Source organism: Nicotiana sylvestris, chromosome 1 (genome assembly GCF_000393655.2).
Source record: "Nicotiana sylvestris chromosome 1, ASM39365v2, whole genome shotgun sequence".
Taxonomy (NCBI): domain Eukaryota; kingdom Viridiplantae; phylum Streptophyta; class Magnoliopsida; order Solanales; family Solanaceae; genus Nicotiana; species Nicotiana sylvestris.
Window position 1 is genome coordinate 14,557,996 of NC_091057.1, and position 72,089 is coordinate 14,630,084.

General features: G+C 38.8%; 2 protein-coding genes across 2 annotated transcripts; both read right to left on the reverse strand.

The window, feature by feature from the left end:
- Positions 1–18,585: 18,585 nt before the first annotated feature.
- LOC138890478 (uncharacterized) lies at positions 18,586–21,872 on the reverse strand. The gene is made up of 7 exons (XM_070173867.1): positions 21,654–21,872; positions 20,660–21,344; positions 20,256–20,426; positions 19,770–19,963; positions 19,519–19,715; positions 19,161–19,431; positions 18,586–18,720 (listed from the first exon to the last, which is right to left on the reverse strand). Exons 1-7 carry the CDS (start codon positions 21,870–21,872, stop codon positions 18,586–18,588), a joined length of 1,872 nt encoding a protein of 623 aa, XP_070029968.1.
- Positions 21,873–30,734: 8,862 nt separating this feature from the next.
- Positions 30,735–55,328, reverse strand: LOC104218397 (protein NO VEIN). The gene is made up of 13 exons (XM_009768881.2): positions 54,810–55,328; positions 53,059–53,396; positions 48,932–49,616; positions 47,919–48,017; positions 46,455–46,632; positions 43,840–45,578; positions 42,574–42,786; positions 39,641–41,890; positions 38,757–38,866; positions 37,783–38,182; positions 37,343–37,660; positions 32,759–33,016; positions 30,735–32,289 (listed from the first exon to the last, which is right to left on the reverse strand). Exons 1-13 carry the CDS (start codon positions 55,272–55,274, stop codon positions 31,249–31,251), a joined length of 8,094 nt encoding a protein of 2,697 aa, XP_009767183.1. The 5' UTR covers positions 55,275–55,328; the 3' UTR covers positions 30,735–31,248.
- Positions 55,329–72,089: the final 16,761 nt, after the last annotated feature.

A 72,089-nucleotide genomic window follows, 5' to 3' on the forward strand; every position in this document is an offset into this window, starting at 1 on the left:
ATTTGCCTTCTCATCTGTTTAAGGCATTTGTATCTTCTCTCTTTAGTATTATTTCACTTGTATTTTTGGAGTGAAATAAAATATTGGTTGTGTCCGAGGAGTAGGCAAAATTAGCCGAACCTCGTAAATTCTGGTGTTCCATTTATTGTTGCTTTATTGTCTTATTTATTATTTGGTGGCTGTCATAATTTTTGATATAGTAGTTGTGACTTATTCACACTATATACATTTGGCTTCCGCAACAAATATACGTTATTAGCAAAAGATAGCTTACTTTCTTAGCTTCTTGTGAAGGTAAAGCAACAGCAGACAAATGCAGCAGTATTTGAAGGTATCCATGGAAACGAGGGAGCTCATCCACTCCACATCGGTTAACAAAAATGTCATGAAGGCCTGGATATACACTACATAATATTCTGGTAACAGGGTGGGGGACTGAATGTTCGTCAAATTTTGAATAGACCATCTTCACTTGGTCCACAGAACCAGTTGAATCATGCCAAAAGACTTCTTTAAGTGACAACAGAACACCAGGTACAGTATCTTCAAGTGAAGCACCAAACTTAGAAGGGACAAACACAGAAGGTCCTTCACGTAATGCTTCAACCACTTTTCTCTCTGAAGTATTCATCCTATTCCACACGAATGTGTAAAATCTGGACATTTGCGATACACTGGAAAAAAGTATCCAATGGATGAGTGTGCAAGTTCAAATTAATGATGAGAAAAGGAGCTCAGAATGAAGGAAATGCTTACACCTTAAGAAGTTTCTATTTCTTTCTAGTCATTCAGGACACTAAAGTAGTAAAGGGAACATGTTATGGCCAGACAGTGCCTGACCGTCGCTGATATTGCATCATTCACGTCATGATTAATTTTTGAAAGTGGCAACCACCAGACAACTTATTTGTTTCTAGTTTTCCTTCTTTTCTTGTGGACAGAGAATAGCCACCTCTCCAAAACAGGCATTGCGTTTAACGGTTTAAGGGAGACTGGAGAACACATGTTTCAAACGAATAGCATTCTGGCTCAACGTCATCCTCCCACGTAGACAGGTGCGACCCAAGCAACAACATCAGTAGTGCTTTCTCACTAACAATTCTGTAGCCATGCTTTCATTTTATCTAGAAAAGTTGAGAGTCCGTCTGATTAGGATTTCAGTAGGACTAATTAAAATCTGAAGGTCAATGTCGGGGAAAGACAATATAAACAGGACTCAAGCTACCATCTTAACGAGTTTGATTAGGCTTCAATTTCATGAATAAAGGTACTTATTACAAACTATGATCATTAGTTAACCAGACTTAAAAGAAAAAGAAAAAGAAAGAGAAAGGAAAATAATCATCAATTAACCAGATCGCAGAACACTACCACCAACCTCAGTATGTGAATATATGTGACCAATTCATGCAGCATGCACTATTTATATTTGGGTTGACTAATTCCTATTTACATCACAGGAAAAGAAATAACTAAAACAATAAAACAATGTTTCTTCAGTAAATGAAAAAATAAACCATCTTGCTGTTTTCACATCGCTTTCTGCTGAAGGATAAGATCAAATACCTAGCCCTCAGAGGTGCTTTGGCTCTCCAAACTTCAAGAATTGCTAGTGTGTCATCGACTGTAACTTGGGTTTTCAAACCAAGAGTTGTTAACAACCTTTCACTTCTCACCTGTCACACAAAAGAAGCATTAGCTCTAACTAAGAGCCGTCACAAGGAAAGTCCAATAAAATTCAAGCTAAAACACATCCAAAGTATGTTTCAGTACTACTCTATACCAGGAGCAGGAAGAGACTAAAATAATATCATGATGATACTACCACATTTCAATGGACGTGGACTAAAATAACAAGTATTTCACAAGTGCTAATTAAAAGAACAACAATGAAGCTAATACAAAATAAAGGATCTTGTCAACAAGCAAATGTTGGCTAAAAACTTGCTTGCCTAGAAGTCAAATTAACTCAAGCTAGCTTCTCAGACATACAGTTCTGTAAACCAAAACCAGAAAAAAAGGTTGAGATAGTGAAAATGTTTTCCATGAAAAATGTTTTCACGAAAAATGAGTGGTTTTATCACTTAATTTCCCTTGTTTGGTTGGTGAGTGAAAAATATTTTCAAGTGTTTGGTTAGAGAGTATAAAATATTTTTAGGAAAATAATTTTTTATGCTACTCTCCTCAACCCACCTTCTCCAAAATCCATATGTTTCCTGTACTCCTCCCGGACTTTATTTTCTTCAAGAATTTAATTATTTTTTTCAAAATTCACACAAACCCAAAGGAACTAATGTTCTACTTTACTTTTTACACCCAAAAACAACGTTGAAATTTAAGCTCGATAACTAAAAAGAAAATATATTTTTTGTGTTGAAAAAGAAAGTATTCTTTCTACAACATGAAAAGAAATTAATCATTTTGTTGAATGAAAGAAAATACTTTTTCTATATCGTGAAAAGAAAATACTCAATTTGTTGAAATGAAAGAAAATACTTTTTCTACATCATGAAAAGAAAGTACTCATTTTGTTAAAATGAAAGAAAATATTTTTCCTATATTAGGAAAAGAAAATACTTAGTTTGTTGAAATGGAAGAAAATACTCTTTCTACATCATGAAAAAAAGGTACTCGTCGTTGAAAAGAATGAAAATACAATATCGTGAAAAGAAAGTACTTGTTTTGTTGGGGAAAAAAAGCTTTTACTATTTCAGGAAAAGAAAATATTTAATTTGTTGAAATGAAAGGAAATACTTTTTCTACATCATGCAATGAATATACTCATTTTGTTGAAATAAAAAAAAAGTAATCTATTTACAACATGAAAAGAAGTACTCTTTGTGAGAAAGCACGGGAGAAAATATTATTAATATACTAAGTTACAATAAGCCCTATTTATATATATATATATATTTTGATGAAGTAATGTATTGCATTAAAGGCATCAAGAAGATGTAAAAGATTACAATAGAGAGCTTGGTTAACTCGTTAGGACAAAAAAAAACTATTCTAGAGCCTTTAGTTAACCAAGGGCAAAAATCAGTGGTTACTAAACCATTGAGAGAGAGCTAATGAAGTCTAAGAGGGGGATGATATCGTTTACAGGGGAGAGATTACTCCAACTAAAAAGATTAATTAGACATTTTGACTTCAAGTGTCCGTTGGAAGTTGAAATGCCATCAAAACATCTATGATTCCTCTCTTCTATAGACACCAAAAAATACAGAATGGGATCATTTGCCAGATCTTTTTAATGGATCTATCAACTTCCCATAGGCTCCAGCTAAGAACTACGTCCCTCATGTTCTGTGGCACTGCCCAGTTGATGCCAAAAAGTGCTAAGAACATGTTCCAAAGGTCTGATGCCACAGCACAGTATAGAAACAAGTGATTAACCGACTCAGAGTTGAGCTTGCACATGTAGCACCTATTTACCTACTGAAAATTCCTTCTGCTAAGGTTGTCCTGGGTCAAAATAGCTTCATAGAAGGTTGTCTAGGAGAAACACTTGACTTTTGTGGGCAGTCTTGTCTTCCAAATCAGCTTCCATGGCCAAAGCCCGATCATGTTATTAGATGCACTTAGTTTGCTATAACCGGCCTTTACAGTGTAGTTACCTCTTACAGAGTTACCCCACCTTAAGTTGTCTGGGACTTGAGAGTCCCCTTTGGCTTCTTCAAGAGTCCTGTAAAAATCAAGTAGTTGGTTTAGTTCCCAATCCTGCATATTTCTTCTGAAGTAAAGATCCCAGGTGTTCCCTGCTCTATTTTGGGCTATAGAAGAGTTGGTGTCTGAGGCAATCTGGTATAGGTTGGGATGAGAGTCTTTTAAAGCTTGGTTGTTAAGCCATCTATCCTTCCAGAATTTAATGTTGTTGTCGTTCCCAGCCTTATAGGACACTTCTTGAAAGAATGCTTCTTGTAGGTTGTTGATATGATTCCACGGGCCAACTCTATGTGGTGTTCTATTTTGCTTGGTGCACCACCTATTTTGCACCCCATATTTTGCATTAACTACCTTTTTCCATATGTTTGTTGATTCTTGAGCATATCTCCACCACCACTTCATGAGCGGACTCTTGTTATGCTTGGGACTCTTGTTATGCTTGGCCAAATCTCTGATTCCCATACCACCTTGATTTTTTGGCTTGATCACTTTTGGCCACTTCACTAGATGGAATTTGTGGCCTTCACTATTTCCTTCCCATAGGAATGATCTCCTAATTTTGTCTAATTACTTCTGCACCTTGTTTGGTATGGGGAAAAGGGACATAATATAGGTAGGGATACTATCTATAACACTGCTGATTAGAGTCAGTCGACCACCCATAGAAAGATACTGCATTTTCCATGTTGCCAATTTTTTCTCCACTCTCTCAATTACTCCATTCCATATATCTGTTGCCTTGTACTTAGCTCCTAGAGGGAGGCCTAAGTAGGTTGTGGGAAGGGAGCCAATACTGCAGCCCATTAGATTAGCCAGCTCCTCCAGATTTGGAACTTCATTCACTGGGTAAATCATGCTCTTCAACATATTGATGTGCAGCCCTAAGATAGCTTCGAATAGGAGTAGTGTCAGGTTGAGGAATTGCACCTGAGATCTCTCTGCCCCACAAAAGATTAAGGTGTCATCTGCGTAGAGTAAGTGAGTGACTGTGACTGATGTTTCTGCATTATTTCCAACCCTTGAACCCATCAATCCATTGCATATGTTTTGCTTTATCTAGCATTTTACTCAGGCCCTCCGTAGCTAGGATGAATAATAAAGGTGACAGAGGGTCACCTTCTCTTATTCCTTTTTGAGGAGAGAAAAAGCCCACTGGAGATCTGTTCGCTAAAACTGATTACTTGACTGAAGTGATGCTGAATTTGATCCATCTGTCCCCAAACCCCATAGCTTTCAACATTGAAAGAAGGTATGACTAGTTAACTTTGTCAAAAGCCTTCTCAGCATCTAGCTTGCAAAGAATTCCGAGGATCCCTCTTTTCAGCCTCTCATCGAACATTTCATTAGCTATTAGAGAGGCATCTGTGATTTGTTTGTTCTTCAAGAAAGCACTTTGCTCGCTAGAAACTAGCTTCCAAATTACTGTCTTCAGTCTCTCGGCTAAAGTTTTGGCAACAATTTTGTAAATGCTTCCAATGAGACTTATTGGTCTAAAGTCTCTGAGTTCTATTGCACCTTTCTTCTTGGGAATGAGAGCAATGAAAGAGGCATTGCATGATCTAACCATGAAGCAATGTTGATGGAAGTGGGACAGAGCCCCCATAATTTCAACTTTAATGAATGGCCATGTTTGTTGGTAGAAGGCCATTGTGAAACCATCTGGACCTGGGCTTTTATCAGGTGCGCAGGAATTAATTGTTGCCAGTACTTATTCCTCCTCAAAAGGTCTTTCAAGCCATACTTTTTCAGCTAGTGATAAGCTGGCCAATCCCTCAAAGGTCATTGAAGGCCTCCATTGCTCATTCTCAGTGTATAAGTCTTGATAGAATCTTAAGATTCATCTTTGATTTCATCACTATCTTCAATTAAATCATCCTCAATCAATAATTTGTTAATACAATTGTTTCTCCTATGAGAGTTGGCCATTTTTTGGAAAACCTTTGTATTCATGTCTCCTTCCTTGAGCCACAAGCTCCTTGATTTTTGTCTCTATGACACTTCATCCGCCTTTGCCAACTTTTTTAAATCAAGCTTTATGTGCATTGATTGTTCCTTTTCAGTCTGAGTCAAGAGTCTATTTTCTGAAATTTGTTCCAGCATATTTAGCTCCTCCAGAAGCATATTTCTTTGAGCTTCCAATTGACCAGAGGTAGTTCTATTCCATTCTGAGATGTTTTTTTCAGCCTTCTCAATTTGGCACCAGTATAAAGTCGGGGCTGCCCCTAATAGAGTAGTTGTTCCACCATTTTTCAACTTTGTTTATGAAACTTTCAACTTGAAACCACATGTTTTCAAATTTGAAGTAGGAGGGATTTGATTGCCAATCACCACATTCCAATAGAAGAGGCCTATGGTCTGAATCAACTCTTGGTAGGGCAATTGTTTGATCGCCTTAAAGTTATCATTCCACTCTGGTGATATTAAAAACCTATCAATTCTGGAAGCTTGCAAGGAGTCCTCTCCCCTGAACCATGTGAAATTGGCACCTTGAAGTGGCAAATCTATGATGCCTAGGTCTTGAATGATGTCAGAGAAAGATTTCATTGCCCTGGACCTTCTGATGCAGTTGTATCTTTCGCTTTCAAATCTACAAACATTAAAGTCCCCACCAATGACCCAATGATCCTCCCAAATGCCTCTAATAGCTGCAAGTTCATGCCAGAAGACCTCCCTTTCTAAATTGTTATGAGGACCATAGACTCCTGTGAAACACCATTTGAAATCATCCTGTAAGCTTTAGAGCATATATGAAATTGTGTAGTGACCTTGATGAACTCCCCTATTGGACCATTGCCTTTTACACGATGATTCCTCCACTTCGCCCAATTGAGTTCAGAGCTGCCCAGTCGACCCATCTATTTCCCCATACTTGTCTGATCAAAAGTGGTGACCATTCTACAATCTTTGTTTCTTGAAGACATACTATATCAGCCTTCCATTTGTGAATTAGTGACTTTATTGTACTCCTTTTTCTGCTTCATTGACACATTCCAACTAAGGATTTTGATCTTCATCCAGAAAGAGCTTTGTAGTACCTGCCTCCGACCCCTTCTTTCGATCCGTCCAAATTCATTCCCCATTTTAGTCTTTCTAGCTCCAATTTTTGCTTTTGCTTTCCCTTCGTGTTGGCCTTGGTTAAGACTTTCTGATTATTGATTTGCTACAGTCTTTTTTGTTCCATGCGCAATACCATGCCCAAAACTCGTGCTTAAACCCAGCAAAATGGATACCAAATGCCTTGCATGCTTTGACCATTACTGCTTTGGTCCATCTTGAAGTTTCGATGACTGCTGGGGAACTAATAGGCTGTGAACTGGGCCAACCCAGTTCATACCAAGGGAGGGAGAGAGTGTCACAAGAGGAAGCTTCAACTTTAGAGCTACTCACAGATTCGAATAGCTTTAGAGATGGCAGATATGGTATAATTGACTTCAACAGTTCTGCCTCGTCGTCTGCTTCTGATGCAAGTTCACCTGTAAAGTCGCTGGCCAGATTAGAATATCGAAGCCCTTCTATGGCTTCTAATTCAGTTGTTATTGGATCAAATTGATTGGAAGTAGACACTTGGCTATTTTTTTTAACACATGGGTCCAGAAGAGGCGCAATTGCTCGCTATTTCCCTTTTGATTTTAATTTGGGTTTTGGGCCTCTTCTGTAATAGACTTGGTCCATTTGTGGCCCAGCTTGTTTGAAGCCTCTAAGCCAGACTTTGGTTCTTTAATTAGGGCTGGCCTACTCGGCGTGAAATCCAAAGAGTTCATGTGAACCCCATTTGAATTAAAGGGGCACGTACTCATATGCTGCTTTGAATAAACTGATGTGTTATTAACTGATGGGTTAATAACCAGTGGTTTCTCCAGCAACGTATTCGAATGGCTTGAGAAGGCTGCCGCCGGCGGTGGTTCCACCCTTTTCCCTTTTAATTGAGCAATTTTTTCTTCGCCCTCCAACACGATTCTTGTAAGTTGATCATCCAAAATTGAGATTTTAAATCTCTTTCCATCTAACACCACATCCAACTCCCTGGGAGTGACTTTTATTTTGTTTTGAACACAAATTCTTGCCCAGTAAAAGTGTGTTCTGTTTTTAGTATCTTCATCTACATCAACATAGCCTCCACAGAGCTCACCAATTTGACGAAAAGAGTCTGTTGTCCAGCCGTGCAAAGGGATGCCAAAAGCTTTGACCCACCTTTCCCCCGCTTTATTTTCCATCGATGACGACCCGTATTCCGGCGACCACCATTCGAGGGATAGTCATCAACCGTTCCAGTACCAGTCCCCCGCTTTGACTCTAGTAGCTTCTTGTTTTGAGGGCAATTCAAATAGGAATTTGTTGTGCGCAATCGGGGTGATTCTGAGGCCAGCCGTCACTTTCCACCTTGTGAGGAACCATTTCTGTATAACTTCTGGATTGGGTCTTGAATTGAAAGGGTCGTTGAAGCAACCGACTAGACATTTTGCTAAGAAATCTTTTGTTCCACCTGAGGTTCTATCTTCCACCTGCTGTAAAGGCCATCTCGATATTTCAGCAGCAGCTTTGAAAGGTTTCTTTTGCAAATCTGAGAATTTCTTGAATTTGTAATTTGATGCTTCCCCGAGAAAGTGTACTATTTTCTCTGATATATCTCCCCAGCCTTTGTTATGGACCACCTCTGGGATGATAATTGCCCTTTTCCTTCCCTACCCAAACTTCAATTCTTAGATACATGCCATAGCTGTTATAGTTTTGGTATACTCTATAGACATATGCTTGAATCTTCCTCCTCCATCTTCTGTATAGATTACCATAACCACGCGATGCTTGCTGCATTTGATCACAGACCCATCTCAAATTATCCTCGTCTATCTGGATTTGGCTTGTGAATCGTCGGCCACGTTCTATCCATACGAACCATCTGTCAGTTCCTCTGCAATCTTCGACGAGCTCAAAAGATTTGTCACCTGAAATGAAAAAGGATTTCCTCCCCATAGAGACCATAGAGAGGACTCACCGGAAGGAGGAGATTAGAAAGAGAGAGATTGAGGTGGCACGAGTCCCAAGTTAGAGCTCATTTAATTGCTTATATCAGTGCTAGTATGTTTGATGTATTTCTACATCAATAAGACCTATTTATATGTATACTGTTAGAGATAGCTATGTAATTGTCCCACATTGGAATATGAGTAGTATCCCCTCTATATAGAGTGGCTATAAATAGCACTTCTTATATTGCATTACACATAATATCAATATATCATATTTTCTCTCGTGCCTTCTCACATGGTATCAAAGCTATCGTGAGAGATTTATCGTTGTGCATAAATTCCAGCGATTCCGGGAAGTGAAATCAGTCACCGAAAACAATTTTTCCAGCGACTTTCAAAGTTGTTTTGCGTCTGCTTTGTCTCGGCCAGTATTGTGCAAAAAATCTAACACTACAACAAGAGTAGTCACTGTCCAGCGACCAAACCCCAGTGAAAATCTCCGGCGGTACTGTAGCTGTCCAAAGAAAATTTCCCGATGAAGTTCCGACGTCGCGTGGGCCACCTTCCGGACATTTTTTGGCGACGACACTTCAAGACAGATTGTTCCCCTTGCAATTCTGAGCCTACCCATCCAGGTTACACCAAATTCCGACCACTTTTATATTTTTCCGTGCGTGAATAGTGATTTCAAATGTGGACTTCCGACCATTTTTTGAAAAAGTTCCTTCAGAACAGTTGGGTCTTCTGGTAATTCCGATCCTACCCCTACTGCTTTTATTTCATTCCGACCACTTTGAATATTTTCTGGCAACTACAGTAACTTTCCAACTGCTACAGTAGTTTCCTATTCTGGTTCAGTGTTCCTTACTCTATTTTCAGTGGATTACAGTTGATTATTTCTCTTATTTGGTAATAATTTACAAGATGTCTTTGGGAATTGATGTTTTTGGGTCTAAAAGCATGAGTTCTGGAAACTCTAATGTTATGATTACCTCGGAACCTTTAATGGGAGGTTCAAACTACTTAGCTTGGGCTTCATCTGTCGAGTTGTGGTGTAAAGGTCAAGGTGTGCAAGATCATCTGATTAAACAGTCTAGCGAAGGAGATGAAAAGGCGATAGCGCTTTGGGCAAAAATTGATGCTCAATTATGTAGCATCTTGTGGCGTTCTATTGATTCTAAGTTGATGCCTTTGTTTCGGCCATTCCAGACATGTTATTTGGTTTGGGCAAAGGCTCGTACGTTATACACTAATGATATATCTCGCTTCTATGATGTGATATCACGGATGACAAACTTAAAGAAGCAAGAATTAGATATGTCTACTTACTTGGGTCAGGTACAGGCAGTCATGGAGGAATTTGAGACATTGATGCCAGTTTCTGCTAGTGTGTCAAAACAACAAGAGCAGCGACAGAAAATGTTTCTAGTTCTTACACTCGCTGGACTTCCTCATGATCTTGATTCAGTACGAGACCAGATTTTGGCGAGTCCGACTGTCCCTACAGTTGATGAATTATTCTCTCGATTACTTCGCCTTGCTGCAGCACCAAGTCACCCAGTGATTTCCAGATACTTGATTCCTCTATTCTTGCATCCCAGACAGTGGATGTTCGGGCATCTCAAGCTATGGAGAATAGACGAGGAGGAGGTCGTTTTGGGAGATCTAGACCCAAGTGTTCTTATTGTCACAAACTTGGACACACTAGTGAAATGTGTTATTCCCTACATGGCCGTCCACCCAAAAATGTCTACGTTGTTCAGAGCAAGACTACAGGTAACTAGGGCTTTTCTGTATCTAAAGAAGAATATAATGAGCTCCTTCAGTATCGAGCAAGTAAGCAGACATCTCCACAAGTAGCCTCAGTTTCCCAGACTGATACTCCTGTTGTTGATAATTCTTTTGCTTGTGTTTCTCAGTCTAGTACTCTTGGACCATGGGTCATGGACTCAGGCGCTTCTGATCACATCTCTGGTAATAAATCACTTTTGTCGAATATTGTATATTCACAGTCTCTTCCTACTGTTACTTTAGCCAATGGATGTCAAACTAAGGCATAAGGAGTTGGACAAGCCCTAGATTCCGTTCTTTATGTTCCTGGTTGTCCTTTTAGTCTTGCATCTGTTAGTCGTTTGACTCGTGCCCTCAATTGTGGTATATATTTTATTGATGATTCTTTTATTATGCAGGACCGCAGTACGGGACGGACAATTGGTACAGGTCGTGAATCAGAAGGTCTTTACTACCTTAACTCGCTCAGTCCTTCCACAACATGTCTAGTTACAGATCCTCCAGATCTAATCCACAGACGTTTAGGACATCCGAGTTTATCCAAACTTCAAAAGATGGTGCCTAGTTTATCCAGTTTGTCTAGATTAGATTGTGAGTCGTGTCAGCTTGGGAAACATACCCGAGCTTCCTTTACGCGTAGTGTTGAGAGTCATGCAGAGTCTGTTTTCTCCTTGGTTCATTCTGATATATGGGGTCCTAGTAGAGTCAGTTCAACCTTGGGATTTCGTTATTTTGTTAGCTTTATTGATGATTACTCAAGATGTACTTGGCTTTTCTTAATGAAAGATCGTTCTGAGTTATTCTCTATATTCCAGAGTTTTTGTGCTGAAATCAAAAACCAATTTGGTGTCTCTATCCGCATTTTTCGCAGTGATAATGCCTTAGAATATGTATCTTCTCAGTTTCAGCAGTTTATATCTTCTCATGGAATTATTCATCAGACATCTTGTCCTTATACCCCTAAGCAAAATGGGGTTGCAGAAAGAAAGAATAGGCACCTTATTGAGACTGCTCGCACACTTCTAATTGAGTCTCGTGTTCCGCTGCGTTTTTGGGCGATGCAGTTCTCACAACTTGTTATTTGATTCATAGGATGCCTTCATCTCCCATCAAGGATCAGATTCCACATTCAATATTGTTTCCCCAGTCAGCCTTATACCCTCTTCCACCTCGGGTTTTTGGGAGCACATGTTTTGTTCATAACTTAGCTTCGGGGAAAGATAAGTTAGCTTCTTGTGCTCTCAAGTGTGTCTTCCTTGGTTATTCTCGTGTTCAGAAGGGATATCGTTGTTATTCACCTGATCTTCGTAGGTACCTTATGTCAGCTGACGTCACATTTTTTGAGTCTAAACCTTTCTTCACAACTGACGTCCCTTCTGCTGACCACCATGACATATCTGAGGTTTTACCTATACCGACTTTTGAGAAGTTTAGTATCAGTCCTCATCCACCTTCAACCACAGAGGTTTCACCCATACCAACTTTTGAGGAGTCCAGTGTTATCCCTCCTAGTTCCCTAGCCACAAGAACATCACTCTTGACTTATCATCATCGTTCGCGCCTTACATCAGGCCCATTTGGTTCTCGTCGTACACCTGACACGGCTCTTGCTCCTAGTACACCGATTGCACTTCGGAAAGGTATACGGACCACACTAAACCCTAATCCTCATCATGTTGGTTTGAGTTATCACCGTTTGTCATCTCCCCATTATGCTTTTATATCTTCATTGTCCTCAGTTTCCATCCCTAAGTCTACAGGTGAAGTGTTGTCTCATTCAGGATGGCGACAGGCTATGAGTGACGAGATGTCTGCTTTACATAAAAGTGGTACATGGGAGCTTGTTCCTCTTCCTTCAAGCAAATCTACCGTTGGTTGTTGTTGGGTTTATGCAGTCAAAGTTGGTCCCAATGGCCAGATTGATCGACTTAAGGCACGTCTTGTTGCCAAAGGATACACTCAGATATTTGGGCTAGATTACAATGATACCTTCTCTCCAGTGGCTAAAGTGGCATCAGTTCGCGTTTTTCTATCCATGGTTGCGGTTCGTCATTGGCCCCTCTATCAGTTGGACATTAAGAATGCCTTTCTTCACGGTGATCTTGAGGACAAGGTTTATATGGATCAACCACCTGGTTTTGTTGCTCAGGGGGAGTCTCATGGCCTTGTATGTTGATCACGCCCAACTATGCCTTATAAAAAGGACAATGCGGACGTTGCAAATATAACCTGAGTATTCTGCCCAAAGTCGAATCCACAGAGAGTTAACCTATCAATCACTATCTTTAGACCCACTAAACTCTTGAGAGCCAATTTCCCCAAACGTTTGAATCGCAGTTGATGGTGTCTTTAATAACTAAAATTGCAAGTAAATAACCAGCTGTAAACTAAGGATGCTAAGGTTGTAAACAATAATGAGAAAACGCTAAGGTAATGACTTCCCCTATTGATGAAATCCCTTCTGTTTATGCTTCATACAAATTGACTAACACCTCTCTATCAATCATGAACGCTCATCTTACCGTAAATCTCTCCCGAGTAATCACAGTAATATACTCAGTACACTCTCCTGAGATACACTAGCTAGCTCTAATTAACACGGTTCACTTTAGATTGTACTCAGGGCTTCGTTATCCCTAATCTTGCCTTTAAACCCACAGTTATAGATCTCTCTTATACTTTGGGAGTGGTGTTGTTCAACAATAACCTAAATATACACTCTCTCTTGAGTTATGCACACTAAATAGGCACAGCTAATTGAGGATCCTGTCAATTAACTACAACATACACAAAGTTGAACAAATAAAGATTGAGACTAGCACTTTGTATTCACATAAACAAGAAGTTCATCCCCCAATAGGTTCCATCAAAACCTTAGACAAAGGATTTATCTACTCATAACTATGCGTAAACAAACTAAAACAATATTCATCATAAAACTTGCAAGAAAAATAAATAAAAGAAGAAAGATGTTTTGGGTGATCTCTCACAATTGTTCTTCTTGCCAAAAATACTCTCTAAAACAATACATGCCTCTCTTGGGTGGAGTCTAGTGTTTAAAATAGGGTTTTGGGCTAAAAATCCCGTGTTTTGCACTTTAGTCCGTGAAGTTCTCCGCTTCCGCCGCTGTTCTGCCGCGGTCGCGGTCAAACCACAGCCAAACATGCTCTCTGATTCTCACTTTGTCTGCAGCCCTCTTCTACCGTGGTTCTGCCGCGGTCGTGGTTGAACCGCGGCAATCCTCTTTCGATTCTGACTTGAGCTGTTTTGCGTGGTTTACTTGACGGAATTTTACGATCGGCCTCTTTTTCTCCATATTTGATCCCAAAGGTACTCCATAGCCTTCTCTGGTCATATATAACCTGCAAAGCATGAAAAACACTAATAAGAGCATTTTGTTATCATTTTTATCATCCAAACTATACAAGACAGTGGTTATTTAGGGCCTAATTATAGTTAAATTCACCTATTATCAACACCCCACACTTAAACCTTTGCTCGTCCTCGAGCAAGTTAAACCACACTTCTAGGCCTAATCGTTCGATGCATTACCCATTTTTTTATGCCACACCCTCCATTATGAAGGAACAACCTAAGTAGTACAACAATCACGCATCAGATGAAGACTCTAACACCATGACACACTCATGCTCACTCTAGTTACTCTAACAGAGGTGAAAACTCACTTTTTCTTCCTGAGTCACATGACCTCACATCATAATTCTGAGAGAAGTTCCACACACATAAAATGCAAGCAACAAGGAACCAAAGATAGGCAGAATTCACTCACTCTCAGCAAAGAACATTCACATGCCACACAGACACACCATAAGCTTGCCCCTAGTGTAGTACTCTACTAATCGAACTATTCAGTCAAAGATCAAGAGGTCTTTATTTGGTTGTAATGTAGGCTATGGGACGGGTAGGATATATTTGGATATAATGACTAGCCTCCCTAAGCACTTTTAATACACACTTCCTTTTATTTCAATTTCCATGCTCAGTCCACTCGTTCTTCCACATTTTAGTTCATAGGTGACCCCCACTTTTCTTTAGGTGCAACTGTTTTTTTTTTCTTTTTACAAATCCATTGCACCATTCAAGTATTTCTTTCCTGATTCCCCTTTTTCTTACTTCCTTACCACCCCACACTTTGACTTTTGTATGTTCTTTAGTAATTCAAGTGCTTCTAGGAGGTACAGGTTCAAACAGTCAAACTATTCAAACACAGGGATATAGGTCATTATAGGGTTATCAAAGAACAGGCTTCATGCTCAAAGGGGTTAACTATGGCAATATATATAGGTGGATTCACAAATATACAGGCTACACAAAGAAATGCCTCAATCATCTCTAAAACTAAACAGCTTCTATTTCGCTTTGCACACACACATGGCAAGTTCTATGTATCACATGCAAGCACAGAATACAAGTAATAGCTCACACACACTTGGCATGTAACTCATTCTGAATCAGTTTATCAACACACTCATATGAGCGTTCGAGCAAGACAGGATGTGCAAAATTAAGGCATAGATTTACGAGTCTACAAACGAGCCTAGACGTGCACCCTCATGTTCGTTTTTGTTATTCTCAGGTGTGTACATCAAGGGTTGCATTCTAGCCTTCACCCATTTTGGTCCTAAAACTACAAATGAAAAAATCTACCTAACCCGGTTCAAGAAAAGCCCTTGGAAAAGAACCGTGATCAAAATAAAAACCAAGGGAAAATTACTACACTACCTAAAAAAAGAAAAAAGAAAATAAAATAAAGAAACTATATGGACTACTTCCCTCAAGAGTATTGTCCAAGTGGTCCGTCCTCAGGAAGAGTCCTTTACATTTTTTTTTTAAATCCGACTTTGACCCTCAAGAGACCTGTCGACAAGTGTTTGTCGTTGGGCCAAGTCAGTTACTTCTAATGTGAGTATAGTCAATTATACACAACAACACCAATCAAATACTACAACATACACCATGTCTATATACACTACAATACATTACCCGAGCAAGTCTCCCACCCCACACTTAAAAATTATGGCATGTCCCCATGTCATATCAAAAATAACGAGCAGAAGGGTAAGAAGACTTCCCTGAGCCTCAATCATAGTTGGAGACGGTGCTGGGGTTCACATGGCAAGCTCTCCCAAAAGCACGGAACCAGTACATAAACCGGCTCTCAGACCTGGCCTGCCGCTGAGACATGGCATCCATACGCGTGTGTAGGCCCTCCACCGAGGTGCGAAGATCCCCGACCTCTTCCTCCATAGTACGCAACATAGGCTGGGTGGACTGTGATCTGAATAAGCCTGCCCCAACATGGGGGCGCCAAGAGGGTCCGGCACTATCATAGGATCTCCTGGATGGTGCCATGGGAACCGGGTCATCATCCTCATCATTGATCTGAATGGTGGTGCGTGCACTCCTTCCCACTCTGATGCTCGAAGCTCTGAAAGCTGCTTTAGGGGGCAACTCTCCATCAGTAGGATGGGTGGGGACATTCTTCAGCAGGCACAATGTAGTCACCAGGGAGGGGAAGTAGAATCCCTTTGACCTCAGCGGGGACCGTATGATCATTTCATCACCAATAAGTCTTGCCGCATCAAAATCTTTCTTTGTGACGAAGAACCACGTCAAGAGGGCTCTTTGGAAGTTCACGTCAGTCATGTTGCCTGAGGGTAAGAACCGGCTGCAAATGACAGTGAGCCAACACTTAGCCAAATGGGTGAATGAATTGGAGTTCAGGGTGATATGGTCACGTATCCAGATTGGTTGTCCCCCTGTGCAGAGTGCATCAGTCATAATATCCCAAGTGACTCCTGGTGCATCCTGGTAATAGTCGACGTCACCAGTAAACCGGGGCAGCCGCAACACCTGTTGAATAGTTTCAACTGAGGCATCTACCCATTTGCCCCGCACAGTCACCTCCCGCAATGTATGTGATGGGCAGTTCACGTATAACTCTCTTACAATCATCCTGTTCACCATTTCAGGTTCATTAAATAAGAACTCCATTTCCCTCCACCGGATTTCCTCATACATCTCCTCCTTTTCTGCACGGAGGGCTGCCCTGTCAAACGGAATCTCAGGGATAAAGCTCTTTGAGGCCTTGGCATGAAAGTCGTCCTCTGCCAATTCTGATTCGAACCTTGAGGCATCATATGTAGGCTATTGGGACGTGCCTGCCGATCTCTTTTGTTTCTTACGAGCCATATGACCTGCAAAGAATACAAGAGAACCATCAAAGATATCCTGCATGGGCCAGCCGGATGGTTACTCAGACTTCACCACCCGATGGCACCAAATAATAACCCTCATTTATTCCATTCATACACTATGCCAAACCCCCAACTAGTGAGGTGTTCCAGGTTACAACCTTCACAATGGCCCCACAACTTTCTTACAAATCCTGGCATACAACACCTCACACTTACTCCCTCAAGTGATTCACGTTAAATATAACACCACCATTCACCAAATACAACACCACCACAACCTAGAATAGGCACAAAATGCCTCAAAATAGCACCACAAGCCCCAAATTTTCGGCCAAAAAGGGCCCTCCAACAAACTACACCATAAAAATTATTTCTAGGCCTCCAAATCATCTAAACAACCCCCACAATCAAAGTATAATAAAGACCCAACCATTTGAGCACCAAACAAATCCACAAGAAGCAAATACAACAATAAAAATAGAGAAGAAGCAAAGATTGAAAGAAAATCTACACTATTCCTACCTAGGGTTTAACTAACTAGTTTAGACTAGATTACACTAATTAGAAAAGAAAATAGAATAAAAAAAAGAGAACACTTACTTGATGAAGGTTGGAAGGGGTGGGTGGTGATGAGAGGAGGTGTGGAGAAGATAACAATGGCTGTTTTTACGAGTGAAGGAGGGATTTGAGAGAGAAAGAGAAGAGAGGATTTGGGTTTTATTTTGGGGGGGCGGTCGTTTTGTTTCTGAATAGGGAGGGGGAAGTGGAAACGCGGTGAACGAAGTTCAGAGGGGGTCTCTGACCGCGGTTTAACCGCGGTAGCAGTGTAACCACGGTCTGGGCAGTTGTCTGATTTTAATTTATTTTTTTATATATATATAATGTGTTACACTTACAACAATTTTGTGGTTTGCCTCCCACGCAGCGCCTGATTTAACGTTGCGGCACGATGCAAGATGAGCGCATTTAAGGCTCGCTTGACCTCTGTGGGTCAGTCAGGTGCAGCTCAGATACTTCCTTTTTCTCGCTCATGCCCACATATGGCTTCAGTCTCTGACCATTGACTCTGAATGTACGAGAGTTGTTCTCTGTGGCAATATCAACAACTCCTGAAGGGAAAACTTCAACTACTTGAAATGGTCCAGACCATCGTGACTTAAGTTTACCTGGGAACAGACGTAGTCTTGAGTTGTATAGCAATACCATGTCCCCGGGTTTGAAATTTCTCTCAACAATGTTCTAGTCGTGCAGCCTCTTCATTCTCTCCTTGTACAATTTGTGCTCTCAAAAGCAAGATATTTGAACTCCTCGAGCTCATGCAATTCAGTGACTCTTGACGTGCCCGCAGCTTCCATGTCTAAGTTCAGCTGTTTCAATGCCCACCACGCTTTATGTTCAAGTTCCACTGGCAGGTGGCAGGCCTTCCCAAACACCAACTTGTATGGTGACATACCAATTGGAGTTTTGAAGGCAGTTCTATAAGCCCAGAGTGCATCATCTAGCTTCCTCGCCCAATCAGCTCTTGTGGCGTTCACAGTTTTGGTTAACACACCCTTGATTTCTCTGTTGGACACTTCAACCTGTCCACTAGTTTGCGGGTGGTAAGGAGTAGCCACCTTGTGGCGCACATCGTACTTAGCAAGCAACTTTTCAAAGGCCCTGTTGCAGAAATGAGTGCCTTCATCACTGATAATTGCTCGTGGTGTCCCAAAGCGGGTGAATATGTTCTTATTTAGAAATCCCACCACCACTTTTGCATCATTGGTGGGTAACACCGTAGCTTCCACCCATTTGGACACATAGTCTACAGCAACAATAATGTACTTATTGCTATAGGAGCTGACGAAGGGACCAATGAAGTCAATCCCCCAGACGTCAAACACTTCCACCTCTTGAATTGGGTTCATGGGCATCTCGTAGCGTCGGAAAATGTTCTCGGTCCGCTAACATTCATTGCAGCCCTTCACCCATAGGTGCGTATCTTTAAACACTATCGGCCAGAAGAATCCAGCCTTTAGCACCTTTGTCGCTGTCCTAACCCCTCCAAAGTGTCCACCATACGCCGATGCGTGACAAGCCTGCAAAACAGAAAATTGCTCTATCTCAGGGACGTATCTCCGGATCATATTATCAAGGCATATTCTAAATAGATAAGGTTCATCTCAGTAATACTGGCGGCTTTCACGAAAAAAAATTTCCTTTGGACCGATGAAAGGTCGTGAGGAACTATACCACTAGCCAGGTAATTAGCAAAGTCTGCATACCATGGCGCTTCCTGATGAGTGGTGGCGAGCAGCTGCTCGTCTGGAAAAGTTTCTAGTATTTCCTCAACCTCAACTACATTTTCAGCTCCCTCAAGTCGTGATAGATGATCAGCGACTTGATTCACAGTGCCCTTACGGTCACGAATCTCAAGATCGAACTCTTCCAATAGCAACACCCAACGAATCAGGCGTGGCTTAGATTCTTTCTTTTCTATTAAGTACCTGAGAGCTGCATGGTCAGTATATATAATTACCTTGGACCCTATCAGGTAGGATCGGAACTTGTCAAACGCGAACACTACAGCCAACATCTCATTTTCAGTCACAGTGTAGTTCAACTGGGCTCCACTCAGCGTTCTACTAGCATAGTAGATTGGGTGCATCAGTTTGTCTTTCTGTTGGCCCAGCACTGCTCCCACTGCATAGTCACTGGAATCACACATTAGATCGAACGGTTGCTCCCAGTTGGGGGCAACAATGATGGGTGTTGTGACCAGTCTCTTTTTCAACTCCTCAAATGCTACCCTGCAATCATCAGAAAACAAAAACGGGTGATCTTTTTCTAACAACTTACAGAGGGGGTTGGCGATTTTGGAGAAGTCTTTTATGAACCTCCGGTAAAAACCGGCATGTCCAAGGAAGCTTCTAATGGTTTTGACTGAAATTGGTGGAGGCAGCTTTGCTATTACATCAACTTTCGCGCGATCCACCTCTATCCCCTTGCTTGACACCCGGTGCCCCAAGACTATGCCTTCTTGTACCATGAAATGGCACTTCTCCCAGTTCAAAACCAAGTTAGTCTCGATGCACTATTTCAGTACACGCGTCAGATTTATCAGGCACTCATCAAATGAATTCCCCACCACTGAGAAGTCATCCATGAACACCTCCATTATGTCCTCAACCATGTCAGTGAATATGACCATCATGCACCGTTGGAATGTGGCAGGTGCGTTGCATAGGCCAAAGGGCATCCGTCTAAAGTCATAAATACCAAACGGGCATGTGAAGGAGGTCTTCTCTCTGTCCTCCGGTGCAATGGAGATCTGATTGTACCCTGAGTACCCATCCAGATAACAGAAGTGTGACCTCCCTGCCAATCTGTCCAACATTTGATCAATGAAGGGAAGTGGGAAGTGGTCTTTCTGGGTGGCTAGATTCAACTTTCGATAGTCCATACAAATTCTCCAGCTTGTGACGGTACTTGTTAAGATCAATTCATTGTTGTCATTTGTCACAACCGTCATGCCACCCTTTTTAGGAACACATTGAACTGGGCTCACCCAGCTGCTGTCAGAGATTGGGAAAATAATTCCCGCATCCAACCACTTTATCACCTCCTTCTTCACCACTTCCTTTATGTTGGGGTTCAGCCTCCTCTGATGTTCCCTGGAAGGTTTGTGCCCCTCTTCCAGCAGAATCTTGTGCATGCAGTAGGTGGGGCTGATCCCCCTGATGTCTTCCATGGTCCACCCTATGGCAATTTTGCACTCCTTTAGTACCTGTAAAAGTTTTTGAACCTGCACATCTAACAAACTAGATGAGATAATAACAGGTAATGTGGAGTCAGGTCCAAGAAATTCATACCTGAGGTGGGCTGGCAATGGCTTTAACTCCAGCTTTGGTGGTTCTTCAATGGATGGCTTAGCTGGAGGAGTTTCTCTCTTTTCTAAGTGCAAGGGCTCAAACTCTAGATTTCTCTCCCAGAACCCTCTACCTTCCAATGACAGCACCTATTCCGCCAAATCCTCACCATTCACTTCATCTAAGTTCATCAAACATGCAGCAAGGGGGTCCTTAATTGTCAACACCTTATCATCGGACTCTACAATTACATCCACGGCATCAATAAGAGAGCAATTGGCGAACTCGCTTGGTCGCCTCATAGACTTCTGCACATTGAACGTTATTTCCTCATCATTGAGTCTCATTTTGAGCTCCCCAGTCTCACAGTCAATCAGATCTCTCCCCGTGGCCAAGAATGGTCTTCCTAAGATTATAGGAATCTCTTCATCCACTTTGCAATCCAAGATCACAAAATCTGCAGGGAACACAAATTTCCCCACCTGAATAAGCACATCATCAAGGATACCGAATGGACGTTTCACAGTCCTGTCGGCCATCTGCAACAACATGGAGGTGGGTCTAGCTCTCCCAATGCCCAACCTCTTATAGATAGCTAGGGGCATAAGATTAATGTTGGCCCCTAAATCACAGAGCGCCTTAGCAAAGGCGAAATTCCCAATAGTGCATAGAATTGTAAAGCTACCTGGATCAGACAGCTTTTCAGCAATAGGTCTCGTCACCACTGCACTACAAGTCTGAGTAAGTGTAACTGTAGCCAAGTCTTGAAAATCAAATTTCCGGGACATCAAGTCCTTCATCATTTTTGCGTACCCAGGCATCTCCTTTAAAGCTTCAATCAGTGGAATATTTACCTGGATTTGTTTGAGCATTTCAAAGAACTTTTTATACTGCTCCTCCTTTTAATGCTTGGCCAGCCTCTGTGGAAAGGGTGCAGGAGGTCTCTTCTTCCCAATCACTTGGGACTTCTCTTTATCAGATTCTATTTCAACTACTGGCTCTTCAACTGGCTCAGCTACTTTCTCGGTCTCCTACTGAATGTTCTTTTCTTCCTGAGCAGGTTGGACTGTCACTTCTGTCAGTATCGTAGACTCATCCAGCTCAATAGGCACTGGAATGAATGTCTCAGCCTATATATTTCCTCGAGCTCTCTCTTGTTCTACATCTAGATCCTTGCCATTACGGAGACTCAGCGCCATCAGTTGCTTTGGGCCCTGATCTTTTGGATTAATCTGGGTGTCTGCAGGTAATGTCCCCTGAGGACGATTGTTCAGAGAGATTGAAATTTGGCCCAATTTCACTTCAATATTTTTGATTGCTGCGTCCTGTGCATCTACTCTTTCATTTATTTTTGCATTGGACCCAATAACCTGCTGCATCATTGCTTCAAGTGTCGTGAACCCATCTTCTTGCCTTCCACCATGTTGTTGCTAAGGTGGGGGATACCTTGCTGCTGATTGTTGTACCCCTGTGGCCTTGGATAAGGTGCCATATTGTTGGGAGGTCTCATACCTCCCATGTTTCCAGCATTGTACTATGGCTGAGGTGGTCTGTATGGCTGCTGAGTTTGCTGACCCCAGTTCTGATTGCCCTGTCTCTGGCCTCCATAGTTTGACACATAGTTCATGTCTTCAGGGTGCTGATGATGATGATCATGTTCTGCATTCCAAGGATTACCAACTGGCTGACTAATGCAAGATGTGCACAAGCCCCCATTGGTAGTATCTACAATGTGCACTTGTTGTTTCTGCCCTGATTCCTCCACCTTTTTGGTGAGTATGCTCATTTGTGTCAAAAGGGTTGCCACATTTTCAGCCATGGAATTTGATGGGTCAAAAGGCACTGAGTGTACCACTGGAGTGATAGGTGCATTCCTCATCGTCCACCCCGAATTCTGAGCCATTTTGTCAAGCAGACTCTGACCTTCTCTCCAAGTTTTGCTCAAAAATGCCCCACCGGCTGAGGCATCTACAATGTTCTTCATGCTATCTGACAGTCCCATGTAATACCGTTGTCCCAACATCTGATCTGGAATACCATGGTGTGGACATATAACCAACATTCCTTTAAACTGGCTCCATGTCTCATGAAGTGTCTCCATTGGTTTCTGTTTAAAGCTCACGATCTCATCAATTTGTTGAGCTGTTTTGTTGGGCGGGTGGAACTTTATGTGAAATTGCTTGACTAACTCATCCCAAGTTTCTATAGAGTTTATGGGAGTGAGTTTAGCCAGACCTGAGCAGCTCCTATCACCGAGAATGGAAATAATAACAGCCTGATTGCTTCCGGAGTTATATTAGGTTGCCTTTGAGTTTTGCAAATCGACAGGAAGTTCTTCAAGTGCTGCTGAGGATCTTCGGCTGGTATCCCAGAAAATAGTCCCTTGTTTTGCAGCAAGTGCAGCATGTTGTTCGTGATCTAGAACGATTCAGCTTGTATCGCAGGCACAACAATGGCAGTGGCCAGATTGTCAGCTGTGGGTTGTGCCCAGTCATATAGTGCAACCTCAGGCACAGGAGGGCCATATCTCTGACGTTTCCATTGACGTTGTCTATGTCACCCATGTCAATTTCGAGTTTGTGTGTTTGATGAGGTTGTTGAAGTCTTTTGTTGGCACGGTTCAATATCCGGAATGTTTTCTCAAGGTCTGAGAGTCCTTCAAGTAATTCTCCAGTCCTCGTAGAGTTTCTAGGCATACACCTGTGCAACCACATCAACAACCGTCAAAATTTTCAATCAAAACTTGGTGTAGAGAAAACTGACTACACTACGAATTTTTGTATTTCAATCAATGGTAATTGATAATTCCGTTAACTCCCCGGTAATGGCACCAAAATTTGATCTCGCCCAACTATGCCTTATAAAAAGGACAACGCGGACGTTGCAAATATAACCTGAGTATTCTGCCCAGAGTCGAATCCACAGAGAGTTAACCTATCAATCACTATCTTTAGACCCACTAAACTCTTAAGAGCCAATTTCCCCAAACATTTGAATCACAGTTGATGGTGTCTTTAATAACTAAAATTGCAAGTAAATAAACAGCTGTAAACTAAGGATGCTAAGGTTGTAAACAATAATGAGAAAACGCTAAGGTAATGACTTCCCCTATTGATGGAATCCCTTCTGTTTATGCTTCATACAAATTGACCAACACCTCTCTATCAATCATGAACGCTCATCTTACCGTAAATCTCTCCCGAGTAATCACAGTAATATACTCAATGCACTCTCCCGAGATACACTAGCTAGCTCTAATTAACACGGTTCACTTTAGATTGCACTCAAGGCTTCGTTATCCCTAATCCCGCCTTTAAACCCGCAGTTATAGATCCCTCTTATACTTTGGGAGTGGTGTTGTTCAACAATAACCTAAATATGCACTCTCTCCCGAGTTATGCACACTAAATAGGCACAGCTAATTGAGGATCCTGTCAATTAACTACAACATACACAAAGTTGAACAAATAAAGATTGAGACTAGCACTTTGTATTCACATAAACAAGAAGTTCATCCCCCAACAGGTTCCACCAATACCTTAGACAAAGGATTTAGCTACTCATAACTATGGGTAAACAAACTAAAACAATATTCATCATAAAACTTGCAAGAAAAATAAAGAAAAGAAGAAAGATGTTTTGGGTGATCTCTCACAATTGTTCTTCTTGCCAAAAATACTCTCTAAAACAATACATGCCTCTCTTGGGCGGAGTCTAGTGTTTAAAATAGGGTTTTGGGCTAAAAATCCCGTGTTTTGCACTTTAGTCCCTGAAGTTCTCCGACTCCGCCGCGGTTCTGCCGCGGTCGCGGTCAAACCGCGGCCAAACATGCTCTCTGATTCTCACTTTGTCTGCAGCCCTCTTCTACCGCGGTTTTGTCGCGGTCGCGATGGAACCGCGGCAATCCTCTTTCGGTTCTGACTTGAGCTGTTTCGCATGGTTTACTTGATGGAATTTTACGATTGGCCTCTTTTTCTCCATATTTGATTCCAAAAGTACTCCATAGCCTTCTCTGGTCATATATAATGTGCAAAGCATGAAAAACACTAATAAGAGCATTTTGTTATCACTTTTATCATCCAAACTATACAAAACAGTGGTTATTTAGGGCCTAATTATAGTTAAATTCACCTATTATAATATGTCGCTTGCGTCGATCACTTTATAGTCTAAAGCAGTCTCCTCGAGCCTGGTTTGGTAAGTTCAGCACGGTTATCCAGGAGTTTGGCCTGACTCGTAGTGAAGTTGATCACTCTGTGTAATATCGGCACTCTGCTTCAAGTCTATGTATTTATCTGGTAGTCTATGTTGATGATATTGTTATTACGGGCAATGATCAGGATGATATTACTAATATAAAGTAGCATCCCTTCCAGCACTTTCAAACTAAGGATCTAGGCAGATTGAAGTACTTTCTAGGTATTGAGGTTGCTCAATCTAGCTCAGGTATTGTTATTTCTCAAAGGAAATATGTTTTAGACATTCTTGAGGAAACAGGGATGACAGGTTGCAGACCTGTTGACACGCCGATGGATCCGAATTCTAAACTTCTGCCTGGACAGGGGGGCTGCTGATCCTGCAAGCTATAGGCGGCTGGTTGGTAAATTAAATTATTTCACAGTGACTAGACCAAACATTTCTTATCCTGTGAGTGTTGTAAGTCAGTTTATGAATTCTCCCTATGATAGTCATTTGGATGCAATTGTCCGCATTATCCATTATATAAAATCGGCTCCAAGCAAAGGATTACTGTTTGAGGATCAAGGTCATGAGCAGATCGTTGGGTACTCAGATGCTGATTGGGCAGGATCACCTTCTAATAGACGTTCTACGTCTGGATATTGTGTTTTAGTAGGAGGAAATTTGGTGTCCTGGAAAAGTAAGAAACAGAATGTAGTTGCTCGGTCTAGTGCAGAAGCAGAATATCGAGCAATGGCTATGGCAACATGTGAACTAGTCTGGACCAAACAATTGCTCAAGGAGTTGAAATTTGGTGAAATCAGTCGGATGGAACTTGTGGAGATTGATTGTCACTTCGTCAGAGAAAAGACACTTTCAGGAAATATTACTACGAAGTTTGTGAGATCGAATGATCAACTTGCAGATATTTTCACCAAGTCTCTCACTGGTCCTCGCATTGATTATATATGTAACAAGCTCGGTACATATGATTTGTATGCTCCGGCTTGAGGGGGAGTGTTAGAGATAGCTATGTAATTGTCCCACATTAGAATAGGAGTAGTATCCCTTTTGTATAGAGTAGCTATAAATAGCACTTCTTGTATTGCATTACACACAATATCAATATATCATATTTTCTCCCGTGCCTTCTCACATATACATAACACATAACCTACTCCTATTACATAAGGGACTAGGACTAATTACATACATTCACATAACTATTCTAACATTCCCCCTCAAGCTGGTGCATAGAAATCATATGTACCGAGCTTGTTACATATGTAGTTAATACGAGGACCAGTGAGGGACTTGGTGAAAATATTTGCAAGCTGATCATTAGACTTCACAAACTTTGTAGCAATATCTCCCGAGAGTAACTTTCTCTAACAAAGTGACAATCAATCTCAATGTGTTTAGTTCTCTCATGGAACACTGGATTTGACGCAATATGAAGAGCAGCTTGATTATCACACACAAGTCTCATCTGACTAATCTCATCAAATTTCAACCCCTTGAGCAACTGTTTGATCCAAATTAGCTTACATGTTGCCATAGCCATTGCTCGATATTCTGCTTCTACACAAGACCGAGCAACCACATTCTATTTCTATCAAAAGGTAATCCTGCCCTATCAGTATCTGAGTATCCAACAATCTGCTCATGACCTCAATCCTCAAACAATAAACCTTTGCTTGGAGCTGATTTTATATACCGAAGAATGCGGACAACTGCATCCAAATAACTATCACAGGGAGAATCCATAAACTGACTCACAACACTCACAGGAAAGGAAATGTCAGGTCTAGCCACTGTGAGCTAATTTAATTTACCAACCAACCGTATATATCTTGCAGGATTGCTAAGAGGCTCCCCCTGTCCTGGCAGAAGTTTAGAATTTGGATCCATCAGAGTGTCAACAGGTCTACAACCTGTCATTCCTGTCTCCTCAAGAATATTTAAGGCATACTTCCGTTGTGAGATCACAATACCTGAGCTAGACTAAGCGACCTCAATACCAAGAAAATACTTTAATCTACCCAGATCCTTAGTCTGAAAGTGTTGAAAGAGATGTTGCTTCAACTTACTAATATCATCCTGATCATTGCCGGTAATAACAATATCGTCAACATAAACGATCAAATAAATACAAATATTTGAAGCAGAATGTCAATAAAATACAGAGTGATCAGCTTCACTACGAGTCATGCCAAACTCCTGAATAACTGTGCTTAACTTACCAAACTAGTCTCGAGGAGACTGCTTTAGACCACAGAGGAACCGGCGCAACCGATATACAAGGCCACTAGACTCCCCCTGAGCAACAAAACCAAGTGGTTGCTCCATGTAAACCTCATCCTCAAGGTCACCGTGAAGAAAAGCATTCTTAATGTCCAACTGTTAGAGAGGCCAATGGCGAATAGCAGCCATGGATAGAAAAAGGCGGACTGATTCTATTTTAGCCACGGGAGAGAAAGTATCACTGTAATCGAGTCCAAATACCTGAGTATACCCTTTGGCAACAAGACGAGCCTTAAGTCGATCAACCTGACCATCTGGACCAACTTTGTATGCATACACCCAACGACAACCAACAGTCGATTTACCCGAAGGAAGAGGAACAACCTCTCAAGTACCACTCGTATGTAAAGCAGAAATCTCGTCAATCATACCCTGTCGCCACCCGGGATGAGACAATGCTTCACCTGTAGACTTAGGGATGGAAATAGAGGACAAAGATGACACAAATGCACAATGGGATGATGAAAAACGATGGTAACTTAAACCGGCATAATGAGGATTAGGATTAAGTGTGGACCGTATACCTTTTCGTAGTGCAATCGACTGATCAAGAGGAGACAAGTCCGCAGTATTAGTAGGGTCAGGTGCAGGACGTGAATCAGCTAGGCCTGATGCTGGATGCAGACGACGATGATAAGTCAGGAGTAGTGGAGCTGTAGAAGGTTGAACTGGACTAGGTGGTGGAACTGGAGCTATAGTTGTTGGAACTGAACTCGGTGGTGGTACTAGAGCTATAGGTGGTGGAGCTGTGGAATAAGATGAATGGGGAATAGTGATTGAATCTCCAAAAGACGGAACTGGTAGCACCTCACGAATATCTAAGTGATTAATTGGACCTGTGAAGTATGGTTGGGTTTCAAAGAAGGTAACATCAGCAGACATAAGAAACCGCTGGAGGTCGGGAGAATAACATCGATATCTCTTTTGCGTTCTCGAGTAACCCAGAAATATGCACTTAAGAGCACGAGGAGCTAACTTTTCTTTTCCTGGAGTAAGGTCATGAACAAAGCACGTACTCCCAAAGACACGGGGTGGAAGAGAGAACAAAGGTAAGTGGGGAAATAGGATAGAGAATGGAACTTGATTCTGGATAGCTGAAGATAGCATACGATTAATAAGATAACAAGATGTAAGAACTGCATCCCCTAAAAACGCAGCGAAACATGAGATTGTATGAGTAGGGTACGAGTAGTTTCAATAAGATGTATATTCTTTCTTTCAGCTACCCCATTTTGTTGGGATGTGTACGGATAAGATGTTTGATGAATAATCCCATGGGAGTTCATAAACTGCTGAAATGGGGAAGACAAATACTCTAGGGCATTATCACTACGAAATGTGCGGATAGAAACCCCAATTGATTTTGAATTTCAGCATGGAAGGTCTGGAAAATAGAAAAAAAATCAAATCGATTTTTCATCAAAAATATCCAATTGCACCTGGAATAATCATCAATGAAACTGACAAAGTAGCGGAATCCCAAGATAGAACTGACCCGACTAAGACCCAAACATCTGAATGGACTAAAGTAAAAGGTGACTCTGCTCGGTTATCAAGATGCCGCGGGAAATGGGAGCGGGTATGCTTACTGAGCTGACATGACTCACACTCTAGAGTGGACAAGTGAGATAAGCTAGGTACCATTTTCTGAAGTTTTGACAAACTGGGATGTCCCAACCGTTTATGTAATAAATCTGGTGAATCAGTAACGGGACAAGTTATTGAAGGAAGACAAGATACGAGTCCATGTGATTTTGCAAGGATAAGGTAATAAAGTCCATCTGATTCACATTCGGTACCAATGATCCGCCATGTACTGCGTTCCTGTATAAAAACAAGGTCATCAAGAAATAAAACAGTAGATTTAAGTGATTTGGCTAAGTGACTAACGGCTATGAGATTAAAAGGACTACAGGGAACATAAAGAACCGAGTCTAAAGGTAAGGAAGGAAGTGGACTTGCTTGACCTATTATAGTTGACATGGTTTGAGACCCATTGGCCATTGTGACTGTTGGAAGTGATTGAGAATATGAAATACTAGTGAAAAGAGATTTGTTACTAGAAATATGATCAGATGCACCTGAATCAATGACTCAAGACTCAGAAGGTGAAGATTGGGAGACACATGTCATGCTACTATTTGTTGGAACAACGGAGGCTAATCCTGAAGATGTCTATTTACGTGCTTTGTACTGAAGGAACTCAATATAATCCGGTAAAGAAACCATCTGGATTGGATTCAATGCATTGGATCTAACGGATTGTGTGTCTAAGGCTTCTAATAAGAATGACATTATAATGTTCACGACGGAATAAAATCAGAATTTTGTTTGAAAATCACTGTTCACACCGGAAATCACTGTTCACGCCTGAAAAATATAAAAGTTGTTGGAATTAGGTTTAAATGGATGGGTAGGCTCGGAATTGCAAGATGATTACACTGTCCAAAAGAAACTTTTTCAAATTCTGGCCGGAACAACCCTCACGCGTCGGCGCATGGCATAGACGCGCCGCCGCCGGCAGAACTCTGGCAGGCGAGTGGGGGCGCATGGGTGAGTGTTTTCAGGTGGTTTTTTCTGGGGTTTGGTCGCCTATCTCTTGGGAACCTTTTGGTGGTGTTGGATTTCGCACAACACTGATAATTAGTGACTTTGACGCAAATAGTCACTTAGGTCGCCGGAAAATCTCACGGTGACTGAGTTCTTTCTTCCCGGATGCCGCTGGAATGACGCACAACGATCTATTCTCACCAAAGCTCTGATATCATGTGAGAAAGCACGGGAGAAAATATTATTGATTAATATTCTATGTTACAATAAGCCCTATTTATATGTATACATAACAGATAACCTACTACTATTACATAAGGAACTAGGACTAATTACATACATTCACATAACTATTCTAACACTCTTAATAATATTTCTATTAAGTGTGGGTGGTGGACGAGGTTGAAGTGAATGGCTTCACCTTCTTCTCCTTAGATAAGAAAAAGGTGAATAAAATGGCTTCTTGTGTCTCTTGCAATTTATGCTTTCTTGGTCTATTTTTATATCTTGTATAGTTTGTGGGAAGTAATTTCTAATATTTTTGATCTATTCCTATGTTGCATTTTCTAGAATTTGACTTCTTTTTTTTTATAATTTTTATTAAATCTAACCGCTAATGTTTGTTAAATATTTGATGAAAACAAAAAATGCTAGTAACTTTAGTAAACTTAAAGAACCGAAATTGCTGACTAAATCTAGGACATTTTAAAAAAATCAAGGACCATTTTAAACGTAAGGGAACATCGATAGATTGGTTATCAAAAAAATCATACTTCATCCGTCCCAAAAATAATAGTAACATCATTTACTATTTGAAAGACAGAAATTTCAAATACTGGCCTTTGTTACTCCTATGTAATATGCCAACCTGATATATCTGCTTGGAACAATAAGAAACGAAGGATTATATTTGGCAGATCCAATTACTAAATAGCACCATTTTAACAATATACGCAAAAAAGAATATACTAATATTAATATACTTACCCATTTGACACCCAAAGGGTGATAACTTAGAAGATTTCGAAATTTGTATCCAGAGATAGATTCCTGTACATGCTTGAAAGATAGATTTCTGCCTTCTATAAAGCATTACCTTGATCATCACATCCTTCTAATTGAGTTAAATCTGTACTATCCAATTATCATTAGATAAAATTTCCAATACAAAATGTTGGGGGATTGGCATAAAAATGGTGAGGGAAATCAAATATTTGATCAACTGGCAAGACAAATTGCATAGATTACAAATTTTCACAATTTATAAGAGAGAAAAATACTGCCCAATTTGTTGGCCCAATTCACAATAAGCGCAATTTGTATTCGCCATCGGCAATCTAGTATACCAATTTTAGTTCAATCAATGATGTAATTAAGAATATAATTACAAGGAACATCTTCCTCTACATTGTGCTATCAGCTGTCGTTTCTAAAATGAGACTTTACAGTATACTGGAAGCAGTTCGCCGAAATTATTGGTGCCCGGGGTCCAGCTCAAGCTTCTCGACAATATAAGGCCAATAATATTTAGTGCAAATTCTCAAATGCAGCTCTATCAAAAGGACGCGCTGCTCAGCAGGCAGCCGAAAAGAAGGCCTAGTCACTTCAAACCATATTCTCTATCATCTCCTTATACTTTAGTCCAGTTGAATAACTTCTTGTATGATTGTATGAAGTAACAGAAATAAGTGTCTCATCCTAATGTAATGTACATCTTAAAAAGTATCATGACTTTGGCATTAAAAGAGCTAACTGAAGTTTACCACGCTGACAGAGTCTGATTGGGTTTTTGTATACCGTCACTGCTGCTGAATCATTGGGCAAAAATACAACATGGGCAATGCTAAAAGATTCACCTTTCTCAACTGCAAACTGCCATTCCCTCGAGGTAATGTGGAACCAATCCTTTCTTGCCGATCTAGTTGCCTTTACTTCTATGTATTCGTCATCCCCCACAACAAGGTCATAGGGAAGCCCCGTCTCATTGGTTTCATTGACCCATTTCACAAAAGGCTCACCGAGTTTCCCCACAAAGTATTTGAAAGCAACAAATTCTCCGTGTCTGCCAGTTAACATTGCCTGTTGCGGGTCAGTTGTGCCTACATACAGCTGATCTCTTTCTGTCACATCAGATGAACTATTTTTCGAGTCATGTGGTGCAGTTGTGGGATGAGGAGGATCAAATGCCACTTCCACAGTACCAGGTACAAGTACATTACACACATGATCAGCATCTTGTGAACCTAGTAAAGCTGCAGCTGATGCTGGATCATTGTCCGCATTCTCCACAAAAGTGATCTCAGTTGGTGCCAGTGCACATGTTTTAATTACAACTTCTTCCACAGCCCCCTCCTCTTTCGCTTGGATGCCACTGGCTGCCTGTGTCTTCGTTACACTACCAGGAGCAGTTTTCCAGTCTGTAGGTGGCCAGTTTGAGTTGATTCCAGGTCTCTTCATGAAATTCATAGGGTTAATCCCATTAATTGTTCCAGAAGAACTAATCAGCAGCCCTTTCTCACTATCTGTTGACGATGGAAAATTTGCGATTGACCAAACAGATTCACCTGCAGGAAGTTTAGGCATTTTCTGGCTATTCAAAATGAAAAACTCAGTTTGCTCCTCAGTGGAACCTGATTCGGCCATAGTTGTGATCATATGAAGAAAGTTTGCCAAATGCAAGTCAGAAGTTCCAGAAGAGAACAAACGAGAAAGCTCCAAGAACACTGAGTGAAAATCTGATTCTCGAGTTGCATACAAAATGTTTCCCTGTCACAGAGTAAAAATAAATAAATTATATATACATATATAAGGAATAAGATTTCACTAACAAAGACTTGGGCAGAGATACAAGTTGACATAACAAAAAGTAAGCATATCTACACATTCTTAATAATGCTAGATCTCCATGAACAAGACTGGGAAACGGCAAAAATAATATATATCAGGCATGTTTTGTAAGTTTATGAAATATTCACACTTATAAGATCTGGGAATTGAAGAAGAACAAGATAAAAACACAAAGGAGATATAACTCGAGAACTGTACATCACTATATAGAAGTGTTAAGGTTTTGGACTACATAGGAAAAGGTCTTACATTTATTATACATCAACCTGGCCAATAATTAGCAATGCTTTTTCATAAACAGTTTAATGAAGATTCAAATAGAGCTTTTTTCAGAAATATCTCAAGCATGTAGCACTATATGGATATAAGAACCCATAGATGCGAATACCTCTAGTAGACAACTGCATTCAAACCGTTTCTTTGATGCTATGTGAGAGCTTTTTATAACATTCCTGTAGAACAACTTTTCTACAACAACAATCTGTAGGCATTTCAGGTTCTGAAATCCAGACTGGCTGAGCTGCAAATACTTGTCTGGATGAACGTTATAAATATAGCGCTGAGCATATGGAAGAGCCCAGTTAACTACTGAAGCTGCCAAGCTAGAGTCTGTTGGACCATAATATATTGCTTCACGAGTTACAACCTGCAAAAGAGCACATACTAAATGTCTTAAATTGACCTGAAAGTCATGTTACTCAGTCTGTCCCAATTTAAGCGTCTTAATATGACTAGGCACAGGTATTAAGATGAGAGTGAAGTTTTATCGTATTTAAGCAAGTATTGGTCAAAGGGAGGCAGAATCACATAGCCATCTCTTCCTACACTGCCAGTTGCAGCAGATCTCTGGAATATGTTTATTTCTCTTTTTGAACTCAGATGGGTCATGCCACATAACATCAGGGAGGCTTTTGAGAGTTGGAGCTTTTGGAAAGTTGAGAGCACCATCAAGAAAGTCTGGAAGATGGTTCCTGCTGCTATCTTTTGGAGTATCTGGAAGAAAAGGAATAGCAGATGTTTTGATGGACTATCAACTACTTCTTTTTTTGGTAATTATCAAATTTTATTACCAAAGCGAAAATTTACAGCTCAAAAAAAATAAAAAATTCACTAAGGCTGGACATTTTCCCAGTACTTAGTATCATTCTATACTACCTATACTAATAGCTAACTATCAATCAATTAAACAAGTGTAGTGTGGTACTCCTCAGACCTCAGGAGCTCCTGGTCATGGATAAAAGCTAACTCTTCAAGTCTTCTTCTGAGTCTGGGCAGTATCAGTCCTCTTCCACATATCATTTGGATAATCAGCTTGACTATCATCCCTTGTTGCCTCTGTTATGCCCTAAAGATCCTCTGATTTCTTTCCTACCACACATAGTAGACACAGCCAGTTTAAGCCATTCTGTATATCTCATTGTTGGCTGATCTACCCTTTGCACGGCAATATGCCCAAGCTATCTCGTGTTTCCACTCCATGGCCTGTCTTGTAATACCAATCCATTGTAGTAGTTTCTCCAGATGGACTCTGCATATGTGCACTTCAAAAATAGATGCTCAATGCTCTCCTCTTCGACCGTTGCACAGAGGACACTGTAAGTCATTTGTTACCCCCCATCTTGCTAATCTATCCCTAGTGCTCAGCTTGCCCATGATAGCCAGATAAAGGATAAAATCCATTTGGGCACTCCTCCACTGTTGCACACAAGTTTTCTCCATGGCATTTTCTGTTGTTCTCATCTTAGCATTATGTATAAGTTTTTGATGAATAAGTTCTCCATATCGAGAATCTCTGTAAGATTTATGCCTGCATCAATCAAGTATTGCTTAGCCTTCAGGATCTTCTTTACCATCCACAAAGCCTGTTTAGGTTCAATTTCCTTATATCTCTACCATTCCCATAGTATATGTGTATCCACTGCACCCATAGCTTATCCTTTTTCTGACCAATATCCCCGAGTAACTTACATATAGCAGCCTTGTTCCACTTGGATATATCTAGCAAGTTCCACCCCCAGCAACTTTTGGTTGGCACAGTTTGTCCCATGCTATTAAAGCTCTCTATATCGACTCCCCCGGACCATAGGAACTTTCTACAGATTGCTTCTATCAGTTGTACAACTTTCTTTGGGAAGACAAAGATCTGTGACCAGTAGATTTGGATAGAAAATAAGACACTCTTGATCAATTGAATTCGTCCTGCATATGATAAAAACTTTGCAGTCCATGATGTTATTCTTCCTATCATCCTGTCCAACAGTGGTTGAAACTGTATAACAGACATCCTTTTTGTACTTAGAGGGACCCCCAAATATATAATAGGAAGCACTCCTTTGGTGAAACCAAGTTTATCCACAACAGCCTGTTGCAGTGCTAGGCTTACTCCACCAAAGTAAATAGAACTTTTGCTTTTGTTTGCTTTCAGTCCAGACACCCCAGAGAACTCCATGAAACAATCGTATAACATGTGAATAGAGATTTCATCACCTCTATAGAACAACAGTAGGTCAGCGACAAATCCCAGCTGGATCATTTGTAGTTTCTCACACCTTGGATGGTAATTAAAATCTGGTTGGTATTTCAGGGTTCTGAGCAATCTGTTTAGGTAGTCCCTGGCTAATACAAACAGGAATGGGGACAATGGATCTCCCTGCCTTGGTCCCTTTTTTGCTGGGAATGGGCTAGTAGGCCTTCCATTTATCAGAATAGAGTAGGAGACAGTAGTAATGCACTTCATAATCCATTTCACAAAGCAGATTGGAAAGTTCATATTAATCATAATTTGCTCCCGAAAACACCACTCCAAAAAGTCATAAGTTTTTAGCATGTCTAGCTTAATCATGCATCTTGGAGTTATCCCTTTCCTCTCATATCCTTCACTAGTTCATGACTTAATATGATGTTATCTGAGATGATTCTTCCTGGGACAAAAGCAGCCTGTCAAACATCAGTGAGACTATCCATGACCATTAACAAAGTCACTGAAGTACAGTTGATTGGCTTGTAAAACTCCTCAGTGGCAAAGAACTGTTTTGTTGCATTGATCATATCTTCTCCTATAATAGGCCATGCTTTCTTAAAGAAGAAAGCATTGAATCCATCGCACCGTGGGGCCTTGTTGCCAGCTATGTTCCTCATTGTTGTACATATTTCTTCTGTGGTGACTGGCTCTATTAGTTTCAGTTGTTGTTCTCTTGTCAGCATTGGTCCATTTTTTATTATCTCTGGATTTATTGCAGGCATTTGTTCAACAGCTTTGCCCAGCAGCTCTCTATGAAACCCCACTACTTCCTCTTTCACCTCATGTTCTGTTTGCAACAGTGTCCCCGCTTGATTTACAAGGGATTTGATATTATTCTGCGATGTTCTATTCTTCAAACAAGCATAGAAGTACTCACTATTTGAATCCCCAAGTTTTAGCCACTGGGTTCTTGATTTTTGTTGCAATATAATTTTTTCTATCAATCCCATTTCTCTAGTTGTACTCTCAATTCCTTCTCAGTTTCAAAAAGAGATGTCTGGTGATCTGTTTCCTTCATTTGTTCTTGTGTCTCTTGGAGCTGCCTTCTAATTGTTTGTACTTTCTCCCTGACCCCTTTGAATTCCTAAGTATGTAGTTTTTTCAATTCTTGTTTAACCTCTTTAAGCTTCAGCACACTTTTGGCATCCCCTGCCATTTGCTAGGTGTGTTCCATGCATACTCCACCACCTTTAGGAATTCTGGAATCTCAACCACATAGTTATAAAAGCGATATGGCTTTGGACCTCCCTGAGCTGTATCTTCAAATTGAATACTCAGAGGAGAATGATCGGAGATGAATGGATCCATAACTATCACTTCCATTTGTTTCATTGTTGTCATCCACTCTGTATTCACAATGACTCTATCAATTTTACTCCACGCATGGCTATTTGTCCATGTGAATTTCCTCCCTATTTACTTTAGTTCATTCATGTTGTTATTCAACATGAAATTCCTAAAGTCCCTTATCTCAGCTTCTTGTACTGGATTGCCATAGACTCTATCATCTACCCCCAGTATTGCATTATAGTCCCCCATTGCAATCCATGCTCCATTAGTTCCACTATGAATCACCTCTAATTCATGCCATAATGTTTTTCTGTCTTCAATAGTATGTAGGTCGTATACTGCTGTAAATAGAACTGTAAATTGAGTGCACCAATAGACACCTTTCCATGTAAACTGATTGCTCTTCATCATCTCACTAAATTGTATAACATTTGGATCCCATATTACCCATATCCTTCCTTTACCATCTGCTTCATAGTTAGTAGCCCAACTTCATCCTGCTGCAACCTTCTTCAGTATTTGATTGGCATTTGTTGCAGTAACTCTATGTTCTACTATAGCCAATAGGCTAATTTTATTCATCCTAATGAATCTACTTAACTCCTTTTGCTTGAACAGCTTATTGAGACCCCTAAACTACTTTCCAATCTCTCAAAGCTAATTGTATTATGTTTTTATTCACTTGGGTTTATTTATCCCCCATAGATTCCTCTGATAGTTATTTGAATTTTGTTAGCTCCTTAGTATTAGCCTGAACATCTGTATTGAAACTGACATTATTCCTTTTTGCTATAACTCTTTTGTAACTATTATGCATCTTCTTGATGCCAGCAATGAAATTAATTACTTCATTAAAAAAAAAAAAAACAAGTATTGGTCAAAAAATTGGAGAAAACTTTAACTTTTCAAAAAATTTAACTTTCTTTGACCAATAAGTGGGGCTCTACCGGAAACTTCTCTACAGGGGTAAGGTCTGCGTACACATTACCTCCCCAGACCCCAGTTATGGGATTACACTGGGTTTTTTGTTGTTGTTGTTGAATAAGTGGGGCCTAATTATACAGAGTGGCATCTTAGATCGACTCTTCCAGAAACAGCAAGCCTTTCTCCTATATATGCATGCAGACAAAAGCAAAGGGAGGGAAGTGTAATCTAGCTTACCTCTGATAGAGAAGGAATGCTTAATTTGTGCATGAACATTGAAACTTTTGTTCGGAGAATCTCCTTCTCCTCATCATTGAGTTGCCCAAAGTAGAGAAACGTAATATTATCAAAATACTTAAATTCCTTCTTCAACTCATCATCATCACACCAACAGATGAGCCCAAAGGATGGGTTCAGAGATACCCATTTATCTTCTGCAGTTGGGAGAACCAGATAATCCATCCTCAAAAGACCTTCTTTCAAGAAACTAATATCTTCAGATCTCAAAGATCCTGAATTTAGTTCGTCAACCCACTTGAGAAATATATGAAAGACCTGAAAAAACAAGTAACAAATCCATTCTTAAGCCAAGATATTCAGCAGAAAATGGTTTCATTAGCATCAAAATCATTCATCAACTATCACGATGGAAGTTTTTTGCAACAAAGATAGCTTACATTCTTAGCTGCTTGTGAAGGTAAAGCAGCAGCTGACAACTGTAGCAATATTTGAAGATATCCATGGAAATGAGGGAGCTCATCCACTCCACATTCTTTCACAAAAAAGTCATGAAGGGCTGGATACATGCTACATAACATTTTGGTGAAAGGGTGCTGAACTGAATGTAGATCAAATTTCGGGCATACCATCTTCACTTGGTCCACCGAACCAGTTGAATCATGCCAAAAGACTTCTTTAGATGACAAAAGAACACCAGGCACAACATCTTCATGTGAAGCAACCAACTTACAAGGGACAAACACAAAAGGTCCATCGAGTAATTCTTCAACCACTTTTCTCTCTGAAGTACTCATCCTACTCCAGATGAAAGTGTAGAACTTTGACATTTGTGATAAACTGAAAAAAAGAGCAATGGATAAGCATGAAACATCAGAATAATGGTGAGAAATAGCAGCTCACAATGAAGGAAACCCTGACACCTCTAAAAGTTCCTACTTTTTATGCATTCAAGAAGTTGGAATATTACAAGGGGACATGTTATGGCTAGGTGGTACCTGACAATTAATGACTTTGGATCTTTCCATCAGTTCATTTGAAAAAAAGTTAGTTCTTTTTTTTTAACTCAGTAGGACTATTAAATTTTTTATACTATAACCAGTCAACGATGGGGAAAAAGCATAAACATGACTCTAGCAAAGCAACCACCTTAATGACAATGACTAGCGCTTTTTGTCCTAAACAAAGATAATAAACAACATGAACATCAATAAACCAGTTACCAGACCCAATCCACCAACTTCAGTATGTAAATACATAAGACCAACTATTGCATTATGGGTCACTTGAGCCTTAACTAATTCATAATTCTATCCACAGGAAAAGAAATGCTGAAACCCTATTTTTGTTCAGATAAATGAAAAAATTAGCATCTAGCTGATTTCACACGTTTCTGCAGAGGAAGATCAATTACCTAGCACTCAAAGGTACTTTAGATTTCCAAACTTTAAGAATTGCTAAAGTGTCATCAACTGTAACTTGTGTTTTCAAGCCAAGAGCTGTTACCAACTTTTCGCTTCTCACCTGTTTCACAACAGAAGAGCACTGAGCCACTACCAAAAATATCATGGAGAATAACCAAAAACAATAAAAATGGTTACAAATAGCAAATTGAAAGAATAACAAAGCCAACAAAGAAGAAAGGTCTTTTCAACAAGCACATGTTGGCTCAAACAAGAACAAGACTGAACGTAAATGAACAAATCACAAGCATAATAAATTCAAGCTTCTCCTGAAAGTCAAATCCACCCACACTTGCTTCTAAAATATACAGTTCTTGAGAAAATTAAAACCTAAAAGAAGGCTGACATAGTGAAAACTCCTCAGTAGAACTAACTAAATTTTAAATAAATAGATAAACCAGATCGGATTTGAGCTGACCACTTAGTCAGTTTCCTATCACAGTAAAAATACTGCATAAATAAGACGAGGTAGTTTGCTGTACCGGAATAAGGCATGAAAAAAGCAACCACGTCATATTTTAAATACAGACTACACTGTGATCACTAGATTCTTGCACAAAAAGTCATGGACAAGCCAAATTAATAGGTCGAAGCTCCTCATACAAATGTTTATTGACATGAAACTACCAGGTTAATCAACTACTTCAAGTAACACACAAAACCCATGGTTTAGACCAGTCCTAACATCCAGCAAAACACGCATGAAGTCAAACTTTCTTGTTTCTCTTTTTGGTTCTTTCCCTGTTAGGGAGGGGGTAGGGGTTTACACCAACAAAAAGCACAAAGGTGTTCTGATTAATATCACTACATCAAAGTTCGTTAAGATCAGACAGACCTTTGGAATGGCATAAGGAGCATTGTCGCCAAAAATTGAGCGCACAGCCTCACAATCATGGAATAACTCCCTTGGACGGTGGAGCTCATTATCCATACGTGATGCTAACCAGAGAACATCAAGGAGGATTCTGGTGAATGAAGAGTCAAATATTTTCCTTTCTCCTGTGGAACTGAAATAGAAACCAGTAACCTTGTCACAGAAATATTCATCCCACAAACTATCAAGCACCTCCAAGACGTACTTGCTTTTTTCCTTGTCACGTGCTGAAGATAATCGTGAAAGCAAATTGACAAACTCTTCAGACACCCAATCTTTCGCAATTGATCCTTTGGAAATCAAATCTTTATCCCATGTTGCATTCATGGAAACAGAGCATACATCAGAAATACTTTTTTCAACTTGAAGAACTCGTACAAAATCAGTGATTCCAATTTCCTGGAAAAACTTTCTCCACTTTAATAGACCTCCAGTTAAAGATTTATTGATTGGATGTTTCAAGAACATATCATCAATCTCAAGCCATTCAAGATCTAATCCATGTATTAATCTACTCATATCAATGGGATTTCCGAATTCCTTGCTGAAATGGATAGGAAACTCAACAAGACGTTTGCAACCATGATTTGTCAATATGAAAGCATTGTCGCGCACTTCACCGATAATTTGGTCCTTTTCTGACTGACAGTCAGGGCAACTGGACTGTAAGTGCAACATCAAGAAGGCAAGATATTCTGTCATTGTTTCTCTATGTCCTTGTTCATTTTGCTCTCTGTAGAGAAATGGTAGAATATGCATCTTTAATATTTGATGTGCTGATAAACGTTGGACACCAATTCTGTACAGCATCCTGGTAACATTATCTACTATTGATGATTCGGAGCATGACGTGCCAAGAGCAGCAGCCGTAGAAAGAAGTGCAGGACTCACAGTTCTAAGAGATGAATACAATATTGAGAAAGTTTCTGGTGAACACTCATCATTAGTTGCAGTGCCCATTGAATCAACATGCAACCAAAGTGCACCTTCGTCCAGTGATCCATATCTACCATCTGAAAGGGGAATAAACGGAGTTTTCTTGAGTTCCTTCATGAGATGCGATTCAATCCCAAAATCTGCTGAGTTTTTTCCATTTGATGACATTGTGAAAAACGCATTTAACCACATACATAACCATTCCAAACCCATTGACTTTAGACCATCGCCCGAAGAGCATAAAGAATTTACAACCTGAAGTAGAACTTTGAGTCCATATTCCTCAATTCCTAGAGCCCTGGCTAATAAATCTGGTAGAACTATATCTTTATGCAAGAAACCAACACCAAGATGCTTGCGAAGCAAACTATCAGGCAAAAGGTTACGAGCCTCTTGGGTCCAATTTCTCAAAACTTTACATGGAGGAACCCACTCATTATCCATACCTTCTATTATCAAGCAGTTTGACGTGCGTAATCTAGAAAGGATCATCCGAGGAAGACTAGAAAAGAAACCATGAGCCTCCCCTACAAGGGGAACAAAGCTCATATAAGCTGTAACACCTTTTGCTGGATTATCCTTAAAACACGGCAGATCACAAAAGGACCTCTCTGCACTAACAAACAAGCCAGGGAACTCTGACAACAACCACTGGTTCCAAGGACTATCACCATCAACTTCTTCCCTGGATGAAGGGAGTACAAAATCAGCCTGAAGTATAAACTTCAGGCCATATTTTCTCAGAGGAAGGAATGAAAAAACAGGTTGTTGGTCCAGTTGTGGGTTGTAGCTTCCATCAAGCGTTTCCTGCAATGTAAACGCTATGGAGATTTCTGTTGTTGGGGTATCAGGACGAATAGTGTCAGCCCGCAATTTCTGGGATACTACAAAACAAGTCAATTTCTCCTCTCCGAAGGAAACCTTAATGATACCATTTCCCACAGCTTCTTTCCTCATAACAACAATAGAATCACTTAGCATATTTCGGAATTTGATACAGTGAAGACGATGAAGAAAAAGCAGCAAAGATGGATGAAGATCAGCAAACATTGACATAATGTTCTCTTCGCCAGACCGTTCCAAGAGATTTGATCTGAAGGGAAGCACTATGCATGTATTCCAATGATTGCAATAAGAACCTGAAGAGGCCAATCTGGTATAGAAGTCAATGTCACAAGGAGGAACAATAGTTGGTAAAACAAAACCTATCTGGCCATTAGTTATATCAAACTTAATATGGAAGCCATTAGAATGAATTTCTGGAGCATCAGTGACCTGTAAAAACAAAATAAAAATTAGGGTAAGCTAAACTTGATTGGTTCAACTTTTAAGGTTCTTAGCACTTAACTTGTCGTACTAAGTTCAAAATTGAATATTTGTTAAATTTAGTGATTTTTCACACACACCAATATATTTGAAGTTGAAAATACTGGGTTCAAGTGAACCATTGTTCAAAGGCTCCATCCACCTCTGCCTATCATCCATCTCCTCCAAGTTACAAAATATTGCAGTTTCAAAGAATAGTGTGTATGTAGATATTATCATTAAAGGTACAATTTCGAGAGCTGGTTTATATTGTTTGGGCTCATATTTCATTAGGGGCAAAACTTCAATCTCATAACTACTTAAAATTTAACGTGCCTGTGGAATGATGTTAATTTAACTTCCATTTATTCTTTAATAACATATCAAGTAGGGGTGACTTAAAGTTAGCCATCTCCTAGCTTACCAACAAAGAAAAAACTCCAATACAAAAAAGAGGGTTTCTGATCCTAAGAAGTTTAGTAGTAAAACCTTTAATGCACTGAACAAAATGATTGCTAACTCTCTTTTGATAAGGAAATTGATTGCTAACTCTCAATTATCCAGCACGAAGGTGCAACTAACAGAAAGTAAAAGCATAGTCTCTAAATATAAGTAACTAAATGAAATTTAGCAGACATATTTATGTATATTACCCGAAATACTGATTTGAAACCGATGCCTTTCTTCCCAATATATCCAGCACTACGTCCTTTCTTAGTAGAGTTCCCAACATCACAGAGAGCTCTGATGTTATCAGCAGAAAAGCCACGCTCATTGTTTAGAACTATAATGCCTTTATCCTGAAGAATGAAAGTCAATGTGGGTTCGACATCCTCGGGGTAGATATTATCATCAGCATTCTGAACCTGAATCAATGTACCATTGTAAAGAGAGCAATCAGTTATATCCTTTTGACAGTTAGGCACAAAGCGCTCCATCTTATAAAATTCTTCAGCAGAAACAAAGTTTTAGAGTTCCTATCAGAAGAAAATCCAGCGACAAAAAAATCCCATAACAATAACCTCATACTCATTGCAAAGCTAAGACAGTTTAATAGTTCCTGGGGAATTTGAACTCTTCGGGGAAATTAAATCCAATTACTAACGAGACTAGAAGTTGTAATATGCATATTATTAAGTTATTCCTTCCATCTGATAGAAACCTTGTCGCAGATTCTACTGCACCAAGAGCATTACAAGGAAAAGGCATAGAATGTGCCCTTGATTACCTTGGTTGATATTGGTAAGAAATATAGAGCAGCTAGAAACATGGGCTACAGAGGTCGTCATTTACACAATTCCTCCATCGACTAAAATCCCGGTTATCTGATTTAATACACCTTTGATTACTTGCTAGAGGCATCGAATGTCCTTGATTTCCGAGAAGTTTTATTTTGTGTCTCATACAACTTACACTAGTTGTATGAGGCTCCTTTTTGTCTCACAAATTTGTGGACCCCAATCTTACACTTCTGGGTCCACAAAACCGTGAGACAAAAAAGCTGCCTCATACAACTAGTGTCAGTTGTATGAGACACAAATTAAAATTTTCCTTGATTTCCTGATGACTCTCCACTTTTCTGCCATGCCTATCTTCTTACAGCTACTCTACAAACTTTTAGGTACTTCTGTTTTTTTTTAAATAATTTTCATTTTAGTTATTTTATAGCCGTCTATCTGTTGCACGTTGGTTCACATCTAATTTATTGTAACTTTTTTTTTCCAACTCCAATCTACTTCCTCCTCTGAGCCAACTCAAGATAAACCTTTGTATCACAAATCCACATTAAAGTCCTCCATCTTTTTCCACATTGAATGGTGAGTTTACAAATACAACCAACACTAGAATGAGCCAGATATAAATGAATTGGGATACAATAAGGTAAACACTTAACAGATAAGATAAGGAGGTATACTGACCAACTCTAGGATAAAATGTGAATCCTGAGAATATAGCTCCTGCGAAAGACAATGGAGTGCTCTCCCCAGGCGAGCATGCTGCTTATTCAACATTGCACTTTCAACTAGAGAAATATCAGGCTGCAGACCAAATTCTTGTCGCTGAATAGATTCAATAACCCTGGCAGCGGAATTCTCAAGCTCACATGAGTGCTGTGTGGCACTATCAGCCAAATTATCAGGACGAACACAGGTTATAACACCTGCAGAGCAACTGGCATCTCGATTTTCATTTTGCTGCATTGGATCTTGGGAGAGGCTAATTTCATTTCTAGACAAGGGATATGTGTTTGATTCTTGCATGAAGGTTGACTTGTTGCTGAAATCAAGCTCTGTGACTTTCAAGCATGTTGATCCAAAAGGCATTAACAATTTAGTGGTAGAACAGGCACTTAATTTGTGTTTATCTTCAATCCACTCCACAATGCCCAGAGACATTCCAACACGATGAAGCATAAGACGCTGCTCTATCCGTTCACATTCACCTAAGATAGCTGAAGGAGCATCTTTGATAAATGGCTGCACCCCTGTAAGCAAGATGTCTGCAGCAAAATGGCAAAACTCAACAGGCAGATATCCCAGACAGTCGAGAACAAATCTCGATGCAAAGGTCACAATGCTAGCAACACTACCCTTCCTCAATAACTTGTTATTTATAGTCGATGTAGTTTTATCAGGTATGAGCTGTCTGCACAGAGATATGTCATGCTTGAGTGAGTCCTGATTGTCATGTAATTTTATTTCCTCATAATTTCTAATCAAAACTTCAAATGCCTGACGTGCATGGCATTTTAAGAGTGAATTAGGAACGTTTTTTTCACCACCATATAAAACCAGCAAAGATAACAGTTTGAGAGCCGTATCAAAAGAATTTCCTTGCAGCAATACGTTTACAAAAGAATCAATGGTGGCTGAATGATCAACACGGACAACCTTTCCGCATGCGGTTACCAAACACAACAATTCTTCGGTTTTTATATCATTTAACAGCCAACCCACAAGAGAACCAAGAGAAGAAGCAAATACCATGTCCCAATGTGACCACAAGTTCAGATCCATCAACATTGGAGCACTGACCAAGACCTTTATGGCATCTTTTGACATCACTAGACGATCTGTATAACCTACATCATTCTCCAAACCAGATCTATTTAATATAATCTCATTATTTCTACCAAATGTATATTCCTTGAGCAATGTTTCAGAGAATACAACAGATTTTAAAGTCACATCGCCTTTCTTTGCCTTCACAAAACCCTCTATATCTATCATTACGTCACTTCCAGCTACTTTTAAACAGACTAAAGGGAATTGCCTCATTAGTAACTCACCAATCCTTCGTTTGTCTACTTTTTCGTTCTCCCATAAACACTGTGAAGCCTGTGATAACAATAGATCAAACTGACAATCAAACATTGAGGGTTCGAGAGGAGGCTTCTCATGCATGTCATTTGTTAAGAACCTTGGTAAAACATGACTAAGCAAATGCCTATTTTTCTCCAAGAAAGGCAAGATATTCCCATGACCAAGTGACTCAAAATGCTTCACAGAAAACTGCTCTGTCAACCAAGATTCAAGCTTGTAAAACTTATTCAACAGGAAGAAGAACTTCTCATGGTATGAACTTGCAAAGGACAAGGCATCATCATCACCCTCAAAATACATAGAAATTTTACTATGTATGTCCTCAATAGTGACACCTACTTAAACAAAAACAATAGAAGTGTTAGCTTTCCAGTGGAGAAGAGGTGAAAAGGAAAGCCAAAAGCATAATCGTGAAGAAACTAGTTCATTAGCAGTATGAAGAATTGAAAGTTATGCTGAATTATTATACCCCACCACCACCACCACCACACACAGGGTTGGGTATCTGGAGTGTGGATAATACAATCTGGGGGTTCAATATCCAATAACACAATAACGGGAATGGGCCCCGCTTTTGCAAAGCTATTCAAAACATTGTATCAATCTAGGAGAATCATGCATTATCTTATGTAAATCTGTTGATCTGCAGCCAACTGAAGCAGGCTAGCCATTTATAGATTTCAAGTACCTTAGACGTCTATTCCCTTTTCTTTTTCCAAGTATTGGCTGAAGGAGTATGTGAGTTACATACAAGAAGTTGAAGAGAGAAATGACAATACTCCCTTAGCAATCATGTGGGTTATTTGGAAAGAGAGAAATAGGAGGGCATTTGAAGGGGTGGAACAACAACAACAACAACAACAACAACTACCACCACCACCACCCAGTATAATCCAACAAGTGGGGTCAGGGGAGGGTAGGATGTACGCAGCCTTACCCCTACCTGGAACAAGATTTTGTAAAATTGCAAAATAGTCTCTAGTTTCTAGTTTCTTTTTGGTGTACTCTTTGAGGTCCCTATTTGTATAGAGGATTGGATCTCCTCTGTAGAGAACCATATTATGTGTACGTTTTTTTTTTTTTGGGTATACAACTTATATACAAGTTCTCAGGAATTGTTAATAAAATTATTTACCTTTTCAAAAAAGAAAATGACAAAAAGTTGTAACACCTTGCAGGCAAAATAAAAACCTCAATGGTGTACAACTCACCACTTTCACACACCAGGAGCTTCTCAGAGTGCTTGGTAACATCCCTTTCAGGTGACTCAACCTCAATGCAGATGGAGTCAGCACAATTTTCAGTGCCTCTATTGGTCTCTTCATATTGGTGAAATATTTCGAGCTTATCATACAAAGTGTCCCACATTCCACGTTTAATAGATGTAACCTGCAAAGTCATCACACTCAAATTAAGAAAATGATTTTCAGTCTAGAAGGTAGTCACTAAATTCACACAAGTACAAGAACGTTAGGTACAAAATGAAGGGAAGTTATCTGGAATAATGGTGCATGTTGGAGTGGAGGTTCAAGCAATACACCCACTGAATCATATAGACACAATCTAAAAGTTTAAACTGCTATAGAGCTCTCCAACATGTCCCCTCACAAGCAGGCCTAATTATTGTCTTGGTGCAAGCATGTGAAAACATTTTTGTTGGACTATTGGCGGTAAAACTAAAATGCAAGATCTCTGCTTGCACTGACACTGTGGAATTGTGTGAATCGCATCATTTTTTTGAATCGCATCATCTAAAAGCTTAAGTCGTTTGAGAGTAACTGCATTTATTTGTTTATTAAAAATATGCATTACACCCAAAAGATATACGTCAAAATATAACCGTTGAGGCAATATAAGACATGTAAGGTGATGGATCAAAAAGGCATGTAATGTGAATTTCTTAAAGAAACATAGAGATTCTTCCTACACCTTCAGTTCAAAATAAGTAAAATGACAATTAGAAACGAAAACATGGAAAAGATAAAGGGTCAAAAATACATCACTGAAAGAGCAAGATCTGTCCCTGAAAAACTGCTTTATAACCATTCTCCGCAGCAAAATAAAGGATTCAGCAAACCTTTTTTCCATTCCAGACAAAAATATACTAGAGAAAACAGCAAAAATGGGTTCTAGAACCTATGAGGCATTAACCGAAGTGCATTTATGACTTGGACAAGTTGTTTAAAGCTTATGCTGGGCTTTAGAGAGCAATTAACAAAGCGTGCGCTTTTATACAGAAGAAAGCAACACAGTTTGAGGAGTTTGCCAAAGGAAATGTAGTTCCCTGTTTTTTCAATAAAGATATCCTTGGTAAGAAGTTCATCAGAGTATTTCAAAGAAACGAAGTGTGCCGTAGAATGAACTCAATGGAGATGGGCCCATTTCAAGCCCACAGGAAGTCTTGCAGAAGATAAATCAAACACTTGCATTATAAATATAAAAGAAGAATGCAAAGTCCTACTTTACTTCTAGCTGATGTGTAAAAATTCATACTTAATTGATGATTTCAAGAGCTAAAAGAAAGGCAACCAACGAATGCCTATCGTAAAAGAGTATTGAAGATGTCCTGAATTGAGATAGGTTTACTCATGAAGCAGGATTTTTTTTTATTAGGAAAAAAAAAGTACTCAGGTGACTTATGGATAATTAATTATCAAAATACTCTGTAAACTTACAGCAACTTGAAGCAATCCACAAAATGGATATGATGAAAACAATCTTGTCACTTTAGGTTTTTTCCTTGCCTTATAGAACAGAAGCATCCTCTGAAAAACCTAAAACACAAAAAAATTGACAGAAAATCAGCATGTGTGTACAACTGTTGACTGTCAGCATCTCAAGCATAGACCAAACACCAAAAATAGGTGCTTAAGAGAGCCAAAAAAGAAAAAATGCAGTAGCTATTAGCTAAATAATTTGACAATATTGCAAGAGGCAAACAAAGAAATAAAAGTTAACACGAAAAGAACATGCATTCATTTCTTTTTAACACATAAATGTATTATAGCACAAATTATAAACCTGGCACTAAGACTGAACCAGGAAGATTACAATTTTTGAAACCCTTCTACACAAGAACAAAAGGATTAGGTTTCCTCCTATACAACATCTTGTTCCTGTAATGAGTCGATGAACTCTAGCATGCTGTCTTCATCTTTAACCTCCAGTAATTTACACCACAAACCCAAAACCCATAAACACATGAAATTGATCTTCTGAATAATCTTTGATTTCCCATCAAAACATCTCGCATCTCTTTCCTTCCATAAGACCCAACACACAAAAGCTGACACAATCTTCTAGATTTTTCTCACTGGTTTTTTCAATCCCCCAACACCCTAGTTGGTTAATAGATCTTCACTGTATAAGGCATGACAAAAGGGAGGTTGAAGAGGTTGAAAACAAAGTTTAGATCTGCCTTCACCATCCACTGCAAAAGAAGATGGCCGCTACTTACCTCTGGATAAAGTTTAACTTTCCAAAGAATTAGGTATAAAAAGTAGATACTGTAAACCTCTTTTGTAGTAAATATGATACACGTCTTTAATTTTAAATAAGTTCTTTTTAGGAAAGTGGAGAAATGTTAACAGCAATCTGATTTAGAAAGTCGGCCAGCTACAGTATCATTTCAACGAGATGTATGATAAGCTCATTCTGTGCTAGATAAGAAGCAACTGCTTAGCTGTACCTCATCTACACTGTTTGTCCGGCATGCCTCCTTCCAAGTGTTAATGAACATCTTAATTGAATCATCACCATGCGAAAAATCATTTGAACCATTGGAGTCTTGATTCCACATCTGAGAAAATTTTGATGCCTTTTTATTCCTGCGAGTAAGAAGCTCTGCCTGAACCACATCTCTTTTGGGTGCTTTTTTGGGTAAAGCCATGGAACTCTGAACATCATCAAGTTTTCTTTTACTCTTGGATTGCCCAGTATCCTTACTGTATCTATCACTGCCACTAGCAGTATGTGGGCTAACCTCAACTTCAGCTTTCAAACCCAGCCGCATCATTTCTTCAGAAGCTGATGGGTAAGGACAGGTTGTTGGTCTGTCCGAACTTTTGTTCTTTCCAGCTGGGAATTTGCACTGGCTATGTGCAGCACTTTCATCTTGATCATCATCACTGCTCTCATTTTCTGAACTTGATATAAACCTTGTGTGTTTACCACAAAATTCCTCCTCGGTTGAGGAAAATGATTTGACACGATCACGCATGGCACGGAAATGCTCATCTAACTGCTTCTTCTCTGCAGATAGGAGAGGGCGATTCCTGATATTTTTGCTGGATTCTTTTTTCACCGTACTAAGATATTTGTTCACGGTGGTAGTTTGGAATTGCCTTGCTTGCTGGATAAATGTAATATGCATCCTGAAAAGGATAAGGAAAGAGTATACATGAGGAAATATGAATGATCAGATTCTGCTGAAAACAGAACACGAATGCCACGGCTAACTATTACATGTCCCAAAATTAGTGAGCATCTGCAGTAGAAGCATGAGAAACACGTGCTAAACTATACTAGAAGCATGAGCTAGACTATATTAGAAGGTTTAGTCACATACAAGAAAAAGGATCCTCATTCTTCCCCACCAAGATATACAAGATTTTATCAATCCACAAATGTTCAACACTGAAGACTAAATGATGTGACACTGACAGGTGACAAAGACAAGTATCTACTTCTTCAAAAGTGGGGGATACAGCCATAGAGGACTTGAGTGAGAACAATCCAGTCATTTCATTTCTCAATTAATCCACTAAAGAAATAAGATATCACATCTAAACAACAGAAAGTTCCTTAACTAACCGGAAGATATATTTTTTCATGGTTAAAATTTTAAGAATAAAGAAGGAAAACTCAAAGCCCCAATTAGAACTCAGCACGTACACTCAAGACATTGGCATAGCATCCACAGATGAATGTGAAATACGAATAGAGGACAAAACCTTTAATAGAATATCAAACATAAAAGAGAAGTAACATATAACGCATGCCACATTTTCATGGTGTTCCATGCTAGCCTAGCTAGGATTTAAGATATTCGATTGTGGTCTTATGGGCATTTATGAAGGTACTACACATGTTTCAGCAAAATGAACATGTGCCTCTTTTTTCAGAAAATAGAGCCTAGCCTTACCTGATTAAGTTAGGAAAGAAAGTGTACTCCTTTACAATTCGAAAAGCTAAAGAATCAGAGGAAAAATGACTACAGGGAAACATGACAAATAGAGGAACTTGGTTAATGTTTTGACATTATGGGAGTGTTTGGCATGACGGATAATGTTTTCCTATTTTACATTGTTTGGCTGCACAAAATAGTTTGGAAAATGTTTTCCTACATATCACATTTTCATGAAATTGGAGGAAAATAAGGAAAACATTTTCCAAAAACTCCACTTACCCTCACATCTAACCCCCCCCCAACCCCCCCCCCCCCCCCCGCAAAAAAATTACTTTTTTACTTCTTTTTTTTGTATTTTAAAATTTCTGTTTTTCATTTTTCTGCACCACCAAACCCACCCCCAACCCTCCACCGGCACAAAAAAATATCTTTTTCATTTTTCTGCACCACCCGCCCCCATCCCACTGCCCCCACCCAGCACAGAAAAAAGTATTTTTTTAATAATTTAAAATTTCTGTTTTTTCGTTTTTCTGCACCCCCCCCCCTTCAGTTTTTTCATTTTTCGGTTTACATGTTGGAAATTTTACAAGTTCCAAAGTTATGAGTTCGAAGGTTTATGTTTTTTTTTTATAAGGTAGTTCGGAGGTTTATGCGTTTGGAAATTTACGGGTTTAGACATTATAAAGTTTACGGGTTCGAAAGTTTAGCGGTTCGGAAGTTTATGAAATTTTGGGTTTGGAAGGTTGTTGGTTCGAAAGTTTATGGCTTCATATTTATTGTATCTAAATTATTTATGAATACTCTAGAAAAGTTACTTTCCTTAATTGCGTACCAAACACCGGAAAATGAGTAAGATTACTACTTGTTTTCCAAGAAAACAATTTCCATTACATCAAACACACCATATATGTACACACATGAGATTATGTTATTGTGTTGAGTTTGTTTTGTTTTCTTTTCTTTTTTGAGAAGGTTATTGTGCTTCGTATTGTTCAAATGATGCAGGTTTTACAAATCTAGAGGGTGTTTGGATTGGTTTATTTTATGAGCTTATTGGCTTTTAAGCACTTTTCTAGTTTTTGTGGTGTTCGGCAACGATAAAAAGTGCTTAAAAGCACTTACTTTTATGCATGAAAAGTACAAAAATAAGCCAAAAGTTGGGTATTACCAACTTATGGCTTTTGGCTTATAAGCTACTTTTTAAAAGCAAATCCAAACACCCTCCTAATCATGTCCCTAAAAGTTATGGATATTGTTGAAGTACTATAACCATCTCATTTAAAAGCTTAAGCTTTTAGAGAGAATACACTTTTATTTATTAATTATACTCAACACGCCTCCTCTCGTGCGGGTCTGATTTATTTTCATGGCCAAGCACGTTGGAATACCTTTTTCTTTTTTGGTAACGAGAGGCAACAAGACTCGAATCCAGGACATTTGCCTGATCTGATGCCAAGTTTGAAGTATTTAACCATCTCATCTAAAAGCTTAAATAGTTAGAGAGAGCATACTCTTAATTACTTAGTTATATTCTCAGCAGGTACAATTAACCGTAATTGAGTTGATGAACTCACCATTTCTTTTCTCATTGTTTCTTTTTTTCCTTTTGGGTTTGCTTGTTCCCCATCTCATTGTTTCTTTTCACCAATTGATTTTAGCACCATAGATAGCATTCAAGGGTGAGCCCCACATCTTTCTCATGGAGGCCAACAGTTTCAGCTTTTACCCATATTCTTGTTAAGAGTATTTAAATATTGTTCTAGAATTCTCTCCATGTACTCCATGGCAAGTCTTGGTTGAGTAATATATTAAGAATGGTGCTAAGTTGAACTGTACTACTATTGGAGAGATGGAAATGTAGTGTTGAATTTACATGATACACTGGACATGCTAGATTGCATAGGATTTTAATGTTATCGAGCCAGCACTATATCTGTAATTTCTCAGTATCAGCTTGACACTGCTTTTTAATAACATCTTATCTCAACAAAAAGAAAAGGTGTAACTCTTCCTCCAAAAGAAAGCTATTGCTTCTTCCAAGGAACTAGTTTGTTAGCACACCAGTCCAGTACCCCTTGCCAGATTATATGATCATTTCTTCTTGCCCCCCCAGTGGAAGCCCTATGTAAAAGTAGGAAAGTTTTCCACCTTACATTCCAGAATATCAGCCAACTCCTCAATGCACTCATCTACTTTATATTGAAGATTCTGCTCTTTGCCAAATTGATTTTATGTCTTGTGACTACTTCAAAAGATAATAGAACGCCTTTAAGGTAAATTCAAAATGTACTCGCACTGTAGTTTTGCTAAGCATGTAAAAAAATTGGTTATGATATTAATTGACAAGTACGAGTTACTTTAGCCAGGTCAAGATGGTCTGCTTGGTAAGGTCTACTCTATCAAGTGCTGGTCACGGCCCTAGTTTAAGTCATGACATTCCCACCACGCAAGTCGCACACCCTACACCACAATTATAGCTCTAAAGTTTGTTCACAATGAACTTTATGAGAAGGCAGACACCCCTTGTGTGCCAAAATATAAGCTAATTTTCACATTTAGTTATCTAAAATTTTATAATGATAAGTTTCAATCATTAGGCTATTCTCCTTATTAAAAAAATGAGGCTATTCTACAATATTAAATTGAACATAAACAAAATCTTGTACGAGGGAAAATATGCCACATACCCCAAGCTCTGAATCCGCACACCGAGCTTCTCTCTGGTTTTAGCAGATTTCTTCACGGCGATGAAGTTCAAAAATTCATCTACATTTACTTTTCTATGTTTATCAGCATCCATGAACTCAGATAGTAAGGACGTTATCTCCTCAGTTGTTATTCTGGAAACTTGTGACATATCAGGGTTGACAGAAAAATAATGGATAATAAGTGGGTGTTTCAACAGCGGACCCAATTCCAGCTCTTCAAACTGCTCAATCCCCTCATTCTTGCTTATTGCTACCTCCAAATCATACAATGTGGTAATTCTTTGAACACCGACAAAGCAGTGGATGAAAGCATTAATCTAAGAAAAGAGATGGGGAAATGAAAATTTAGAATTCCATAAGATTATCTTCTCATGAAAAGAAACCAAATAGATGGTCCACCATAAATATCCACTAAAAATTATCCAAGAAGATACAAAATGGAATTTAAGGTTGATGGTCACCAAAGCTTCACTCTAATTTCACATTGCTTTGGGAAGATTGATTTAATAACCTCTTCCCTTCAACTTGTAAATAATGTACCCCCTATTTGAAGTAAGGGGGTTGGAAATAGAGTGCTGCTTGATGGATCAAAAGGCACAACAAGAAAATGTAAAAAGGACAAAACAAGTGTATCTATTAAAAGATGAGATGGAGCTTGGTGTAAACAACACATGATGAATTGAGGTTAGCCTCCAAAACCAAAAAAATAAATTGAAGGGAACAAAGCAAAATGAAGTACAGAAAGTAAGAGAGAGAGAGAGAGAGAGAGTACTAAAAGTTAAGCGCCACCAATGTAAATGACCAAGTTGAGCAACAACAATGCATTTGAACAATCTCCATAACCACCGTTTGCCGGTTTCAAAACCAATAAGCACATCGTATACTTTTCTTTTTGATAAGTAAAATTCTAAATAAGCACATCATATACTCATTTTTTGCATAATTTTCTCATGACCAAAAAAACTATAGAAATCAGATGCTTACCCTTGTAAGTACACAAAACTGAAACCTTTATCATGTGTGAACATTTCATGCTCCACATAAGGCATCTTTAATCATTAAATCTCCAGAAAAACACATACAAACAGCTCAACGGGGTTAGAAAATTCAACTTTCATAAGCAAAGTTCCAAATAATCCATGGGATACTGATTAAAGTTCATAGTAGTCTAAAACATCTTCAGTCAAATTACAAAAAAGAGACCATGAGCAACAAAAAAAATTCGATCGGTTAACCAAATATACTTTATTTTTAAAAAAAGGTCCTTCAAATTTATACATTCCATATTGGGACATGTTGGTAGGTTTATCATGATTCTACAAAAAATAATATTTTACACAACTCTGCAGTTTGCAAGTCACATTCATTTAAACAATGCATCTTTTTTTTTTGATGAAATAATTGGCTTCATTCATGTCATCAAGAAGATGCAAAATATTACAAGAAGCAGAAGCATAGAAGCTTCAAAAAGCAGAAAAAGATCACCTGTTAGCTTACTACATATATGCTAACTTAGATACAAAGAGCTAACAAAGTTCACTCATTTAAACAATGCATCTTGTTTTAATCACTAGAAACTTTTTATATTTTCTGCTGACAGATAAATTTACTCCTAGAAAAGCAGCACATGACCTAAAGTAAAAGTGCTTATATGACTAAAACATATTCTCAACTTCAAAAATTATGAAAAATGAATACAAAAAATCTGTAAAAATACAAAGTTGTTGTACCTTCCCTTCGGTAACTATGAGGCGGTTAAGAGAGGGAACTTGTTGCAATTTGAGACCCAAAGAATCCCAAGACTCAGCTTTAAGTATAACCAAAGCAGCTTGTGAAACTTTCCATGCCGATACATTTTCACCAGCCTCTATAAGGTCTCTTCGTGCCTTAATTACAGCTCGATCAACTCTCTCAACAGCCTCGTTACCCCTCGAGGAACTCTGCAGAGGCTGCTGAAATTGAAAATTAGGATTTTGTTGGATTGGAAAGTTTGCGAAATTAGGGGTATGAATTGGAAAATTTGGGTTTTGGGGAAAGAAGGGGTTTGAAGGAATGAAATAGTTTGGAGGTTGAGAAGGTATAAAGTTATGATTTTGAAACCCTACATGTGGTACCGCTGGCTGTGGCTGTTGCGGCGGAGGACCGCTGCGCCAGCCGCCACCTCCGCCGCCGTTGCGCGGTGGCTGTCCGTACATTATAAGAGTGCAAGAGGGAAACTAGCAATGGCGGAAGGGTTTAACAGAGGGTTTCAGGGCTGCGCTTTCTTTATATATCCCATGGGTATAAATGAAGAACCGCCAAAAGTAGTTGTTTCCGTTTTTCTTTTCTTTTTTTCATCATCATTAGGATTTTTTTTCTTTTTCAAAATACTTGCTCCAAACACATTATTTTGAATTTCGCTTGAATACGAATATATTGGTTGATTGATCAAAATTAATTGCATTCGCTAACTAAAAATATATAATATATTATATTTGGTAACCAAAAAGTGTATAATATATGTATATTTTTTATATATAATAAACATATATATGAAAATATGCATTTTATCGGTTATTATTTTTGTGGGCGACTAAAACTTATACATTTCTCAATATGTTTTTAATTAAGTCACATTTGTCAATTACTTCATACATCAAAACAAAAAATATTGTTAATTTTGAATCTTTCAATAAAATATGTAATTTTATGCACATAATTCCTTGAGTTGGTAAGTTTTAAGAACATTTCGTAAGTGCAAAAAGGAAAATGTAGTAAATATGACTTGGGGACGATGAACATTCCAATTTTCTCTATAGAGAAATTTAGTATAGAAAAAACATTCCTCTATAAATGCTTTTGTATGGGATAATGCATAAAATCCACCCCATCCATTCACTCATTTACCAACTACACACCTTTCCTTTTCAGGGGTCCTATTACCCCCCTGAACTTCTTTTTACCGTAATTTATTTGTCATTATTTGATCAATTAAACCCGACCCCATCATAAGACTATTCGTGTATACACGCGCTAATGGGCCCCACCCAATTCCCTTTTAATTTATCAAATCCCTTTTATTTCAGTAATTAAACCGACCCTATTTCATTATTTCCTTTCCTACTCCCATTTTCTACGGTCCAAACTCACAATCCCCTCTTCGATTCCTTCCATAAAATCACCCCAATCATAATTTTCTCTTTAATCTATTGCAAAATCGGCTCTAACATAATGTAAAGAAGTATGTAATCTCTCTTTTTAGGGTTCGTTTGTTCAATTTCAGCAGGGAGTTACAATCTAGGGTTTAATTTGATATTGTGGTGTTACAATCAAGGTCAGCACAGAAGTATTATCTATTTATTCGTCATAAACCAAGTCTAAAGGTTAGTTTTTTATTGTCTTCAATTGATCTTTGGTAGTTTATAGCTTTGTAAAAAAATCGATCACTGTACAAAATTGTGAGATTTTGATTTTGAAACTGAGGGGTTTGCATGTTGATTATGATACTTATACTTTGATTTTTCGTGTTTTTTCACTGATGTGTTCTTGGTGGTAAGTTTTTTAGTGTTGCCCTATTTTCGGCAGAATAATTACTTTGATTGGGGATTTGATTATTTGTTCCCTTTTACTTGTATTCAGGTATTGGAGTGTTTATATTTGTTACTTTGAGATTGTTTCATGGTGGGGTCTTAGAGGTTGTATGTGGGGAACCAAGATATGTGGGTAGGGTAATGACAGAATATGTGAATGTTGATGTGGATACTTTATCTTATTTTGAGTTGGTGGACTATATTAAAGAATTGGGGTACAGCAGCAGTTGTACATTTAGTGTTAGGCCACCTAACTGTGGCATTATAGAAAATATAAACAATGATAGGGAGGTTTCAAGAATTGTACAGTTTTTGCAAAATGAAACCATTTTGAAAGTATATGTCCAACACATGGGTGTAGAGGAATCTGGTTCAGCTTTTAATAAAGGGGATGGGACCATTGAAGCAAGTGCTAGTCAAAACATTGAGGTTGGTGAGGAGGCTTTAAATGGTGCAGCAGCTACTTCACCTACACCTACTGATTCAGCAGCTGATCCAGCAGCTTCTCCACCAAATCCAGATCCAGATTCATCCTCAACTGAGGAGGAATCTGATAAGTCAAGTGAAAATAGTTCAAGTGATGAAGACAATGATTTTTTTGGTGATGACATAGAGGATTATGGTAGTGATATACATGAAGAGTTCTTAGAGTTTAGGGTTGAGAGAAAGTCTTTCCAGAGAAGAAAAAGAAAGGAAAGAGCTCCTACTGATCCTGAAAATGTTCCATGTGGTGTAGCTGGGCCAGATTTGGGGTTTGATGAAACTGAAACGGGTAAAAAAAGTTTAGAAGGTAGGATAGGAGGTGATGAACCATATTACCCAAGTTCTGATGCTTGTAGCTTTGAAACAGATGAAGATAAAAGTTGGGTTGAAGATGGGGAAGAAGTTAGTAAAAATCTACCAAGAAGAAGATCTTCTACCAAGAAGGTGGTTTATGATCCTATAGCTAAAAAGGTTGTGTGGCAGCTGGGAATGATTTTTGGAGATGTTCAAGAATTTAGAGATGCAGTAACCAAGTATGTTGTTCAAAGGAGGGTTCAGGTGGAAAAATATGTGAATGAGCCCACAAGAGTCAGGGTGAGGTGCAGGGATAGTTGTACATGGCTATTGTATGCAAGCCTTGACACTTCAAGTAATAATTTTGTGCTTAGGACTTATAATCCAGTTCATAAGTGTAATAGGGCCACCAGAAATTGCATGTGCAATTCTAAATACCTGGCTAAAGTGTTGAAAGATAAAATAGCTGAACAACCAAACATAAGAGTGTTCAAGTTACAAGAGTTAATAAGGAAGAAATTTAAAGTGCATGTTGGCAAGACCACAGCTAGGAGAGCAAGAGCCAAAGTATTGACAGAAATTATGGGGAACCATATACTTGAGTTTGGAAGAATTCTTGACTATAGGGATGAATTGTTAAGAACCAATCCTGAGAGTACTTGTGTGGTAAAACTTGGTGAAGCTAATGAATCTGGTAAGGCAGTATTTCAAAGTTTCTATGTCTGTTTTGGTGCATTGAAGAATGCATTCATGGGGTACAGGAAATGCATAGGTTTAGATGGTTGTTTTCTGAAGGGAGTTAGTAGAGGGCAGTTATTAGTTGCTGTAGCTAAGGATGCCAACAACCAAATGCTTCCACTTGCTTGGGCAGTAGTGGAATATAAGAACAAAAATACCTGGACATGGTTTGTATCCTTGCTTAAAGATGATTTAGGATTAAGAGATGGCAGGGGTTTCACCTTGATTACAGACATGCAAAAGGTATATCATTACAGCCTGTTTGATATTTTTTTTTATGTTTTCCTGTTTGATTACTCACTAATTTCCTCTTTTGTAGGGACTTCTAGCAGCGATTCAAGACATTATTTCAGCATGTGAGCACATGATGTGGGCCAGACACATCCTTGTTAATTGGTCAAAGAATTGGAGAGGGATTCAGAGGAGGATGCTGTTCTGGAAGTGTGCTAGAAGTACATATGAGGCTGAACTCAAGAAAAACCTTAAAGCACTCAGTATGCTTGGTAAGAGCATAGTTGATGATCTTTTATACTATAACAAAGAGACTTGGTGTAAGGTTTATTTTAATGTGGAAGTCAAGTGTGATGCTGTAGATAATAACATGGCTGAAAGTTTTAATGTATGGATCCTAGCTGCTAGGCACAAGACCATTATAACCATGCTTGAATAAATAAGAGTCAAGATGATGACTAGAATAGCTAAGTTAAGGGAATTGCAAATACTTGGTCATGCAACATTTCTCCAATGGCATTAAAGGTCTTAGAGGAAAATATTGAAAAGTCAATGAGATGTACAATTTTTTTTAATGGAGATACAGGATACCAAGTTAAGGAGGGAACAAATCAACATACTGTTTGCCTAAGAAATAACACTTGTAGTTGTAGGGCTTGGATGTTGAAAGGGATACCATGTCCACATGCCATAGCTGCAATGTACTATAAAGGGTATGAACCAGCTGACTATGTTGATAACTGCTACATGAAGGAGACATACTTGATGACATATTCTCACTTCCTTCAACCACTCAACAATATGGAAATGTGGCTTGCATCTACTAACCCTCCTGTTGCACCACCAGTGGTGAAAAGTATGCATGGCAGGCCCAAGAAGGTTAGGAGGAAAGAGGCAACTGAAACCAAAAAATATGGAAAGTTGCTTAAAATTGGACTTGTCATGAGGTGTAGCATCTGCAAGGGTGTTGGTCACAACAAGAGGGGGTGTCATAAGAGTGCTACTGCTGCTGCACCATCAGGTTCAGGAACTACTGCTGCAGAAGCATCAGGTTCAGGAAGACCAAGAGGCAGACCAAAGGTATAACTAAGTGTACTGTTTCTTGTAAATTCAACCACTATATCTTACTGTTTATTATTTGTTAGAAACCAAGAAATGTAGAAGATGAACCTGCTGCAAAAAGAGGGAGAGAAAGGCCTAGAAAATCAACATCTACTGCACCTAATGCCGCTCTTGCTGCTAAAGGATCTAATGTAACATCTGGTGCACCTAATACAATAGTTAGTACAGGAAGGGGAAGAGGCAGGGGAAGAGAAGGATTTAATGCAACATCTGCTCCACCTAATGAAACATCTGCTGCAGCTAGTAGAGGTAGGGGAAGAGGATGATCTAGGAATGTAACAGCAGCAGTCAGTAGAGGTAGGGGAAGAGGAGGATCTTGGAATGCAACTCACTCACAACCTAATGTATCTGGTGCTTATCATTCACTAGCAGCTTGGTTTGAATGTTCTGCACCTAATACATCATCTAATGTAATTCACTCACAACCTAATGCATCTGATGCACCTAATGCCTCTACTGCTACACTAAATAGAGGAAGGGGAAAGGGTGTGGAAAGTACAAAACAATTTAAAAGGCCAAGAGTGATAGGAATGGGTGTGTTTCAAGCAGAAAATGGCTTAAAAACTTTGAATGTAAGTTTATATTCCTTGTGGTATTTAATTTATTTTGTATAGTTGTGATAACTTATTTACTTTATTCTTTCTCTGTACCGTGGCATGCCAAGTAGTAGAATAGTAGCCACACCAAGTACTAGAATAGAGCCCACGGGACCAACAATGATAACAAGGTCAGTTGATGTAACTGGTGACATTGGTTTCAAGCCAAGTAGTGGACTGAAATGGAAAGGGAAACCAGCAATCACAACAAGAAGGCTGCAAGAGATTAGAGGGCAACATAGAATTCAAACAAGGACTGGTGTATCAAAAAACCCAAGCCAGAATAGCAGTTCTGCACATCCTTAGTTCTGCCATAAACAATGTATATGGTTGTTTTTGTTGACTGCAATCTACAGTTTTTGTATATATAAGCTAGACAGTTGGTTGTTTTTGTTGACTGCAATCTGCAGTTTTTGTATATGTAAGCTACACAGTTGGTTGTTTTTGTTGACTACAATCTGCAGCTGTTATCCTATTAGAACAGATAATGTGTTAGTTATTGATTGTTGCCTTAGTACATTTGATGTTTTGTTGACTGATTTTGGTGGTGTTTATGAAATGTGGTAACTATATTTCTATGAAATTCAGTGGTGTCTTGCCATTTATATAAATCAACATATTGAGACTTATATATAAAAGTTGAAAGAATCTAGGAATCGATCATGGCAAGTGGGTTTAATACATAATTAACTTCCACATAGCATATATTAAAATGAAGTTACATACCATAATGACAAAAACAACTACTACTGCAGCAAGACTGCTATTACAACTTCTTTTGATCAACACAAACAACTACTACTGCAGCAAGACTGCTATTACAGCTTCATTTGATCAACACATAACAACAAAGACAAAACACAATACACAAAATGAACTTCCTATTAAGCCAACACCAGCCCCCCTTATCTTTTTCATCATCCTTGGTATTTTTCAGACTTTCAAGCTCAACCAACTGCATCTTGAGGCTTTTATAATGTGCCAAATCTTCTTCCATCTCTTTAATTTTGTCGAACAATCTTGGAAGAATAAACTTTGATCTTTCGTCAACTTCATTGTCCCTCCATTGAAAAAATTTGCAACTCTTGACCTGAATTTTTTTAAATTGGAATCAATTTAATGACAACATACAAAGATAATCAACCACATTAGACGAGTTAGAAATGAACACATACACCATAGCAAGGGCAAGACCAAAATCTTCGGCCCGGATTACGCTTCGACCAAGAAGTCTGCATTTGCAGCAAAAATCCATGTTTACATCGCACCTAAACATTCAGCATTGGGTCTTCATCGTCCATACATAGTCTATTCAAGTTGGTATTTGCCATTTCATAACCCTAATTCCTAAAATATAAAAATTGGGGAAGAAATTTCAAACCATAACATAAAGATTATGAAATCTAATTGACTGAAATTAGTATTTTAAGAATTATGTGATTGAAACTCACCTCAATTTCAGCTGCAGTAGCAGCAATTCTTCAACAATGGTAGAGAGTCTTTTAGTTTAGAAAGAGGGATAAAGATAATGGGTTAAATTAAAATAGGTGATTTTAACATTGGGGGCCCTTTTATGGCTTATTTGGCATTACACGTGGCCAATGAATGGCAGACAAGCCTTTTAAAATAAGGCCTCACGCGCTTGGAAGAGGTGTAGTCATGGTTGGGTTTAATTGATCAAATAATGACAAATAAATTACGGTAAAAAGAAGTTCAGGGGGGTAATAGGATCCCCGAAAAGAAAAGGTGTGTAGTTGGAAAATGGGTCATAGGATGGGGTGAATTTTATGCATTATCCCTATTTTAATAATAGGCTATTGTTAGTTGTTGAACAACTATATTTTCTGTTAAGGTGCAACTAATTCAAAAACAAATATAACAGATAAAAATTCAACAAAATAAATTTTGGTATTCATGACGACGGTTGATCGCCAAAATAGGTTACGGTAGTCCAGTTAGTAATGGTTTGAAAAACTATTAAATAAATTTAGGATATTATTATTTTTAGCCCATGCTAGAAATTATTTTATTTGGTAGCTGAAAAAGTGTATAAAATTTATATAATTTTTGTATATAACATACATAATATATATATACAAAACTATATATTTTTATATATACTAAAATTTTGAGAGAGGTTATTTTCCCAATAAATATGCAATAAGAATAACATTACAAGAAAAAATAGATAAATGATATTACCTTATTATACATATCCTTATACACCCAAAGGGAGGAAACTCAGAAAATTCTGAAATTTCCAACGAACATCTTTAAAACTGTCTTCAACCTTTTTAAAAGCATTATCTTGATCATCATATTCGTCTAATTGAGTTGAATCTATAAGCTCATGTTTGACCATAAATTTTGACTACATTTTTTCAAAAAAAATAAAAATTGAAAACAAGATTATGAAACACTACTTTTAGCCCTTTCAAGAATGAAGGCCCGCGCGACACTCGGCGTTAACACTCCCACATCTAGAAATCCTAATCACAGTTTTAATGATAACGGGCGGCGAAAGCATACAAAGATAGGGAGGCTTCTATCGCTTAGATTTAGGGCAATAGGGCACACCACAGATACAATAAGAAGCACCCCTTAATCAAAATATGATCATGTTTTTGAAAAAAAAAAAGTTTAAGTTTCCAAAAACTAGTTTAGGACAGTTTTTGGGTGAAAATTTTCTGGAAAACTACCAGCTATATTCATTTATAAGTAGCTCATTATAAAAATTGATCAATTCATAAAATATTATTAATATTAGCCAAATATTACTGATATTAGCCAATTAGCTATATGTAGCAAAAAAAAAGTCTAGTTTTTGCTTTCTTTTGAGTAGATGTTATTAGAATAGATTGAGTACATTTTAAGGAACTTGAATCTCAGTTTTGGGATGATTTGGTGAAGTTTTGAGGCAGTTTGATGTGACAATTCGAAATAAAAAATGAACATGAAAAAAAAATGATATGTGTATTACAGTGTGTATCACATATGTATCATATTTGTATTAATTGTGTATCACATATATATCCATGTATACCTATTTGATACATGTGTCGCAGAAGAATTTTTTGAACGCGATTTAATTACGAATTTTGATACGAAACCAGTCCAAATCACTTCCAATCTTCCTCAAATTTTGTATATTGACTTATTTTATATGTTTTCAATGCATTTCAACTATACCAATTGAAAAAGTTTCTTTTTTGCTTAGATTTTTAGAATATTATATATTTTTTTTTGTATTTCATCACCTTATTTGCTACCTCATCCGTAAAATTTCCTTTTCGTCTTGTATCTAATATTGCTAATCACGCTTAAAAACATAGAATGTAATTTTTGCACATGATTCTTTGAGAGAAAGAACCTTATTTATCTATGTCCAAACACTAGCTAAATATCTTCTTGTATGATTATAAATTGATAAGATTTTCAACGAAAGATAAGGTGATCAGATTAGAAATGGCGAGGGCAATCAAACTTTTGATCAACTAAAAGGACTGTTACAGAATTAACCTAGACACTTTACACAATGAACATAGATTGTTTCTTAGTAGTGTACATAACTCATATATAGATAACGGATTTGTAGGAATCTCTTTTATTTTCTTTCCTTAGTTAGCACCTGATGTACATGTGTGTATATATATATATATATATATATATATATATATATATATATATATGTGTGTGTGTGTGTGTGTGTGTGTGTGTGCGCGCGTGCGTGTGTACCACTACATGGACTAATACACCAATTTGATTTTCTCATACCTTGTTAATTACATGGTATCAGAGCCACATCTGTGGCTTCGCCGGAGTTGACCTACACTTTCCGGCAGACACGTGAGGTGCGTGTGTGGTCCATTCTCTGTCCAGCTTTGTTCTCCGAGATCAGCTTGATATTTTCGATTGTTGGTTATCCTTTGATAACATAACCTTATTTTCGTGAAGAACAGACTCGGACAAGGTTGTATTACACCAATTTTGGTCAGGTTTGAGTTCTTCTATTGTTTGATTTGTTTTTTGGATACTGAAGTAGTCATGGAACAATATTCTTGCATTTGATTGTTTGTCTTGTGAATTGGTATTTGTTGAGTCTTCCTTGTAAGACGATTTGTTACAATTTGAGACTTGATATTATCTATTGGGTTTTCCCTTACGAGAAACTTTGTTGGTCTCTGATTTTATTTGATTTGGGGACAGATTTGTTTGCTTCTCTGATTTAGTTGAGTGGACTATTGGAGTGGAGTTCTGTTAAATAGATTATTGACTTCGTGTTTATCAGAGATTTGTTTTGGTATCTTTTAGCTTTGGGGACCTCTGTTAATTTAATCGGTTTGTTATTCAAAGAAAAAAAATGATGGTAAAGAATAATAGTGCAACAACTCCTAGTCCAGCAATCCTCGTTTCGGTTGAGTTTCAAAAAATTCCTTAAAAATCATAAATCAGTTAAGATTCAGTTACTGTCTTTGCTGGATCAGATAAAACATGTCTTATCACTCTTCCAATAAATGGGTGATCGATTCAGGTGCCATAAATCACATGACAGATAATCCAAATATTTTTTCTAGCTTTCGCTCACATAAAGCACCCTCTCCAGTTACTGTAGCTGATGGATCAACTTGTAGTAGTATTGGATCTAGGACTGTTAAACCAACTTCCTCTATTACCCTCTCATCTATATTAAGTCTACTAAACTTGGCCTTTAACTTGATTTCTATTAGTAAAATCACCAAAGACCTTAATTGTTGTGTTGCATTCTTTCCCGATCATTATTTGTTTCTAGATCTTACAACAAAATAGGTTATTGGTAAAGGATACTTATTTGGTTATCTCTACATCCTTGATGAATGAGAGCTGTCACACCTCCTTTTTGCGCGCCCGCGAGGGTGAAGGAGTTTTTTCCAATTAAAGGACAATCGAAACGGGATTTGTTTATTTATTTCAGAGTCGCCATTTGGGAGATTTAGGGTGTCCCAAGTCACCGGTTTAATCTCGAATCGAGGAAAAGAATGACTATGTTTAACAGTCCACGAACCAGAAATCCGGATAAGGAATTCTGTTAACCCGGGAGAAGGTGTTAGGCATTCCCGAGTTCCGTGGTTCTAGCACGGTCGCTCAACTGTCATATTTGGCTTGATTATCTGATTTAATACATGTTGAACCTATGTGCGAATTTTAACTTTTAACCGCTTTTATCATTACTATTATTTTTATCAAGAATTGCAACATCGTGGAAACACGTCTCGAACCACGTCACATCAATGCACCCATGGTTGTTGGCACATTTCAACTCTGTTGAGATTTGGATTTGGGTCACATAAATATGCACCCGAGTTTAAGAAGATAACATTATTAAATACGCGCCTAAAGCGACTAGCGTATCATTATTTTGGGTAGGGCCGTGAAATTTGCTAAACGGCCTGTCCCGGAATCTAAGTACTCGAAATAACTATCCGTTGAGGGCCCCGCACTTTGGGTATTCTTGTTTGTCGAGGCTCGTCTCATTCGTTATTTATTATTATTATTATTATTATTATTGTTATTATTGGGGGAATTTGCAATGTTGTGAAAACGCATCTCGAGCCACGTCACAATCAATGTACTCGTGATTAGAGACACATTTCGACTCCATTGAGATTTGGATTTGGGTCACATAAATGCACACCCGTATTGAAGAAGGTAAGATTAATTAAGACGCATCCTAAAGAAACTACGTATTGTTGTTTTAGAAAAAGGCCGTGAAAAATTCACTAAACGACCAACTCCAAAGTCTAGTCAATGGTTATGTATTTATTGAGGGCCCCAGCGATGTGTGATTTATTTGGCGAGGCTCGTCTCATTTTTTATTTAAAAGGTCGTCCTATAGTGGCTATGTTTTCTATTGAGTTTGTCTCTAATAATGAAAGAAGAAGAACGGTCCAACTTTATTTACATGCCTACAAGTTAGTTATAGTCGGGTTCCGAATATGATTTGCCAAATCCAAAACATGAACGCGTGCCTGGGCAGTCGTTTAGATATTATGGGCCCAGGCCCAGCACACACTGTATGGATTGGACCTGGGCCATTCCTTTTCCTATAAGGGTCTGTTAGTTCATTCGACTCAGGCCCAACATTTATAAGGCTGAAATGGAAACTGGTGTTATTTTATTCTAATGGTATTGTTGCAAGTTATAGTGAGGCAGCCCGCTAAATGAAGTGAGATTAACTAGCAACGGTCAGTTTAACATTTAACATGCGTTAGAAGATATGCTAATCACAAACACAGCTAAAATTCCAGATATTGTTTACTACATTCTCACTTCTTTTCTATCTACCAACATACATACATAAGGTGATACTAAGTAGCCATACGTGATGTCTAATTAAACATGATGACTGCCTTCATTATCCTAAGAGAAGATATGAACTATTATATATACAACTTTAATGTTCAATATACAGACTGAAACAGATTCGAAAAAAAAACAACTTCAGCTCTTCATTTCTGTATTCATATTTCAACTTCCAGCTTACATTGACAGTGTATTAGTGGTGTACCTGGTATTTGGGAAAGCAAGAGAAGAAGAGGAATAATCAGTGGAAGCAGTAGCATACACAGCAACAACAGCAACAAGAAAGCAGCAATCAGCAGCAACACAACCCAGCAGTCCGATTTTTTAAAATCAAAACAGGGAACCCAGTTTGCAGCCCAGCAGCACCCCAAAACAAATACAGGCAAGGAAGAGAAGGAAACAGATGCAAAAGCAGTAGCCTCTGATTGTTATGTTCAAAATCCAACAACTCTTATCTCTCTATTACTCTGAAAATAGACTGTCCTCTAAAGGTTGAAAGACCATCCTTGTTTTTGCTTTTCTTTTCTCTGTCCAAACTTAAAACTGTCCAGCCCCTTCTTAACTCTAAATCAACCTATTTATAAGCCAGAAATGGCAAGCCCCCCCAGGCTGCCTTTCCCCTCTGCCCATACCCCTTTAAACTATTCAACAATGCTCATGCCTAAATGTCTTTTCTTGATGCCCACTATATTGTTCCCCATGCTTGTCCTATTTGTTTTAATCAAGAGTCATGGGAGGGGTTATAGTATTCAAATAAACCCATGCCCTTATGTTATATACCCCACTGACAATTAAACTAAGTTTAACAAATGACCCCTAGGCAGTCCTCAGCTTTACAGCCTGTTAACATGCTACTAAACTTCCAAAATTACCCCTTAACCCTTGCATATTACTGTATTACCCTAACTCTTAATAGTCAGTATATAAACCCCTCTGAATTTAGCTAATCACTGAACTGACTGTATCAACTTAAGCCTAACACTGATTTCAGGTTGATCTGTTAAACTTCTACAGTTATACCCAATTCGCAGCCTAAGTTCAACCAATGATTCAAACTCAATCAAACAAGGGTGCCAATCAAATGGTATGAGTTGGTCATATTAGGAGCCAATCCTGACCAACTCAAAACTAGAATGCAAACAGGTCAACAATCAACAATCTAAGGCCAAAGCAGTAATGAACAGGCTTCCATAGTAGACTATGAAGATCATGAGGTTACTGAACGAATGAGTAGTCTAGTTCGAAGACAAAACTAAACATATTCAACAGGTTCATTATAAGTTAGCATACAGATGTGGTGCTGGCAAACATACATGGAGGGTATTAATGAGCTACTGTCCTATTTCCTCTAATTTTCAAACAAATTAATTGACGATACTTATTTAAACGACTATACAAGCTATAATAGACAGCAAACAATCAATAAAACACACAAAATAAACTAAACATTACCTCAGGATTCACAGACTTGATTGAAAAATCAAAACAAACTAAACAAAACATGAAAAACAGATAGAATTCATAGGGGAACAAAAGAAAGGGAAAAATTTACCTCAGGGATTCGAAATCAATACTGACCCAAGCTCGAACTCGGGCTCGACCATTTTTAGGGTCGAATGGACTTTAATCGAAGTGTTCTCAACTGAGAACACCTCGTTAAAGTCTATTAGACCCCGACCCTTTTGTTGATTTGGACAGACCCCCATAGATTTGAGTTCTAGGGTTCTTGGGGCTCGAATTAGGGGTTCGAGCCTTTCTAGTTAGATTCGAACAGAACCAAGGTCATTCAGGGGGTGAGGAAGGTCAGGAAGATGAACAATGTGAATTTGGGCTTGGTTGGGGTGAGTTAGGTTTTTGCTCGAATCTTCGATTGAAGATTCGAGAAGTTGTAGGGTGATTCGAGGTAAATGGTTAACGAATTTGGAACGAGGGTGGTTAAGTGCATCTGGGGTGTTATTTTGGTAGTCATCGGAGTCGTGGTTGCCGGGTTTACGGTGGGGGAATCCTAAGGCGGCTAGGGTTTGTGAGGGGGGGTTTATGGGGACGAGGATGAACAGTAGGCGAGGAGGGGTTTGGTTTGGGGCGTGGGGTGATGGATTGGGTCTTATATACGGGGTGGGTGGTTTAATCCTGGCCGCTGGATCTATCAAGATCGATGGCCAGGATTAGGGGAGTTAACCAACACGGCGTCGTTTGGTTTAAGTAGGGGGGTCGGTGCGAACTGGGTAACGGGTCGGGTTCAGGGAATGGGTAAGGAAGATGTGATCTGAGCTGTTGGATCAATGTAGATGAACGACGCAGATCAACTCGCCTAAACAGAGTCATTTCAACTTAGCAGGGGCTGCACCGGACCGTCTGATTGAAACAAATCCACGGCTCAGATTGAGGCGCCAAAACGGCATCGTTTGATGCATCTGAGGGGTCAGGTGATTGGACTGGATCAATGCAATGGATTGGGCCTGATTTTCAATTGAATTTTTGGCCCAAATCCGGTATTTTCTTTCCTTATAATTAAACAAAAATTCCTAAAAACCAAAATTAAACTACACAAATATTAATTAACACCTAACAACAATTATCGCACGAATTAAAACATTTAATAAAATTACCATGACAACAAATAGAATAAAATGCATATTTTTTGTGATTTTCGCTTTTAAAACCAAATTATGGTTAATTAATTCCTAAATGTACCATTTATTCCTAAATGCATGCAACATGTATTTTTGCATTTTTAACTATAGCAAGGCGAGCATTTAGGGACAAAACAATTATCAAAATGTCACGCGAATTCTCAAAATTGTACCCGAAGGTAACTTGTTTTATTTCTTTTTCGATTTCTTTTGGAGTAGTTTCTGTGAAGCAAAAATCACGTGCTCACAGCTGCCCCTCTTTGTCCGAAAGCACAAAGAGCTTTCGTGCTAAGATAAAGTGAGCGGATATGAGCGATGTTGCCCTGTTGGAGTACTCCGTGTGAAGCATTTTTTTTGAGAAAAAGATTTAACCTAACCTTTGCTTCAAAAGTTTCCTACATATCTCTGGCTAAAGGGGAATCAGGTTAATGTAGTTCGGGAAGTTTTGGTAGCTGGGACTACCATGGGAATACAATTTGCTGTTATTGTTGCTGCATGCTGTTACTACTGCTTACCGATCTCCTTATTACACCGTGCTTAAAAGAAAAATCAAGAATCTAGGCTAGACAACGGATTACAAGATCCCATCTATCTTCTATTTGTTCTTGATGCCTTGCTCTCTTGTTGGCTTGCATCTATTCCAGTACTTCTTTCTTCCGAGAACTGACGGGGATGATACCGGCCTTTTGCTTCTCTGAATACCAATTCTCACTATCTGGTTCTGTCCGCTGGGGATATGGCTTCCTTCATTAATCTTTCGTTATGCTGGGAATAATTTGATGTTCAAAAGCCGCTCCTCTCGATATTTTTCTTATCTCCCTTTTGGCTCATGCGCTTGAATTTGTGCTGGGATCTCTTGTTGCAACCTTCTGTTTTCTGGTGCGTTGCTGGTTTCAAGACCTGAAATGTAAGGACTAAAAAAATATTCCGCTTGTTATACAGGTGGGCGCCTATTTATCTAAAAACATGAAAATATTCCTCTCGTTATACAGGTGGGCGCCTATTTATCTAAAAACATGAAAATATTTCTCTCGTTATGCAGATGGGCGCCTATTTATCTAAAAACATGAAAATATTCCTCTCGTTATATAGGTGGGCGCCTATTCATCTAAAAACATGAAAATATTCCTCTCGTTATACAGGTGGGCGCCTATTTATCTAAGACATGAAAATATTCCTCTCGTTATACAGGTGGGCGCCTATTTATCTAAAAACATGAAAATATTCCTCTCGTTATACAGGTGGGCGCCTATTTATCTAAAAACATGAAAATATTCCTCTGGTTATGCAGGTGAGCGCCTATTTATCTAAAAACATGAAAATATTCCTCTCGTTATACAGGTGGGCGCCTATTTATCTAAGACATGAAAATATTCCTCTCATTATACAGGTGGGCGGCTATTTATCTAAGAACATGAAAAGTATTCCTCTTGTTATACAGGTGGGCGCCTATCTATCTAAAAACATGAAAAGTATTCCTCTTGTTATACAGGTGGGCGTCTATTTATCTAAGTCATGAAAATATTCCTCTCGTTATGCAGGTGGGCGCCTATTTATCTAAAAACATGAAAATATTCCTCTCGTTATGCAGGTGGGCGCCTACTCATCTAAAAACATGAAAATATTCCTCTCGTTATACAGGTGTGCGCCTATTTATCTAAGACATGAAAATATTCCTCTCGTTATACAGGTGGACGCCTATTTATCTAAAAACATGAAAATATTCCTCTTGTTATACAGGTGGGCGCCTATTCATCTAAAAACATGAAAATATTCCTCTCGTTATACAGGTGGGCGCATATTTATCTAAGACATGAAAATATTCCTCTCGTTATACAGGTGGGCGCCTATTTATCTAAAAACATGAAAATATTCCTCTCGTTATGCAGGTGGGCGCCTATTTATCTAAAAATATGAAAATATTCCTCTCGTTATGCAGGTGGGCGCCTATTTATCTAAAAATATGAAAATATTCCTCTCTTTATACAGGTGGGCGCCTATTCATCTAAAAACATGGAAATATTCCTCACGTTATACAGGTGGGCGCCTATTTATCTAAGAACATGAAAAGTATTCCTCTTGTTATACAGGTGGGCGCCTATCTATCTAAAAACATGAAAAGTATTCCTCTTGTTATACAGGTGGGCGCCTATCTATCTAAGAACATGAAAAGTATTCCTCTTGTTATACAGGTGGGCGTCTATCTATCTAAAAATATGAAAAGTATTCCTCTTGTTATACAGGTGGGCGCCTATCTATCTAAGAACATGAAAAGTATTCCTCTTGTTATGCAGGTGGGCGCCTATCTATTTAAGAACATGAAAAGTATTCCTCTTGTTATACAGGTGGGCGCCTATTTATCTAAGTCATGAAAATATTCCTCTCGTTATACAGGTGAGAGCCTATTTATCTAAAAATATGAAAATATTCCTCTCGTTATACAGGTGGGCACCTATCTATCTAAAAACATGAGAAGTATTCCTCTTGTTATACAGGTGGGCGCCTATCTATCTAAAAACATGAAAAGTATTCCTCTCCTCCGAAATTTTTTGACAAATGGCAGAAAATTTTCTGCTCCCGTTTTGGTGATCTTCCTTGTGGCGTGTCTTTATGCCATCGTCATCCTTTATTTTCCTGTAGAATCAAAGAAAAATCTTGTTAGTTTAAAACACGGTGAGTGGTCATGTCACTCCCGCTGGGGATTGTTTTTTTTCATTCCCTCTCCCTTGCTCTGTGCTCCCAAAACTGGTTGGGGATAACGTTACTTGCTGGGGATGATATTTCTGCTGGGGATGGTTTTTCCATTTATCCCTTCCCTGCTTTTTGTTTCAAAACATGCTGGGGGAGTCTTCTCAACTCCAAAACTACCCCCTTAAAAGTTTATTTTCTCTCAGTACTGCAGGGGATAAAATGTTATCATCTGGGGATAACGTTTATTGAGGATATGACTGTTGGGGTTATTTTGCTGCGGATCAATTCTCTCTTTCTCCTTCCCCCTTTCTGTG

Coding starts and splice junctions, on each gene's coding strand:
- LOC138890478 (XM_070173867.1), bottom strand. CDS start 21,872: ATGATGCAGCAGGTTATTGGGTCCAATGCAAAAATAAATGAAAGAGTA. Junction 20,427..20,659: donor GAACTTAGATGAAGTGAATG/GTGAGGATTTGG, acceptor TTAGATGTGCAG/GTTCAAAAACTTTTACAGGT. Junction 19,964..20,255: donor ACCCCAACATAAAGGAAGTG/GTGAAGAAGGAG, acceptor ATGGGTACTCAG/GGTACAATCAGATCTCCATT.
- LOC104218397 (XM_009768881.2), bottom strand. CDS start 55,274: ATGTACGGACAGCCACCGCGCAACGGCGGCGGAGGTGGCGGCTGGCGC. Junction 48,018..48,931: donor GGACAAACAGTGTAGATGAG/GTACAGCTAAGC, acceptor TTTGTGTTTTAG/GTTTTTCAGAGGATGCTTCT. Junction 38,183..38,756: donor AAAGTACCTTTGAGTGCTAG/GTAATTGATCTT, acceptor TCTTTTTTTCAG/TTTATCACAAATGTCAAAGT.